The 72,089-nt window shown below is 36.2% G+C and overlaps 4 protein-coding genes across 9 annotated transcripts; all 4 read right to left on the minus strand.

The window, feature by feature from the left end:
- Window positions 1-3,129: 3,129 nt before the first annotated feature.
- Window positions 3,130-14,588, minus strand: LOC131147925 (E3 ubiquitin-protein ligase BIG BROTHER). Of its 6 annotated transcripts, XM_058097581.1 has the most exons (10): window positions 14,399-14,555; window positions 14,131-14,295; window positions 13,409-13,521; window positions 13,146-13,299; window positions 12,726-12,975; window positions 11,045-11,079; window positions 10,573-10,617; window positions 4,381-4,508; window positions 3,503-3,611; window positions 3,130-3,400 (listed from the first exon to the last, which is right to left on the minus strand). In XM_058097581.1, the coding sequence occupies exons 4-10, from the start codon at window positions 13,284-13,286 to the stop codon at window positions 3,350-3,352; spliced, it is 759 nt and encodes a 252-aa protein (XP_057953564.1). In that variant the 5' UTR covers window positions 13,287-13,299; window positions 13,409-13,521; window positions 14,131-14,295; window positions 14,399-14,555; the 3' UTR covers window positions 3,130-3,349. The 6 variants fall into 6 exon arrangements, with proteins under 6 accessions (XP_057953564.1, XP_057953566.1, XP_057953568.1 ...); XM_058097583.1 differs by lacking the exon at window positions 13,409-13,521 and having other exon boundaries at window positions 14,399-14,588; XM_058097585.1 differs by lacking the exon at window positions 10,573-10,617.
- Window positions 14,589-24,970: 10,382 nt separating this feature from the next.
- LOC131147927 (pentatricopeptide repeat-containing protein At2g22410, mitochondrial) lies at window positions 24,971-35,773 on the minus strand. The gene is made up of 3 exons (XM_058097587.1): window positions 33,484-35,773; window positions 25,828-26,291; window positions 24,971-25,726 (listed from the first exon to the last, which is right to left on the minus strand). The coding sequence occupies exon 1, from the start codon at window positions 35,547-35,549 to the stop codon at window positions 33,516-33,518; it is 2,034 nt and encodes a 677-aa protein (XP_057953570.1). The 5' UTR covers window positions 35,550-35,773; the 3' UTR covers window positions 24,971-25,726; window positions 25,828-26,291; window positions 33,484-33,515.
- A 2,635-nt stretch (window positions 35,774-38,408) lies between these two features.
- LOC131147928 (ADP,ATP carrier protein, mitochondrial) lies at window positions 38,409-42,592 on the minus strand. Its single transcript, XM_058097589.1, has 4 exons — window positions 42,376-42,592; window positions 39,728-40,259; window positions 39,272-39,643; window positions 38,409-38,977 (listed from the first exon to the last, which is right to left on the minus strand). Exons 2-4 carry the CDS (start codon window positions 40,235-40,237, stop codon window positions 38,681-38,683), a joined length of 1,179 nt encoding a protein of 392 aa, XP_057953572.1. The 5' UTR covers window positions 40,238-40,259; window positions 42,376-42,592; the 3' UTR covers window positions 38,409-38,680.
- Window positions 42,593-60,248: 17,656 nt separating this feature from the next.
- Window positions 60,249-62,534, minus strand: LOC131147929 (uncharacterized). Its single transcript, XM_058097590.1, has 2 exons — window positions 62,355-62,534; window positions 60,249-62,096 (listed from the first exon to the last, which is right to left on the minus strand). The coding sequence occupies exon 2, from the start codon at window positions 62,003-62,005 to the stop codon at window positions 60,644-60,646; it is 1,362 nt and encodes a 453-aa protein (XP_057953573.1). The 5' UTR covers window positions 62,006-62,096; window positions 62,355-62,534; the 3' UTR covers window positions 60,249-60,643.
- Between the last annotated feature and the right edge of the window lie 9,555 nt (window positions 62,535-72,089).

Raw genomic sequence — 72,089 nt, forward strand, 5'->3', positions numbered from 1 at the left:
TTTAATATATTAATCTATCTCTAAATACACACTCATGATTTTGATGATCACAAGGTCACGGGTTCAATTCCCTCTTGAGGCATTACGTCAATGAATTACTAGGAGTGCGTCAATAGGAGGGCAACTTTCACCCGTCGGGTTTGATGCCGCATCATAGTGTCCAAAGTAGCGTGATGGTAGTTGAAGTTCCCAGGATATAAAATAAATAAAAATAAAAACATTGACTATAGTGAGGTTCGACTTTAAATATTAAGAGGGTGACCATCTTTTTTATGTTTTGTTTTATAAATCCATAGCATTGAAAGTAAAGCATCGAAGTTCTATTTCATACGTACATTTTGTCGCATTTAACTTTGTGAAAACTACAAAATTATTTCCACAAATCACGCTCTGTTATACATTATTTTTTATTTGTCTTAAAATGTTCACTAACCTTATTATTAATTTACTGTGATAATTTGGTACCTGTCTCCACCGTTGGCACCTAACTTGGTCTCTCTTGTATTTTCCCCATCTTTGACTCAGGTAGTTCTTCCTATTTCTTCTCCCTAGTAATAGTAATAAGCCCACTTGCAATTTTTGACTTCTTGCATCTTCTTCAATTGTAATAGTATCATTGATTGATTTGTTTGGTAAGCTTGAAAAGAATATAATTTATCAATATAAATTTACTTGTTCTTAAATTTTGGATAAAAAATATTGACCCCTCCCGAAATTTAGTTAAAAGTAAGAAATTTTCAAGTTTTAAAAATTCTAACTTTTTTTTATATAATTTTTAAAATTGCACAGACCTTCTATGAGATTTTTGAAAAAGACATAGATCACCTTTTATATTTGACAAAACGATAAATTTTTTTTATAGATAAAAATGTCCCAAGATATGTAATAAATTATATACGTTTAAGTGAATTAATAACATGTTATAAATTAGTTTGAAAATGTGTGTAAATATTCAAATTATTTATAAAAATTAATAGTTTGTTTAAAACTACAAAAGACAAACATTGACATTAGATACTATCATGAACATAAAATCATAAAAAAAAATATTGAATTTTAATAATTGCATAACATAATAAATAAAAAATAAATAAGTAATTTTTTTTATTTTTTTTCATAAAATATAAAATATGAATTCTTTCCATGAAAATAATAATAACTTTATTATTTCTAGATGGTGATTTGCTGCCTAAATGTTAATTATTGTTATTTTTATTCACTTAATGATCAATTAATGTATTTTTATTAATTTTAAATAAATTAAAATTTATTATTTTAATGGTACTTCTAATTCTATAGTTTTATTTTTAAAAAAATTATAATATAATTTATTTTAAGCACTTCACAATAACTTTATAATACATAAGAGGAACTTACCTATTTTATTTTGGGATGCTACTTTATTTAAAATTTGTAATAACAATGTATTTGGTTTATTTTTGAATGATAATGATGTTTATAGGTCCAAATCTTGACCTATTTAAATTAATTTTTTAAATATATAATTATCTAATGTTATTTAACTTAATTTTTAGAAATATTTGACTTACTTCTAAAAGATAATAATATTTTTTTTATGAAATCATTTACACTATTTGTGTTTTTTACATATGATATTTACATATATTGTCATTTTTTTTCCTAAAAAGAGTGTTTTTTTTAAGATTCAAATTTTAAAATTTTCTATTTTATTTGATAATGAGTTCTCATAGTTAGTTTGTTTTTCTAGACCATCTAACGAGAGACTAGTCGAATTGATAATGAGCCCCTAACCAAAATTTATACTAATCATATTTTGTACATAGCATAAATTTAACAAACCAAAGCATAACACGTTAAAGTGGAAGAAGAAATAGATAACGGTACCCCCAGGGTGTGGTTCGGGTGGTAATGCGGACTGCGGGAGTGCCTCTCACGAGGTCAGGTGCTCAAATCCTTCCGACTTCGTTTCCGCCCCTGGATTCCTAAAATTTACCTCCCTTTGGAGTTGTGGGGTCGGCTTCAAGGGGAGCGGGATTAGTTACGTGGACCGTAAAACGGACACGTGGAAACCCGGTGCGTAATCCAAAAAAAAGAAATAGATAACGATGAAGAAAACAAAATTTTGGCAAGAAAAAATCCAAGAAGTAGAAATGAAATTGACATCAACGCCATGATGACCAAAGTAATCTACGCAAACACTGTAATAATCAGAGCAATTCACGCTCGCATCATAATTCGCCAATAAATAACATATCACCCTTGGGTCAAACTCCATCACTATATATATATATATATATATGTGTGTGTGTGTGTGTGTGTATGCGCGCACGGACGCGGGGCGCATACGAAAGAACTTTCACTTTGTTTTTTAGCCTCTATTTGGAACATCTTAAAAATAAGTATTTAAATTAAAAACTTAAAGTAATGTTTTTTTTACACTAAAATAAATGTTTATTTCAAAAAATACATTTTCAAATTATTTTTTTTTTAAATAATAAATATTTTTTAAAAAAATGATATTTTTGAAAAGAAAAACTTTATAATAGGTAATCTTAACACTACTTTTTAAAAGATATTCTTCTAAGTAACCCCTAAACTATACCCTAGTTATTAAACAAAGAAAGAAGAAAAAAAGTATAACAAATAAACAAAAATTGATTTCCAGACATTATTTATCTTTTTAAATTTTTAATTGTATTAGACAAATATTTATTTTTAAAAACATATATATATATATATATATATATATATATAAACAAAATACAATGAAAAATAAATTTCTTTCATTTTCTTTTTGTTCTTTTTCTGAAAAAAAAAAAAAAAAGGTTTTTAATAACGGCGCCTTAGTGAAAAGAGAGCCCTCAATAGGTTAGCCTTCATCTCAAGAAAGCCATCCCATAAGCAAATAAAATTTTTGGCCGTTCAACTGCAAGTCCGCCCCCTAAAAAAAAATACAAAGGTTATCAACCGATCATGGCCTGCAGAAATTGCTCCAAAGGAAATACATCTTGGACAACATCGAAAATCATCAGTTGCATTATAACAACACAATGACAACTATACGACACTTTAAATCCATGAGCTGAAGCTGTGGTAGTTGAATCGTGTAAGGAGAAAATCACTGAAACTCTTAATACAAACTCAAAGTTTTTCAGACAATCGTCCCAAACAAAACAAACTTCATTATTTCATTTATTTGTCATCGTGATTAAGCCTAATACAACAATTCTACTACTACTGCCACTAAAAGAAACATGGAAGAATGAACAAAAAACATATTTCTGTATGAAAGAAATGAAGCACAAAACCCGAAAGGGCAAACAATAATGATGCCGATCTCCTCATGCTCACCAGCAAGGATGATTTCTCAACGTTTCAATCCATCCCCAAACACCTCAGTGTAACAGATGGGGCAAGCCTGAGAAAACAAATAGGCTCATAAGGCTTATATGTTTCGGGTGTTCTACAAATTTTTTTAAATAAAAAATAAATTAAGAAAACAACCATCTCAACAACTTACCTTGTTGATGCTGAGCCATCTGGTGCCGCAGCCAGCATGGTAGGCATGTTTACATGGCAGAGTGATTTGACGGTCTCCTCGTTTATATTCCATCTGGCATACCACGCATCTGTTTCCAAAATTCAAACAAGAGGAAATGGGTAGCTACTGGTGGGAAGAAAGGATGGATGGACATGTCATAATAGAATGGTTTTTTTTAAAAAAAAATTTAAAAAAAATTAAAATTATGAAAGTGCGGATTGACAATAACCATAAAATGTTTGCCCTTTAAAAGCAACCTATTACACAAAATTGGCCCTAATATCTTGATGTCTTTGCACAAAGACTTGGTATTAGACAATTAACAATATATACAAGAAGGGAAAATTTTTTAAAATTTTCCGTGAGGCATAAATTCATTCAGGTTGAACCAAAAAGTGTAGCACAAAAGAACATTTAATGTGGCCATAATCCTAAGTTTCCCGCGAAACAACCTACTTCCCTTCAGAGTATCAGACATGAGCTTATTCAGGAAGAAGTATTATATCATATTAAAAATAGATCAAAGCATATCAACTATATTTCTTCACCACAGCCCAACTCAACAAAACCTTGATGGAATCCAGCACGAAACGAAAATGCATTGATTCTTATTTTCTCTAGCAGTTTCACTCTAAAAACTTGTTTTTTCTTTCTACTATTCCTTATGTGAAATGAGTTATCAGTGTGTCTAAGATCCCAGATTGTGCTACTACACCTTAGGTTGAGCTGTTGTAACAAGTAACAGACTACTCTGGTTTATTCCCACCTTGTGCAGTAAGGGAAACCATAAAATCGTGTGAATAAAGAAGGCAAGAAATCGCAATGTACGAGAGTAAGGTCAGTGAGCTCCAATTTACCTTTCATCTCGCGATTTTTTTCTTGAGAAGAAGCCACATTTGTACTTAGAGATAGGAAGCAAAGCAATCAGGTCTTGGGAAAGACCTCGACTTTGAGTTCCTACTGTCTCACCTAACTCGAGCAATTCCTGCATAATAAAGTGTCACCAAATTTTAATGCATATATATTTAGAATCAGTATGGGAATAAAATGACAAAAAAAAAAAGACAGGGACATGCATCCAAAGCAAGTAAGTTTCAATTTACACTCCCTTCTATAAGAACTGGATTTTGGCAAAAGGGAGATTCGAACTGCTTTGAAAAAAATAGGATCAGCAGATTAGTTTTAGTTTATTTTCACATATTCTATAAATGTTACCACTAATATTAGTTTTAGTTTATTTTCGCATATCCTATACATGCTTCACTTTGTTAACATTAGAAATTTAGAATCTAGAACACCAACAAGTGACAGCCGATGAGGAAAGGAGCCGGCTCAGAGGATTATCTGCATAAGTTTCATCTGGTATTCTTGACACTTTAAAATGACAGAACCTCTGAGAAATAGGGAAAACCTGGGATACGCAACCACATCCAACATCCAGACCCGGGTCTTAAGTGACATGTAGACTCATCCAGGTACAATACACCTGGACAATGCTTGGGTCACCCAATCATTGTTATATATATAAATATTCACATAAACTTAAAATTCATTACCATAGTATGAAGTAAATATATAAACGCGTTTTAATTTGCAACATTATAGCATTTTATTTCAAATTCTGGTGTTCACTAGAAATAAAATATGAAAGCAAATGTAAACCAATACAGAATGAAAAAGGTAAATCAACTAAGAAAAATAAAAAAACATTCACATCTAATTTGATTACTCAGGCTCATCAAACATCAAGTTCAGGGTAGAAGTAACTGGATTATTAAATGACAGAAGAGTAACAATCCTATTATTCAATATTTTCTGCAAACTCGAATTCAGCATTAAATTGAATATTAAATGACAGACAAGTTACAACTTCACAATATCACCCAAATCTCTGTGCATACTCACTAAACATCTAATGATATATATGCAGTAATAGATTTCAAACAGTACAATGATTATACTTGTTACATATTGTGAAACATATGTTGCAAAAATTTATGAACCAATAGGATTGAATTTGAATCTTTCAAGCAATCTGCTGGCAAAACCATAGAATAATGGACTTTTTAGTTGTGGAAATTTGTTTCTGTTTTCCATTTTCACATTTTTCAAATGATAACAAAAATGCCACCTTGTTCTGCAGCTATCCAAAATTTAGATACGAAATCAAGAAAATAATTAAAGATGTTTTCTAACTTTTCTACATAAATTGTGAAAACTGGTAACAAGGTGGCATTTTTGTAATTCCTTGAAGATCTGGAAATAAAAAAATGGAAATTGTTTAGTCACTTGTGGAAAACAAATTTATTTTTCCATTTTTAGTCTTCCAAAAAAATTACAAAATCTCACGATGTTTTTTAGTTATTCAAAATTTGTACATAAAAACAGGAAAGCAATTACCTAAATTGAATCTTTTTAAGTAATTTGCTGGAAAGAAACATAGAATAAATTAAGGGCATCTTGTGGAAAACAGCTTCAATTTTTATTTTTAGTTTTTATTATGGGACCTGTTCACTTGTTAGAGAATTAGAAAACAAGTTGGCATTTTTGTAATTTTTTGGAAAACTGAAAATGAAAAAGTTAAAAAATTCACAAGTGAACAAGGCCCTAAATGATGCAAACCATCACTCTGCTTAGTTTTTACAATCTTTCTAAATCTGATGCTCAGAAAAATTTATAAAACAAACGGTTTTGGATTCATTTAAACATGTGAACTCTGACCTAAACAATCTTCTACTTAGAGACTCTTGATAACAGGTCAACATTCAAACGATGCATCCATCTTTAGTCGTTAAGAAATCACCAGGCAAGTACCCAGAGCACTTTGTTCTTGAGGCTTCACTTAGTCATTTGCTGAGGTATCACCAGAATTGTGTTCATGCAATATGAAGCTAATCAGAAAGTAAAAGCAATTAAAGATGCAAAGACCAAAAGCAAAATCAAAATTCCATCCTAAACATAGTAGTCAGAGGCGCAAGGCGAACCGAGGCACAAAGGGCCTTTGAACGAGGCACGAGGCGAAGGCGCGCGCCTAAAATGGTGTAAAATGCCTATTTGGGGTAATTGATATATGAACATATGAATATCAAGTAATATTAGAATTTAAAATGCCAAAACATTCAATAATAATATTGAAAATTTAATGAAATTGCCAGGACGAAGGCCAAAAGCATCAACAATTCAACATAGTTCAACATCAACAATCCATTTAAGATTTAAGACCTGATATCCTAAATGCAAAAACAATGTATAATATATTTCAGAAAAATGTGTAGTTCCATTAGTATACTGCATTGCCAACAAATTGCAAAAACAGTAGCTAAATTCAGAAAAAAAAAAAATGTTATATAATGGTTATAAACTTGCATTAAATGAAACTACATAATTAATTACATGTAATATTAGAAGAAGAAGAAGCAGGTAGCAGAAAAGAACTCAAAAATAAGAAGCAGCAGCAGCAGAAGAAGAAGAAGAAGAAGAAGAAGAAGAAGAAGAAGAGCTGCAGAAGAAGAAGAAGATGAAGAAGAAGCAGAGCTGAAGAAGAGGAAGAAGAAGAAGCAGAGCTGAAGAAGAAGAAGAAGAAGAAGAAGAGGTGCAGAAGAAGAAGAAGCAGAGCTGCAAAAGAAAAGAGGAAGAAGAAGAAGCAGAGCTGCAGCAGAGGAAGAGGAAGAGGAGGAGGAGGAGGAGGAAGAAGAAGAAGCAGAGCTGCAGAAGAAGAAGAAGAAGACTTACTAGTTCAAAATTCGAAGCAGATGAAGCAGATGAACTCACAAAGGCTCAAAGATAAGCTCGCGAAGAGCTCCTGCTGGTTCAAAATGTCGACGACGAACTCACGAGAGGTGCAGAAGAAGAAGAAGAAGAAGAAGAAAAAGAGGAAGAAGAAGAAGCGGAGCTGCAGAAGAGGAAGAGGAAGAGGAAGAAGAGGAAGAAGAAGAAGCAGAGCTGCAGAAGAAGAAGAAGAAAAAGAAGAAGACTCACTAGTTCGAAATTCGAAGCAGATGAAGCAGATGAACTCACAAAGGCTCAAAGATAAGCTCGCGAAGAGCTCCTGCTGGTTCAAAATGTCGACGACGAACTCACGAAGCTCCTGATGAACTCACGAAGGGCTCCTGCTGGTTCGAAGTGCTGCAGAAGAGGAAGAGGAAGAAGAAGAAGCAGAGCTGCAGAAGAAGAAGAAAAAGAAGAAGACTTGCTAGTTCGAAATTCAAACCAAATGAAGCAGATGAATTCATGAAGGCTCGAAGACGAGCTCACGAAGAGCTCCTGCTGGTTCAAAATGTCGACGACGAACTCACGAAGGGCTCCTGCTGGTTCGAAGTGTGGAAGACCAACTCACGAAGCTCCTGCTGGTTCGAAGGGTCGACGACGAACTCACGAAGCTCCTGACGAACTCGCGAAGGGCTCCTGCTGGTTGAAAGTGTGGAAGACAAACTCACGAAGCTCCTGCTGGTTCGAAGGATCAAAGACGAACTCACGAAGGGTCGGAGGGCAGTGGGCTTCAAAGGGTCTAAGAAGAAGTGTTTTGTTCTGGCTCTCCTGTTGGCTCGAATCGAATAGGGCTAAGACTCATTCTGCTCTGGCTACTTCTCTATTTAACACGATCAAAAATGTCCAGGCGCAACTCACGTCGCCTGGCGCGTCAGTGCGCCTCCCTGCGACTCTTGCAGGTCCCTTCACCTCGCCTGGGATGAGGCGCTGCACTCCTCGCCTCTCTGCGCCTCGCGCCAAGGCGCGCTTTTAACTACTATATTCCTAAATCAATATTCATCAAAATTTCCATCCAACTAAAAAAATACAACAACAATAACAACCAGCTTTAAGTCCCACCATGTACGGTCAGCTACATGAACCCTTTTCCACCTACATCACTACATGATCAAGGCATTTTCTTCAACTAACTTATGGGCTGTTAAATCCTTTCTCACTACCTCATTCAAAGTTAATTTAGGTCTATCCTGGCACTTCTACTACCATTAACCACAACCAGCTCCCTCCTCACTGGTGTCCTATTTGACTATGTTTCAAATGCTCAAACCATCTAACTGGCCCCTCCCTTATCTTCTGTCAGTGCTATAACTAATTTATTGCAGATGTGTTCATTCCTTAATTTATCCTTTAGTGTTTTACCACTCATCCACCTTAACATTTGCTTTTCTGCAACTTTTTACTTTTTGAGTTGAACCATTAAAGAATGTTAATTTTTTTGTTCATTAACACTCAGAAAATGTTAATAATTTTTTAGAACTTTTTGCACATCTTAGGAATGATCTATAATTTTGTGCATACAATATCTACCCATTAATGAGAACATTTCGCACTCAGATTGCTTTATTTCACTCCTTTTTCCTTAGATAAAAAGTGTATGAGAGAGCAACAAGCCTCCATTCCTGCTCAGGAATCAAAACATTGCCTTCACCTACACACTTTTGAACCTGTCTAGGGTTTGCGCTGAAAGGCATGCTGACATTATAGCCTCATTTGTTCACCCAGCTTTCAATGATCCATATTTTTACTGGACTATCAACAGTAACAAATATAATGACTGCTCCTACACTGTCTAACTGTTTGATCTAGCAAAAAAGTGTAGCAAGGGTGACTGGTTTCTTGCAAGCCTCCTGGGGTAGGGAAGCACATAATCATGAGGAAGCATTCTTTTTTGATTTTTTACTTTATTAAATAATAATACTATTTGTTAAAGAAAATGAGAATACAAAAATGAGGGAAGATGACGATGAGGCATCATCTGAATGAAACAAAAACAAGGGGGGAAGGGGGGGGTGAAGAAACTTGAATAAAATTATCTCAGTAGAGCTCTCCAACCAAGGTGAATATCAGAGGAGACACCATCAGAAAAAAACAAAGCATGAGCCAACATGGAAGTGATAAAAACTAGGATAAAATACAGACCTCCCTTGAAGTTTGGCCAAATGAAACAGATCTTCCTGGGGTTTTAAAAATCCTAGGAACCTCCCTAAGGTTTGGAGAAAGATGCAGACCTCTCAAGAGGTTTAAAAAAATCCATAGATCTCAACTGAGATTTAGGAAAAAGGCGTAGACTTCCCCTATATTTGGAGTGGGAAAAAAAAAAAAAGGACAAGTCCTGTGAAGACTATAGTTGTCCAAAAAATTAAATGTTAGAGGAGTTCTCTGAGATTTTTGAGGTCCTTGCCTTTTTGCCAAATTTCAGGAAAGGTCAGTGTCTTTTGCCCTAAAAACTATCCTCTCTTAAGCAACTGCAAAGTCATGAATCACCCCTTAAAAATTGGTACGTTGCAGCAAAAACAGAACTACACCAAAATCTTTACAGCCTCCGTCCTACAATTCTACAAACTTTAATAAAAATCTTCCTCCTCTGCCATCAACAGACAATGAAAAAACTTTTAACTGCAATCCCCTTCCCTAACCTGCTTCAACCTGTTTTTTTGTCCTCAATTAGGATCCCCAACAAAAAGCCCCTCTTCAAAATTATTCAACATGAAGGTTCACCCACTGGCTTGAAACTCTCCACCCCTTCAATCCTAACCAAGCAATCAATCTTTCTCAAAACATTACTTTTCTCAAACTTTATTAACATTTGCTTCCCAACAGCAAAACACTACTTTTCTGTCTCCTACATTCTGTTTATTCAAGACTGACTTAATATTCCTCAATTTCTCTGCTGCTATTATTTTGCCTTTTTTTTTTTTTTTCACAAAAGGATTTTCAATCAAAAATTAGTTCCCATCTTACTTAAATAAAATATGATACATCTATCATATTCCACCCTTTTTTACAATGTTTCGTAAAGCTATTCCTAAATATTAAAAAATACTATGCCCAAATATTATTCCTAATTGCCACTTCGAAGAAAACTTCAAAATGCACAAGGGTTGAAAATTCCTCGAATCAAAAAGCAGAAGCATGTTGAGCCACATTAAAACTGACATTATAATTAATCATTTTTCATGGTTACCAGTGTTATTAATGCAGTACTCTCGGAAACGCATTTTTGATTGTGTGTGTGTGTGTGTATAAAGCTAGATCAAACAAAAGAATTTTATGTATTGAACCTCGTAAGTCATGTTGTCAGGATCAACATTATCTTGCCAAACAACCTGCACTCAGTCATTGAAAATGAAAGACACAGTATCAATAACCCTAGCAACCTGCCTTCATAAAATATAAGAATGCACAACTATCAATCTAGAAAGCGAGGGAGAAAAAAACAATTGCTATGTAGGATATTCAAAATGTGATTGCCCATGAAAAGAAAGAACATCTGCTGATTTAAGTGTCTATATATTAATATTGATATTATTATCAATACAGGCAGCAGCTGTTGAAGGTGGGGAAGACCAGATCCACATGAGAGTAACATGCTAATATAGAAATAAATTGGTCACAAGTATGACCGCATATCACTCATTTGGGATGGTCCATACATGCATAAGTTGAAGCAAGAAACAGTGGTTAAATTTATACATTCATTGCATGCATGGGTATAGTTTATTTAACAGAAGGACCGCTAAGAGAGCTTCACACCTGATAATCATGTGAGTTATGACGGCTCCGAGGACCTGAAAAAATCAGTTAGAAAATGAAAAAAAAAAATGATCCAAACAAATTGCCAAAGACCTTACAACAAATATTGTATGAGAACAGAAAAGATCAGTTGCCACAGCATAATAAAGAAGTGGAAAGAAGGGAGAGGGGCTTAATTTAAATATTGAATTTCAAGACTACTGAAAAAGGAAAAAAAAAAAAAAGCCATAAACAAACTATTTTGCAGGTGGTGGTTCAGATATGAAACACCTTCACGTTCGATAACAATCAATAATAGACACTTCTATCTTATTTAATGAATTTTCATAATTATAAATAAATAATAACCACAATGTGGCTTTTTCAAATAGGAAATTTTAATAAGCTAGACTACATTTAAATGAAAGAAATGATCCAGAGAATTTTTGAGATGAGAAGGAACATGAAGAATATACATTTAAGTCGGATAATTTTTGAATATGCAGTGTTCTATAAATAGTAAAAAAAAAAAAGCATGATATTTATTTTCTATGCGTGTACGCAAGTGGGTATGTGTATATTTTATTAACCATCATATATCAATCATTTTGTTTCCTGCCTGTGTCCTGTATCCGTGCCCATACTTGATGGATTGCATTAAAAATCATGAGCTGGTGTGCAAAGATTCAGAAAGCACATTGAAAATTATGTCTCACTGTGACCAGTATTTCCTTGATGCCTAACACCTAAGGCCATTGAACTAAAATTATGCAAATGAGTTTATGAAATTGTGCAAGACACTTCAAATGTGAGAGACACAATACAATGCACATAGGAAGCTTTAGCTAGAAGCTTCAAGTTCACACACATTAAACTTTCAAACTTTTATTCTTACAGTTCTAAATCCAAAAAAGGGGGATGTATATAACGGTGAATGACACTGTATATCCTTGAGACTGGCAGATTATGCGGATACTTCAATTTACAGTTTGCTCATTCAAGAAAATTGCAAGTAGTTTTAATTATGGGGATAATTTGGTTGACAGTTTGCTCTTTCAAGAAAATTCCAAGTAAAAACAAACAACAACAACAATATACAAACTATTTGCAAACTAAATTAATAACAGTATGCAAACTAAAATCTAAAACCTGTTTTACAAGAAAATTGGGGGAAATGGTATTACTGGAGAACTGGAAATGCATGACAATGTCATACCTATTTCAATCCAGTGACCCCTGCATAGAATCTCTCCCAACATGTACCCGGGATGCACAACTTAAGACACTAACTTAAGACTATACTGAGAACATAAAGCCAGAAAAGTAATCATGGAGAGCACAAGCATATAATTAGAAGTTCTATGAAAAACAAAAATGCTTATACAGTGCAATAAGTTAATAACTATAATTAGGATGTCGCCAAAATAGAAAGCTGGTGTTTGGTTGGGAAAATGGGATCTCCAAGAATGAAGGAGGGCTGTCAGTTCAATCCACCCCATGGCATCCATGAAAACAGTGCTCTCAATAGCAGCTTTTCAACAAAACCAGAAAAGATTATTTTTTTAAAACCCAAAACTCATCTAAAGATATCCCCTCTAATATATCAGTTACCAGGAACCTGATACTAGCACCAACAAACAGAAAACAACTTATCTATCCAGCAGGGAATTCATCACAATAATGAAACTCAGAACCTACTTACATTCTACTGTATTGGCATGTGCTGTAGTGTTAGCATTTCCTTCCCACTGGGTATTTACTGTTGCAGTCTGTTGACTCTGTTCATTAGTCACTGTTGAGGAATTCTCCAAAGGCCCTCCCCTCTGTTCATCAATACTTGCAGCGTGATCATTGACCAAATAAGCATCACTATGGTCATAATATGATGTAGTCCATGGCTCAGAAAACCCATATTTGTATAAACTCATATGCATTGAAGGGTAGAAACTATCCTGCACAAATTAGAGGAAAAAATCCACTATGATGTGAAAAAATGTAACCTTGACAGCAATCTTTATTTACTTGCAAAAGCACAAGTAAACTAATTATTTCACCAAGGCAAAATAAATAAATAAACTAATTATTTCATTTTTTTTTTTTTTTGGGAGGAGGAATAGTACACCTGAGCATGCGGCGTGCCAGAGAAAATGAAATTCACGTGTTCATATGTGAGACCTTCAAAAAAATCCATAAAGCTTCCGGTAGTACTATAAGGTACAGCATTGTTTACGTAATGCACTTCCATTTGGGGGTTCCAGTTCATTTTGAACTATTTTCTGTGAAACAAGTTAGCGTCAAGCCATCAGCATGGACACTGGGAACATCAAGATGAAAATCTGTAATAACTGCAGAAGCTGAAAAGCAGAAAAAATAAATCGTGCGAACCAAATTTTTTCACCAAATCACACCAGCAGATTCATTCAAAGGCAGTTTAAGATGGCAAAATTGCAATTTTAGAATTGAAATTCACCGGTTAGCTGGACATCATCCTATACTGCCTGCCACCAAAAAAAAAACAAAGGAATTATATTGGATCAAAATTTTTTAGGAGAATTCGATGTCTCTGTTTCCAAGCCAACAAACTGATAGTTAAGAGTATAACTATATTCAACCTAATCTAAACACAGAAGAATTACATGAATTTCTCAAATCCTCCATCTAAAAACCAACATTGTGTGGCTGCAAGAACAAATATTTTCTTAACCACAGTCGCATTTTCTTATCTTTGTGATATTAGTGCTCCATTTCGTGTACTAATATTTCACTGCAAAGCCGGGTGAAACAAGCTATTTGCACCTGAAATCTGTCCCCCGTTCTTCCCCTAAAATTTTGCATTCAACAAACGGAACCAGGAGAAAATTTTCCTCCACAAGTAATTCCAGCGAAGCACATGAAAAATGGAGAAGTATCAATCTTTAACGCCACATTTACAAATCTGTCACAGATTCGACCAAATTTCTCATAATTTCTACAAGATCTACACCAGCATTTTCACAGCACCAACTCTAGAACCCTTGACCTTCAGTTGGTAACATCTACATGATCACTCAACCAAAAAAATAAAAACAAACGAACAAATTACAAGCGGAAAACAAGCCATCAAATACCTTATCAGATCACGCTCATCTCATCAATTTCAGCCTCGAAGCCTCTCGATCGCGATGCGCGAAGCAGTTAAGGGCCAAAACGATGAAAGCATTGATCGCTTGATTCTCAAGCCGCAGAAGAGAGACGGAGACGAAGCATCCCGGCGGATGGAAGGATGGATCGAACTATAAACGGAATAAAGAAATCAGAAAGAGATAAAAAGATTGATTCTTCTCGAGAGAGAGAAACAGAGACAGTCATTAAAGCGAGAGGAACCAAAGAACCGACATTGAATCATCTCTTTTCAACCTCTCCCCCACCCTCTCTCTCTCTTTCTCTCTCCTCGCAGCTCGTAGGAATATGTTCTCTCTCTCACTCTGTGTACGCAGACACAGTCTCCTCTGTGGGGGCGGTGGTGGTGAGTGGGAGGCGCCTTTATGCAAGTGGTTTCAGGAACACGCGAACTCCGTTACATGAGTTATGATCCTCTGCATCGCGGTGCAGCGCGCGGAGACGACCTCGTTACCGCTGGTTCTCCGGGGGTCGTCACGGACCAATGAGGGGACCCGGATCGAGAGTTGTCCCCTCCTGTTCTGGCCACGTGGTCCATCCGCCCGTCCGAGTTGAAAGAAGGGGGTGGCGCGTGAGGTGCGCGCGCCTTCTTAAACCGGAACCGGTTCTTTCAGTTCTAAAATTTATTTTCAACTGTAATAATTTTCGGATCCGCCGTCGGGTATTATGGTATTATCCATTTAGCCCAAAATGATTTTACGATTTTACCCAATAAAATGTACTTTATGACTAGAAAATTTTGAGTTATATAGGAGTTGAAGTTACCAAAATTATACTAAAACTTGTCCAGATTCATTTAAATCTAAATTTAAGATCCAAAATTCATACTTCTAATTCTACCTAAAAAAGTAGTTGATTTTCCTTTTATATCTTTTTCTTTTATTGTGGGCAACATTATTTTGATGGATTGGGAAAAAAGTAATTGGTAAAAAAATTATAACTAATGATCATTTTAAAAAACTCATAATAGCAAACAAAGAATTTTACAAAAAATAAACCTTCGACATACTTAAAAAAAAAATTTTAACTTCACGCCAAGCGTGATTAATTTTTTCTTCAAACTCTTAAGAACCAAAAAGTTATAGCCAATCTAAAAAATGATGGAGTTAATTCTCCAAAATTAAGTATCTTTTTGTTTGGGTTTTTAGTTATCTAGTAGGAATTTGAAATCTTTATTATTGTATCGATAAATTTTCTTTTGTCTACAAGGGACCATAATATCTTTCTATGCAATTGCAAGTCTTTTTACTAACTTCTATTTAGGCGTGGTAAAATGGATCGGAACTCGAAGGGTGACCTATGACCCGCTCATTTAAATCGAGTTTACGTTTAATATAAACTAACTCGTTTATAACGGGTCAACCTAAACCCAACCCGTTTATTAAACGGATTAGGTGGATTTGGGTTGGGTCACCCGGTTCAAAAGAAATGAAGGAGTATTTTTAATATCTATATATATATATATGTCATTTTATACGAAAAAATTTAAAAAAATTTAAAATAAATAAATTATATTTTAAAACAGATGACCCGTTTATGACTCGTTTATTAAACAGGTAAGTTTGAGCTTACATAGTAGTCACCTGTTAATAAACGGGTCAACCTGAACATGAATCCGTTTAATACTGATCCATTTATGACCCGCTTGAACACGACCCATTAACCCGTTTTGCCACCCCTACTCCTATTTGTGATATACAATTTCATGAAATATAGGTGGTGGTTATGATCGATACAATTCGAAAAATAATAATAATAATAATAGTGTGTATTTTTTGTTAAGGTTTTTTTTTTGTAAAAATTGTTGCATTTTCATTCGATTCCTTACGAAAGATATTTAGTCCATTAGAGTACAGAGATATTTTTTCATTTTTCTATTGTCATTTTTAGAAGAAATTATAAAATATATTTTATTTTATAAATTTTCTAATAATCTACCCTAATAACTTCTCCACTTAAATATCAAGCCTGTCTCAATTAAAAATTTATAACCTCAAACTCAATTTTTAGCATCTAATAAACAAAGTCTTGAGCTACTCAAGAATGCATGGAGGAATGAGTTGTGTTTATTATTTTGATTAGACGTGCAATAAATTTGACATGAACTTAAAATACAAAATTTGGTGATATTTGATTTAATGATTGAGAGAGAGTATACATGTGCATACATTCAAGGGTATGGTTCAGGTGGTAGTACGGGCTACGGGAGTGCTTTTCACGAGATCAAGTGTTCAAACCCTTCCGGGCTTATTTTCGCCCCTGAACTCCTGAATTTACTCTCCCTTTAAAGTTGTGGGGTCAACTTCAAGGGGCGCAGGATTAATCACGTGGACGGTAAAACGGACGCGTGGATACCCGGTGCGTATTCCAAAAAAAGGAAGAGAGGAAAAAAATCCTCAAGGTGTAGTTCAAGTGGTAGTGCGGGCTGCGAGAGTGCCTTTCATGAGGTCAGGTGTTCAAACCCTCCCGGACTCGTTTCCGCCCCTGAACTCCTGAATTTACCCTTCCTTTGGAGTTGTGGGGTTAACTTTAAGGGGCGCAGGATTAATCACGTAGACCGTAAAACGGATGCGTGGATACCCGGTGCGTATTCCAAAAAAAAAAATGAAGAGAGGAAAAAAAAACTATCAATTTGCTTATTCAAAGTATGGATATGAGAGAGAGAGAGAGAGAGAGAGAGTAAAATAAAGAAATATATTTTATCTAATTAATATATCTAGTATGAAATATATATATATATATATATATAAAATTAATACAAAATTGTTTTTAATTGTCTTCAAAAAAATATCTCAATACACCCACTAGTTAGGTATGTGCAAAGGATAACCAACACATCAAAATAAGGATAAATATATCAGATTTTACTTTACTAAATTATATTTCCTTTCAAACAAACCACATTTTTTTCTGATTAAAGTATCTCCACTATTTTCTATCTCTTATAAAAATATAAACTTTAAATTTTTAAACGTGCCCAAAAATATATATATATGATCCAAAACTCTAATCTGAACTAGCCTTTAAGGTCTACCTAGATGATACTGAATTGAAAGATGAAAACATTATTATCTGTACATTAACATATTCTTTGTAATTTATTAGGAAAATTATAAGTGAGAAATCGAATGTGAAATCTTGAGATCACCAAAGTCTAACTTCGTCTTTACCATTTAACAAACTCAGCTTAACAAAACTATATATATACTCAAAACTTTAATCTAAGCAAACTCTTCAAACTCACTTGAATGATAGCAAATTAAGAGATGAAAGTATTATTGTCTATCCATTAACACATTTCTGGTAATTCACTAGAAGCGAGGAATCGAATCTGAACTCTTAGAATCGCCAAAGTCCAACTTCATCTTTATAATTTAACAAACTCATCTTAATAAAACATCATATATATATATATATATATATATATATATATATAATATGATGTGGAGAGAGAGAGAGAGAGAGGAAAATTTGGGTTAAGTAAATCTTAATTTATAAGTAGATGTTATGAATGAAACCAAACCATAGGGCATGTGGGGTTGGGTTGGTTGCTAGAGTTTGGAAATTTTGGGGGGAGGGGTAGGTTGGAAATTTAGATCACCAAAAACCACCTCTCTAAGAACTCAGAAGAAGAAGTTGGGGGTCGTTGATCAGAATCAGGACCACAAGCCCACGGCCCACCAAGCCCACAAAGCAAAATGTCATGCGAGGGGTCAGTTGTTTTATTTTCTTCATTGGTTGGTCATATATCCATCTCTAATTGAATTAAATTATATTGTATTAATTGATATTAATTAGTATGGGCCCATGCTAATAGAAAGAAAGGGGGAGCATTTTCACTGCCACAGGCATGGCACAGTGGAAAGGAGCCGAGCAATCCAGTAGGAACACCGAGATTCGAAACCTGGTAGATGCACTCAGTGAGTTAGCAGTTGATGCGGAGACAGACCACGTCTTGTGGGTGGTAACCTGAGATGGGTCTTGGGAGGCGAGTTAGCCAAAAGTCCAACCTAACTGTGAGTAGACTGTGACTGCATTCGGATTACACGAACGATGCATCAGGGGGGGAAGGTAACTGTCCCAAGGGTTTGGTATCGCACTGGCATGGGTCTTAAGGACACGTCGGTGACACAAGTTTCCCCGTTATTAAAAAAAAAAAAAAGAGCACTTTCTGATGAATTTTGTGAGAAAAAAAAAAAAAACAACAAACATTTATGCCAATATGTCATTTCAAAATAAATCATGTAAGAAAAGTTTATAATTAAAATGGAATGCGTATTATTACCGTTTGTCTAAAACTTCAAAAATGTAGAAGAATTCACTTTTTCATTTTGAGTTATCGAAAGCGAAAATGAAAAGAAATAAATATTAATAATGAAAAATTTTAAATTTGCATATGATTAATATTTGACTTTTGAAAATGTTTATCATATTAGAATAATTTTTTTAGTTTTAGTAATATTAATTAAAAAAAAAAACACAATGAAAAATATTCACCTTACATTTGGGAGCATGAATTTAGGTTTTAAGTTTGGATTTGAATAGATTTTTGAAAAAAATTCAATATAATTTATATTATATTTTATCTAAGTTAACAAAAATACAAATCTAAAGTCTCTCCTAATCGTAGAATCAAAGTTTTTATGTATCGAGTAGAAGCAAGCATAAATAAAATCTACTTTTTCATTAAAGTTGATTCCATCAATCCCAAAAAATATCATTGTGTTTTATCTAATAGTTTTATTTAGAGTGGTGCCCCATGGACCTATTTATTTATTTATTTATTTATTTATTATTATTATTATTATTTACAAAAAGGCCATGTGTTTACTAAGTTAATTCAATCGAATAAAAAATGGAAAAAAAAAAAGAAAAAGAAAAAATATCATTTGACAAAGTTGATTTAGTCGAACAAATTTCAAGTATGAATAAAAATAAATAAAAATTTATATTTTATTAAAGGTGATTCGATGGAACGGCTAAATATTGTCACGTGTTATTCAATAGTGTACTTTTTAAGTAAGGATAGAATCATCTATAATTAAATCAAGTGACTTGAATATGAATAACCATAAACATAAATTTGTGTTTGGCTAATGATGATTTGGTCCAACTACAATAATCATCTCATTTGATGACTCGGACTCGATTAAACCGTACATATGAGTAGGGGTGAACATTTCAGTCGATTCAGTTAATTCGATTAATTAATCAAATTAACCAAAAAATTTTGGTTAAAATATCTCATTAACCGAATCGAAATTTCATATTAACAGAACTCAAAATCGATCAAACCGAATTTCGGTTAAATCAATTAACTGATTTAATATTTTAATATATATAAAATAAAGATTTTAAATATATATATAATATAAATGATACACATAATTTTTAATATATATAATATATAAAAAATATATAAAGTTTTAGTATATATATAACATATAAAATATTTTTATATATAATTATTTATTATTAATTTATACTATTCGGTTAATTCAGTTAATCAAATTAACCAAACTCAAAACCCGAACCGAAAACCGAAAATTAAAATTCAATGAAAATAAAAACCAAAACGAACTGATTGAATTCACTTGGTTAATTTAGTTTTAACCGAATTATGCTCACCTCTATGTATGAATGCTTATACAAAACTTACTATTTTACTACTTCACCAATCGAATAAAATATCTTTTTGGAATGAAGGCTAACAAAATAATAGTGTCACTTAAAGGCCTACAGGAATGAAGATTAATTTCTTGCACTATTAATTCTTAATAGATAAAATCTCAAACTTTTGGTATTCAAGTTTCAACCTTTCAAAACATCACATTTCAAGTATGAACAATTTTTGCTCTACAAATTCAAAACTACTTTAATTTTTTCCAATTAAAATAGATGAGATCTTTCATTTGATCAAATTATTTGAACTCTTATCATGAATTAACTGAAATTTAAAAATAAAAAAAAAAGTCGATAAAAAGAACTATTTCAAAATTTTATTTTTACTCTCATAATATAGAATTTTGAAATAAGAGTACTTTCAAGTACAAAATGAAAATTTGAGATGATATTATGTTGAACTTGTATGATTTGTTATTATGTCTCGAAATCGACATTAAGAAATGCATTGTTATTGATGAATTAATTATTTTTATTTTACATATTGATCCAGTAAGTTTTAAGTTTTTGTTCTAACAAGTTTAGAACACTTTCACTCACACCTATGCTTTAAAAGAAATCACATGTGAAGAAACCAAAATGACATTTCTTAGAATTTTGTTTGTATCACTTGACAACTTATACTTGTTAGTTAAAAAGTTAAAATTTATTGGCAAATTATTATTACTATTATTATTATATTGCTAAGGGTCCTGGGCTTGCACACCAGACTAATCCCACACCTACGTCAGTCGTGTCCTCGACCAATACGTAGGAGGTAAATCATGGATGTGCGCTGTAGGCAGTAGGGTTTGAATCTTAGACTTCACTTTCATTAACAAATTATTGCCTATGTGGAAAGTGGCAATTTATTTCTTATTGTAGATTAAAAGGATTTTCTCTCTTTATTCAAAGACAATTAAGAGGGTGTTTGTTTGATCAAAATGATATCTAGATAGAGGTTATTTCTCAACTAGTCCACTATATTATCAGAGCATTTGTAACAACAACAACAAAATCAAGTCTTAAGTCTCACTAAGTGGGGTCAATTATATAAATATTTGTCAATTTATGCGATCATGAATTATTTCTTTTGATAGATTTAGGACTATTAAATTCTTACCTACCATCTCATTCCAAGTTATTTTAAGTCTACTCCTCCTTCTGATGCCCCCGATAGTAACTGACTCACTCTTCCTCACTGGCGCACTATATAGTCTACATTACAAGTGTTCATACCATCTAAGTCGTCTCTCCCTTATCTTATCTTTTATAGGAGTCACACTTAACTACTGCTAATATGTCCATTCCTTAATTTATCTTTCAGCGTTATACCATTCATTTGTCTAAGCATTATCATCTCAACAAGTTTTACTATTTGGATATTTTGTTTCTTCGTCGCCCAACATTCTGATCCATATAACATAACTTATCTTTTAATCATCCATATCAGAGCATTTGTGATAGTTTTAAATTTTCTTAAAATTCCTCTGATAGAGTAAGACATGAAAACATATCTGATTCAGATTTATAGATCTCTTTTCTAATTTTATTCATATTAAAAAAATAAAATGACAAAAAACTTAATGCCCAAGTAATTATAATTAAAATAAAAAATTTTATTTTAATAGAATAATAAATTATTTTTTTATTTATAACTATTAATCCAACATTATTAATGCTAAATTTAAAATTTGAACTTGCATATTATTTACGCTAAGTGTTAATATCATAAGATAATAGCAATTTGAGTAGAAACAAGTCTCCAATTTACTTAAAACCCCTCATACTTTTTTAAAATTTCATTGTAGGCACTTGCCCCTCAATTGTCATTCGCTGATGCCCACACCCAGACCCCTAATTGCAAAAACAGAGGATCCGACAGGGCTTAGCTTGAAAGGGTAATTTATAATCATTCTTGCAGGCGGCATCTAACTTCATAATCATTATTATTATTATTTAATTGCAGAATAGGCTTCTAAGTTGTAACAATCCTACTTTTAGCTAATCATACCCAACAAAAATTGAAGCAAATTGAGAGAACATGGACGCCTATAACCAATATAAAAACTATAAAATAAAAAATTTAAAATTTAAAATTTAAAATTTAAAAAGTGAAATTGTTTGCCATAGAATTGTTAGGAGATGTGTGGCTCGTATGTATGTCGGCAGCCGCACCTAGCTAAAAATGTTGAAGCTGAGATGGACGGCCACCAACCTCTGCAGATTTTGTTGAAATCTGCACCCACTTTCTTTGATTTGCAGCAGCCTTACTTGATTTCTTCCCCGCTCTCATGTGTATATATATGTAATGTATGTGTGTGTGGATATGTGTCGTGAACTGCAGTAGTGTAGCTGTGAGTGCAAAGAGGTGGTGCGTATGTGAGAGTTGTATGGTGCTGTGTTGTGAGGTGCAGAGAGCAGAGAGTTGTGCGTGCAGAGGGCTGTGTGTGAGGAAGAGTGAATCCTTGTGCGAGTGAGAAAGGAGTTGAGGGCAGTAGCCTCTTCCTTCTCCTTGTATAAATCTCCCGAAAATTATAGTGGATTTGAGCTCTCCCGTGGACGTAGGTCACAGTGGACCGAACCACGTAAATCTGGTCTCACATTTGTGTTGCATAATTTTGCTTGTGCGATTGTTGTTCGTCAATCATTTTCCCAACAAGAATATATCTATACACACACACACGCATACACAAAAAAATATCAACTCTATGTTTGGAGAGGTATTGAATTTGAATTAGACGTAATATATAACTGTATTAAAATTTATTCACATCTATCTAAATCTAAATCCAAGATCCGAAATTCATACTCCCAAACATAACTTAAATGTTTTTGACGTTTAGTGAAAAGACACGAATCTCCATTACAAATCTTTAAAATTTCACAAATTAGGAAGTTTGATTAAAAGATACAAACTTCACCTAGAGTCTGAAAAATTCACCTCCTAAAAAACAAACCATATAATGTTTCAAAAATTAAATGTAAAAGATGATGAGTGAGATTCTTGAAACCTCAACAGGTCAATGTCTTTTTTCTCAACCTCAAGGGAGGTAAAAAGAACAATTTGGTGCCCACTTATGCGGGGTTTGGGAAAGGGGCAGACCACAATGGGTCTATAGTAGGCAAGCTTACCTTACATTTTTGTAAGAAACCTGTGACTTTTAGGTCACACAACGGCCATCTTACCGTTGCACCCATTTTACAAAATAGGATGTCAAAAAGAGGTGTGTAGGATTTTTTTGAAGTTAAGAAGAGGATCATATCTTTTTACAAAATAGGATGTCAATGTCCTTTAATCTTTCAATATTGCAGCCATGCAACTTCTCATAAATGGGGGGAAAATACCTTAGATGTTATTCACTCGCAGGAAACAACTTCATTTTGCACTTAGTTTTTCGAATATTTACAAAATTACCACCTTATTTCCTAATTTTTTAAGGTTGTACATAAGTTGGAACATATCTTTTTATATGAATTTCGGAAAACTAAAAAATAAAGTCACATTTTAAATTATTTGAAAAATAAAAATTATTTTTTAGATGCCACTTAAATGCATACGGGATCGCACTACTTATGCAACACCATTTTTTATTGAAGAAAGAGCCTACCGTGGCCCTCGTATCAGTTCTCCCTAACTAACGAACTCATGCCTAGTACTCAAGTAGGGTCTACATGTAGTCCCCACATTACTTGGCATGATTTCATTGGTCAAAGAGAAGTGATAAGAGAACATGGTCTTCCATGAACACCTAATTTTTTTTCTTAAGTTAATAAATGATGGGCGAAGGAGGATTTTGTCTGCTATCCTACTGGGGCATGTGGGCTATCAAGCCAAAATGGGAAAGATGGAGGAGAAGCATGTGGGAGGAGACATACATGGAATTGGAATCACTGAGAATGAGAATGAATGAAGGGATGAGAACAAAACCTGGCGTGCAAGGGAAGGCCGAATCATTATATTCTTCCCCACTGCTTCCTTTTTTGTCTTTGGGTTTGATGGATTCATGCGTCACACATGGAGAATCATTGGGCATGTCTCCCTCCCTCTCTTTTAAAAACTTGCCTTATTCAGATTTCACATATTAGAATGCCCCCTCACCTACCCTCCTTATGTGGAAAGTAAGAAAAGAACAGTTGGGACTTGCATCTTTATTTCATTATCAATTTTATTTGTTACACTTTTAGGGTTTATTTTCTGATTTGATTTGCTAAGGGGTTTGATATCATGTTGCACCTCTTTATGTGTTTCCTTGTTTACATTTATTAGGATTGCAGCCTATATATAAAGGCTTTATTGCGTGCTATATGAGAGCTTGTATTATCGAAATTAAGAACCCTAATCGAGTTGTTGCCTTTCCCTTTGTTTCCCTGTTTAATTTCTTGTGTTTTCTCTTTGTAATCTTTTACAGTAGGGCTGTTCAAAAATATCTTAAAACCGATTGGATCTAAAAATATTATCCGATCCTAACCGAACTGAAGATTTAGTTTACCAATTTGTTCAGTTTGGTTTCGGTTCATATATTTTACGGTTTTTGATTATCTGTTCAGTTTCAATTTTTATGTTCATGAGCTGATGGTTACCCGAACCGAACATATATATATATATTATTTATATTATACAGTACTATATAATAATTTATATAATATATCTTAAAGTTGCAAAATAGTATGCACTAAATATTTTTTGGGTGATTAATTTATATAAATAAAATGTAAATGCACACACTAAATAAAAATCCAAGCAAATTATCTAATTTTTCTTTTCAAAAAATGATAATGATTTGAAAATTGCTTCGCATCGAGAACCGAACCGAGCCATTGGTTAACCCAACCATCGGTTAACCGTAAGGTTTGGAACAGTTTCGGTTCACAATAACAAGAAACCGAAACTTTTGATTCGGTTTGGGTAACCAAACCATGAACACCCCTAGTGTATAGACTTGGGCCCAATGGGCCTTCCTTTGAATGCCAAAACAACTCACGCATGGTGGTTGGAGTTTGGTACATCAAATGTGGAGTCAATGGTTTGCAAAGTTAGATCATAAATTAACAATATATAAATTAGTGGAGAACAAAAATACAGGGACCATGAGCTGTAAAGACTTCCACAGGATAAAATTAATCTGAAAAGTAAGAAAATAAGTAAATCCATTACACATTAGCATAGCGGCAACATACAAGATAACAATTTGAGTGAATTAAATCGACAACAATGAACAGGAAAGCTTTTTTCTTGCATGTTTGCTGAAAAGGTTATCCTGGGGAAAAAAATTTAAAGAATCACAGGTTGGGGAATGAATAGATGGATTTGACCTTATGATACAGTAGAGCATAGACCTCTTTCACCTATTCCTAGTCACTCTAGTTACTCAATAAGTATGCTTTCTTAGGACCATTCTCTACGATATCTTGAAGGCATTAATAACATAACACAGACACTTAGAACTAATAAAAATCTCAAGTTCATTACGATACAACATGCATAAACACTGTGCACCAAATAACATGCTAACCTGCAACTTTGAAGTTACAATCACCAACTTCGAACAGATTTAAATTCCCAAATCCCAACGTAAAAGCCGAGGTAAAGAATGAAGCTGATGCGTGCTTGGATGCTCAAATGTAGAGGTCAGCAATGCCAAATGAAGAGAGCAGTCATGTATAATCAATTAAGACACTGAAAAACTGAATTGCCTCCTCCCACTTTACAGCCTTCACCCAATTGTGCTCCTGCAGTCCGGGAGTAGCCAAGTACAAGAAAAAGAAGAACAAGCAGAACCACCAGATGACAGGCTGTTAGGCAAACATTTCCAGTGGAAATGATGATATTTCTCAAAAAGGAGCAGCCTCTTCAAGTAGCTCTTGAAAGTGCTAAAAGTCCTGGGGAAGAATTGAACTGTTGATAAGAACACTAAACACAATATATGAAACAAAAGAAGGGAACAAAAACACATTTTGATCATAAAGAGGTAATTATGAACCTGCACAAGGAATGGCTGATATTGACTCTGTTCCCTCTCTGAAACAATAAAATCATTAGAGCCAACCAGCCTCTATCATCTCATCCTAGTTTCACATGAGAAGCTTCACACACTGATCAGAGCAGCAGCTTCTTCGGATGCAGCAGGAAAAAATCTTTCTAATAAAACCAGTGGCGATGCCAGCACAGCCTTTGCTAATGCAGCTTCAACCAACAGAGGTGAAATGGTTAGGCAAACAATTCCAAATCAAGTGTTGTTCAGCATGATTGAGTCATCAGATGATTCATCTGAATAACTTCACATGAAAAAGTTCCTCTTATACAGAACATGCCTCTGAAAGCCCCCATGCAAGTTCGAACGCCCAGGGGAGGGCTGGAAATGTGTTGCAGCCGGCAAACAACCTTCTCAAAGACAGTTCCCAGCTGGCGAACTGATTAAACATTCAGAGAGCTTCAAACAGTTCTCTGACACACATTGTAAATTGTAAGGTCAATAACTAAATTAAGTGTACTCCAGAATGAAAAAGAAAATGTCATAAAATCTAAAATCATGTGAAAAGAAATAACAGAACAGCTTCGTAGTCGGTCTGCATTGCAAGAAAGGCAGTCAGGAGTAAGAATAAAAGAAAATAATGTGTTGCAAAATTAATGAAAAGGATGCCAGCTAAAAGTCAAACGAAAGAAATGAAAAAATCAAATGAAGGTCAGAAATTGAATGGGGAAGGATTGTGACAAAAGAAGCCAAAGCAAGAAATATCAAAATCCACTTGTCTTTTATCAGCTTTTTTTCCTTTACAAATGCATAGCAGGAAATCCTAAAAGAGGCTAATCCAACATTGTTTAAGTGTGCCTCAAATTTGGATTGTTTTGTGGCTGCATTGCAGGTGCTAGCATGACCAAATGACCTACAGTTGGACATTGGTAGTACAATAAGAACAGAGAACAGATATTGAGTGTATGGTGCAGACTAGTTGATCGTTTTGGCAGGATTCACTTTCCTTTTTTCATTCCAAAGTTTCATGTTTTGACCTATAATTCTCTTCGGCTTGGTTTCATCTCTTGAGTAGGCTTGTGCTAGGAGAATAAGCATGCCCTGGTCCATCAGCGAAAGTTAGAAAGCCAGTACATGTCTAAATCCCTCAATAACAAACTTTTTCTTAAGCAGCCTTTATATTGGCTTAAGATGGTTGAAGGGTCAAGTTTGGATCAACACATTAATGCCTTTAATCAAATTATAAGTGATTTGATAAGGGTTGATGTGACGTTTGATGAGGATGATTAGGCTTTGATGCTGTTAAATTCTTTACCCTCGACTCATACCTACGAAAATCTTGTGACTACTCTTACATGAGGAAAAAAAACTCTTGATCTGGAAGAAGTAACAAGTGTCTTATTAAATTTTCATCAAAGGTTAAAGATATGTGATGAAGGAGAAGGACTTGTAGTAAAGAGTAGCAATGAGCGAGGCAAGGGAAAGTGTTAGTCTTATGTATAGAAAGTGTTTCAAATTGAAACGCCTTTCACTCATCCCACATTGAAGAATAGAGAAAATTTGTAGTCACAAAATACACTTGGCATCCTCTAGTGGTGGGCTAGAGTTAGTCCCACTTGTTCTGTTTTTTATCATTGTAATTTATGACATCCTATAAATACCCTACCATAGCAGTTCTTCATTTCCTATTAACTAGTTCTTCTATTCTGTTTTCTTGCTGTATTTTCAGGTGTCCTATAAATACCCTACACCTAGCAGCTGAGTTTACCACAAAGCAGTTCTTCGTCCCCCTTCTATCATCTTCCTTCACTGAGGGTAACTAGAATTCAAAGCACCAAATCTCAGTTCTTGTGAATGCATAGATCCCAAGCTCACTGACTATTCCTCGAGGTTATGTGTGTAGTGATTACTTGCATCGGTTTCTCTGTTGGTGCATATTTGACTTAAGGGACAATGGACCTTCCACGCCTTTATATCAATTGATAAATATTTCTGTACTATTTTGGTTGTTGTACTTACAAATTTTTCAACCGATTTTATTGTTGAGTCCTTTGATGGGACTAACTGCAAGCTCTGGAAAATGAAAAAAATTTTTACTGTGAAAATGGTTGTAGTAGTATGTTCTAAACATTCCTCGGCCTCAACCAGAAGCGGACAATAAGAATGTACTATTGAAACTGACAATGACAATGAAAAGTTTAAGAATTATATTCTTAGCACTACATTAAATGAATTTTATGATGTCTACCACAAGTATGGCAGTGTGATGGAGGACTGCCTTCAAAATTTGGGCCGCCTATTCAGCAAATTTATTTTTGGCATAAATTTAGGACAATATGCATGCATTAAATCCTTGTTTGTGTTGTGTCCATTTCTGTTATGTTGGGGTTAATTTGTAGAGTTGAGACAATTATCAGATTTCAGACATGTTCTCCTCTCTCTCTCTCTCTCTCTCTCTCTCTCGTGCAGCCCTCTCTGTCTTCTCCTTCTTCCTTCTTCCTTCTTCCTTCTTCTTTCTCCTCCCTTCTTCTCTTCTCCAATTTCTCTTTCTCTCACATAATCCTCTCCCCATGTTTCTGTTGCTGTTCTGTCATACGTCAATTTGCCATCAGTACCACTTCAATACAAATCCACAATCTTCCACTGCACACTCCTCACAAACCAAAACAAAGTTACTGTCACTTCCATTCAGCTCTGTTGCTGCCAAAATTGTTGCAAGCCAGAGAATTTCAACAAGTTACACATAGCACTCAAGGAAAATTGCAAAATCGGGGTATTGATCCTCATCTTTCACGAGAAAATTACAATTTCGCTTTCAAACTCCACATTGCTCAAACATTCTTCAAACACCTCCACCACCAGAAAGACCTTTCCCTGAAATTTCCTTGCCATCTGACCATGAATGTGGTCCCATGTGCCAACTGAAATTTTCCCAGCTGCCACCTCAATAATTTTTTTTCATGTAGCCGGAGTTACTTTGATGCACTGCCACCAGGCTCCTCATCCCTTAATCCACCAGCAGGCGAAAAACCATAACCGGAGGCTCTCGTGCCAAACACCCCAGCGATGCGCATGTGAAGAACTGCCAACACCTTCTGCAACTTCCTGAACTGCAAGAAATTGAATCTACCCACAATAAATTGGATTCATGCACAATGTTTTGCAGCTAACCTGAAGAAATTCAACTGCTATAGCTTTTTACATATTTTGGGAGAGATTCAGTTCTGCCAGCACCATATTCTGACATTATTTCTGGATTTCGTGAGTTTGTTTGCGAGAGCTTGAGGACTTGGAAAAATTTGAGAAAATTGCATGACTAAGCCGAGATTAATTGCAAGTTGTGATTAGAGTTTTTGGTGAAACAAAATTCTCCCATTCATATTGATTAATGTTTAAATGATTAGGGAAATTAGCAATTTGTACAATTTCAAGTTTCTTGCATCCATCTTAATAACAGACAATAAAAATAAAAAATAAAAAACAGCTGCCTTTTTTCATATGAATTCCTTTGGTTCATTAGTTGCTTGAACACTTGTTCACACCCATAGTCCCTTGTTGTCATACTATATTGGGCCTTGTCAACTCATTTGCATTGTCTTCAATAGCCTAATGTGTGTGCATTGTAGTAATTTTAGGATCCACATCACTTGGTGTTTTAGTCTCCCCAGCATCATTGTACCACATTGCGTTATCCATGGCCACTAAAAACACCAATGAAACCATCCCCGCCAATCCTGCACCAATTGATTCCCAGTTTTTGTTTATCCAATTAGACACTCTCTAGGACTATGGGGACCAGAAATTTGAGTATCTCAACGAACAATTCACACAAATTATAAAGTTGTTGGGTAAACGCCCAGTAATAGAAGGCCTAGACAGCCAATTAGGCAAGTGGGTCCCCGTATTCAATAATGTCAGACCAGGGCATTCTTCCCACCCCAGGAGTTCCTATAGCTCCCAAAAGGATGAGTTAGGCCCCTAGACCACCTAGCAGACCAGTTCAGCCTCTCCAACCTCAAGTTAACCTAAAACTAAAGTTTGAGGAGGCAGATTTGATGGGAGTGACACTGCGGAGTAAATCTCTTACACTCACCTAGGCATGATGAATTAGGAGAATCACTAAGGATCAAGGTAGATGTGGATACTTATGTTAGCAAACCATATTTAAATACCTTCTTAGATTGAGGAGAAATGGGGGACTACTTTGAGTGGTACTATTACAATATGAAAAGTGAGGACAAAGTTCAGTTTGACAAAAAGAAATTTGTAGGACCAACCAAGAAGTATTGGCAAACTGTTTAGCTAAACCCCCATCAGTTAGATGAACCTCTTAGTAACCAATGGAAAGGAATGAGACAAAGGTTGAAAAACAAGTACCTCCCTCCTTCCTATGAGAAAGAACTGTTTAGCTCTTCAACCATCTACAAACCACCACTGTAGCTATATGGAAAAATTAGACAAGCCTTTGCTTAAGAGTGGTATTGTCGAGGTCAAATACCACACAGCCCAGGTTCATTAATGGTCTCAAGAAGTTATGAGAGAGGTCAAATTGTATTCACCTGAATCTCTAGAGGTGGGTTATCAAAAAGCTATTTCCATCAAGAAGCACCTCAAGATTCCTAGAAGGTCTCTAGCTCATGTGAGTGAGTCTCATCAATTCAGATAATTTCCTCATTCTAGGTCTATCATTCCCTAATCTACCCCAGAGAGTACTGACAGCTAGAGTCCCATCTTGTCACTCATTTTAGTGGGTCTAGCATTCCTCAAGCTGGTAGCTCATCTATGCAAAGTCATCGCCAGCACGCTAGAGGTCACATAGTTGCTCATAAACCACAACAAGCCTTTGCTTTGAAGTGAGATTAGTAACATGCCTGTTTTTGAGGATCAAATGTTCCTGAATTCTTGGGAGATAAGGTTGAGTTAGTAGATGATTGTTGTTGTAAAGGTAGAGATGGAAGAGAGAAGAAGAAAAGAAGAAGAAAGTAACAGAAAGGAGGAGGCAGCAGTATCCTAGAGAGTGACATAAAGCTCCAGGTCTGCCCTCTTATATATTAATAAAAATAAAATTCTTAAGGACAAAACACCCACACAACCTAACAGCAGAAATAACCTAGTCTCTTCTAACAACCAACCCCAGCTTGTTACAACCATTAGACAAGGCAGGCTTAAATAAAGGCTTTTTGTAAACATCGCCTAACTGATCCACAGATTTGACAAAAGGAGTCCTCATGACCTTCTTCAATACAGCATCCCTCACAAAATGACAATCAACTTCAATGTGCTTTGTCCTTTCATAGAATACTGGATTGCTAGCGATATAAATGGCAGCTTGATTATCACAAAACATATCCATTGGTTTTTTACCAAAAACCCCATCTCTGACATAAGAAATTTTAGCCACATAAGCAAGCTCACAGTATGATCCATAGCTCGGTATTCAACTACATTACATCTTGTGGTTAGTAGGAGATCCTTCACAATGTGAGTAACTAGAGTTTGAAGCTCCAACAGCTCGGTTCTTGTGAGTGCATGCATCCCAAGCTTACTGAAACTCATGAGCACAGTGACTACTTGTCTTGAGATTATTTTCTTCATAGGCATGAATTTGACTCTTAAGGACATCCCAAGCTTACTGAGACTCATGAGCACAGTGACTACTTGTATTGAGATTATTTTCTTCATAGGCATGAATTTGACTCTTAAGGACAATAGTGTCCTTCCACACCTCAATATCAATTGGTAAGTATTTCTTTATTATTTTTATTGTTGTAGTCATAATTTTTTTTTCCAGCAGGAAGAAGATTGAAAATTTAAAGAAAACCATAAAAGAGAAAGATAAAGAAGAAAAAAAAGGCAGCTGCTAGTATATATAGGTTTTTTATAAAGCGATGATCATGAAGTGCAAGAGAAAGGGCAGAACTTGAAAGATGCATGGTTGCAGATTTGGATTGCTTCTGCATGCATGTTCAAAGATGTGATGGTTTGATGGCTATGAAGAGGGTGAAATGCCAATGAAGATGGCAAATGATGAAGAAAAAGTCGTGGGGATTGGTAGTGTGAAGACTAGGCTGCATGATGGTAGTTTGAAGACTTCGAGTAAGGTAAGGCACATGCCAAGATTTGGAAAGGATTCATTTTTTAGGGAAGCATTGATGAGTTGGTTATGGGTAAGAAGAAGAAGAAGCAAAGCAGGAATCTGTGGGAGGGAGAGAGAGAGAGAGAGGGAAACTGTACAGCAATTTTGGTTTCAAAATGATAACTGTACAATAACTTACATTTCCAGCACTTGTACCACTACTACTAACACATGTTTACGAAAAAATCCCAATAAAACAAGGAATTAGAAAATAACACAAAAGTACTTAAATTACACAAAATTAACCTAAATTAACTAAACTTCTAAAATAACCAGAAATATCGCAACCTAAAATAGAAGTACTAGCTACCAAATAAACATCCAAAGTTCTCCATTGGTGGTTCTCCATCACAGGGTAGTAAGGGGATCAACACCAAGGCAAGAGTGAAGGATTTATTAAGCTTCACACTGGCAAAAGTAATCAAGCCATGGTAGATATTTGTTGAAATGCGGCTCAAATTTGGATTGTTTTATGGATTGTAATGTATGCTTTTGAGTGTATGGGGGTCTGGAATTGATTGTACATTTTATCTATAATTAATGATTGTCATTAAGTTTTTTTTATTGATTAGTACATTGTTCAGCAGAGTGGGCCAAGGCTGACCCACATAATTGTTTGTGTTTTGCTTTTTTTCCATAACAAAGCAGAACCAAGATAGACTAAGGAAATGACAAGGCAGGTGTCATTTTCCTCATTGCAAGAAGATAACAAACAAACAAAATAGAAGCAAATTATTCAAACAATATCACAAACAAACTGAAAGAAAGCAAATAATTCAAACGAAAAATCAGCCAATCTAGCAATTCAATGTTTTTGACCAGTAATCATTGATTATCACTAAATGAGTGTGGGAAAAGCAGATAAATCAATCTGAAGTAAGCCAGTATATCAGAATTCAGTTCACCAGCATGGTGAGCTGAGACTTGAATAGAAAAACATTGCAAGTCCTAAACATGCCATCTAGGAATGGAATAAGAATCTACGCCTTGGAACATTTTACATAGAACCCTTGCTACCGTCTTATTGTTCAACACCTTAAACTAGCTAAAGAAACTATGGACATGGAATATTAAGTAGACAGTACCATAACAAAACATTTATTTGAAATCTGAACATCAAACAGGCAGTCTAATCCTTCAAATAATGAAAATTAGCAACCAGGCATCATCCAATTAATGTAAACTTCTTAAGAAAATCAGAAAATGTCAATTACTGATTCCTAGGTCAGAAATCAATTACAATTAGATCTACATAAGACAGAATAGATTATTGAAGACTGAACATGTAACACAGTAAAAATATAACATTAGAAAAAAAAAATGGTCATACTGGGTAAAAACAGAAAGCAGAGAGGATATTAAACTCCATAATAGTAAGTGATACTGGAAGGTTATTTGCAATTTGCATGTGTAACTAGAATAATGGTTTTAAGATCTGAAACAAGACAAATAAGAACATGTGATATTGTGGTGCACATAGAAGGAGAGAGAGAAGTGGGGAGGGAGGGAGCACAGAGGAAGGGATCAACCTGGCCATTTAATTCAAATCTATCTACCGCATTCAGAGCCCAAGAGAGTCCTCCCCAAGGACACCAACAAGATCCAACTGCCTTGCTAAGCAAGCTAAACATTCATAAATCAGTTCTGACCGAGGATGTGATTTGTCCCTAACAATAAACTCATAAACAATGCCATCCACTTCAATTAAGCTACAACCAGGAGTCTTCTCTACTCCCCTCTCCCTCATCATTTTCCTTACCTTTCCAGCCTCCTTCCACATTTCTGCCTCACCATACATACTTGCGAGCAAAACATAAATTCCACTATCATGAGGATCTAACTCAAGAAGTTTTGAAGCTGCTCTTTCTCCCATTACAACGTTTCCATGAATTCGGCAAGCAAAAAATAATGCACCCCAGACCACAGCATCTGCCTCCATTGGCATATGCTTAATAAGCTCTTCTGCCTCTTCCAATAAACCAGCCCGACCTAAGAGGTCCACCATGCAAGAGTAGTGTTTAAGCTTTGGAGAAAGGTTGAATTTGAAGTTCATTTGGGCAAAATACTTGCGGCCTTCATCAACCAAGCCTCCATGACAACAAGCTGATAAGACCCCAAGATAGGTGACTTCATCTGGCATCAAACCAATATTGATCATATCTATAAAGTGGGATATAGCATCGTGGGCATTACCATGCAGTGCTAAACCGCAAATTAATGCAGTCCAAGTTAAAGAATTCTTTCCAGGGATATCTCGAAAAATCTTGATAGCCTTTGTGATGTTCCCGCACTTGGCATACATGTCAACAAGAGCAGTGCCAAGGGCAACATTAAGAGAAAGTTTGTGCCTTTCAATGTAATGATGAATCCATATTCCTATATCAAGTGCACCAAGCTGTGAGCAAGCTGATAGGCAGCTAACCATTGTCACCTCATCAGGCTTCACATTCTTGGCTTGCATATCGTGAAACAAAGCCAAGGCTTCCTTCCCACGCTTAGCTTGGACAAAACCGCCGATCATAGCATTCCAAGGTACAACATCTCTCTCTGGCATCTCATCAAAGAGCATTTGAGCAATATCCAAAAACCCAGATTTTGCATACCCGACAATCATTGTAGTCCATGAGACAACAGTTCTATTAGTCATATTATCAAATAATACTTGTGCTGCCTCCAAATTACCACACTTCACATACATGTCCATAAGTGCATTAACAAGCGGAATTGTCAATTTCAACCCATTTTCTTCAATGTGACGATGGAATTCCTTCCCATGGCTTAAATCCTCCAATTGCGCACAAGCGGAAACCACCCCTATCATAGTAACCTCATCCGGCTGGATTCCTTGCAACTCCATTTCTTGATAAAGCTTTAGTGCCTCGCATGCCCATCCACTTCGAACATACCCATTAATCATAGAATTCCAAGAAACCAAATCTCTCACACAACTTCCATCAAACACCTCACGTGCTGCTGCTAGTTCTCTGCACGAAACCAGCATATGGATCACCGCATTATGCACAAATACATCCGAATCAAGACCCAACTGCAACACATGCCCAAGAATCTCACGACCCATGTGATTCAACAACAAACGAGCGCAAGCCTTAAACAACAAAGGGTAAGTGTAATTATCAGGCCGCGACCCACCACTCTGCAACATTTTCTTATACAACAAAACGGATTTTTCCGGGTTCTCGCTTTCCGAATACCCTCTGATTGCTACGTTCCAAGAGAAAACATTTGGGCTTTGAGTGTTAACCAAAATGTGGCGGCAATACTCGAGATCAGCCGATTCCGAAATCGCACAAAAGGCAATGAGGCGGCTGGAGGCGAACCCAACGGAGACTAAACCGGTTAGGACCATCTGGGCTTGGATTTGCTTCAGTTGGGCGATGGATTTGCATTTTTCCAAGAGAGAGAGCAGAGGGTTTGTGAGAACGAAGGTGTGACTTGTGTTCCAATTGGTGGGTTTTGCTCTGTGGGGCAAGAGGCTGCGAGTGTGAAGGGAAGAAAATGAGGTGTTTGAGGAAGGAGGAGGCCCTGGTGGAAGCAAACGCAGAGATCTCCGGTTCGCAACCAGCAGAAATACCATCAGATTTTTCCTTCTGTGCGTCTTCTTCCCCCCTGGTGGCGGGAAAGGATTTTTTTTAAATCAACCAGACAACGATGATTACTCTTTAACATGAGATGAGATTTAGTGAAAACTCTTAGAGAACCTCCTCTCAGTTTATTATGGATCGATTATGAGTCAAACTAAAAACCAAACAGAACCTTGTGGTTTTCAGTATTCTCAAATCGAATCAAAACCGAACCAAATTTATTATCTTCTAGAGAACTGAAAATTCAACGGTTCCATTACAATTTTTTAATTTTTAACCTATTTTTTTAAATATTCAACAATTGTTTTTCATTTATAGGGCATTTTAATTTCTAAATATTAAATGGATCATGTATTAACATACTAATTAATTAATTATTTTAATTTATATATAATTTAAATTTAAATTGATTTTTTCAATTTTTTCGGTTCGGTTATATTTTGGAAACCAAAATCGAATACCAAACCGCTTGTGATTTCGGTAATTTTTGTACACCCTCAACCTCAAGTTTAATTTTATTAAAAAAATAAATCTTACAATCGTTAGTCAACCATATGTATATGTAAAAAAAAATTAATTTTAGCCATAATAAAATGATATTTTTAAAATGACATATTTAATAAATTAAATTTGAAAAATTAGTCAAAAAATGTCTTGAAAATGAGCTAAGTAACTCAAATACCTAATTGACCCTTAAATTAACTTATCTATCTAGTCTAAATGCTTTAAATTAACTAATTAACATTTAAAAAAAATCTACAATTATTTTCAATTTTTAAAAAATATATGAAAAATAAAAATTACTAATAAGTCATAAAAATATCTAGCAATTAAAATACCATAAAATGTTTATTAGATGTAATTTTCATAAAAATTAATGACTAAACACATCATAAAACAAATAAAACATTGTTTAACATTTTTAAATTCAAGTAACTATCAAATATAGTGTAAAAAAAAGATAAAATAAAATTTCAAAAATTCATTCTTTATAAATTAAAATTATAAACTGGAATGTTAATTATTCTCTATGCAAAATATGAATGTTAAATGTATAAATAAAACTCAAATTTATATTAGTTGGTTGACAATCGTTCGAGACAATTCACCTAACTATTCCTAATTTTATTCAAATTGTTTTGTTATTAAATTTGGTATTCAATTAAACTCAAAAAGCAAACCTCAATTCGACCAATTGTCCAATCCAAATCAATTTTTTAAAACTATATTTTATTTTTTAAATCTCTAATTAGTCATTTAATTTTCATGAAATGCATATTGCAAATATCTTGTAATAATATAATTATTTAAGTATTTTTTTTCTGGATTTATTGTATTATTTATTTATTTTCATAATTTTTATACTTTAATTTTGTTGTCATGCTTATGTAAACTAATTTTCCTCACCTAGTCGTTAGATGTTCAATTCACTTATAATTATAATTTTTAAGATATTTTGTAATTAACTTACCAACTTTACCAACTTAATTTATTAAATTAATGTCATTTTCTTAATTTATCTTATCAAAATTGTGTGGAAGGGTAAAGTTGTAACGCCCCAATTTGGGTCTATAGCATTGCGTCTCTCCTCGAATTCACATGTCAAATACATATTCATGCTTTCGAATACTAACTCGCTTTCAATCATCATTTTTTATTTAGGTTTTATTTTGTTGCCTTCTCATTTTTTTTACTTTTTAGTTTTTATATTTTTTTTCAAAATGTGCCCATATATATAATTAAGGAGAATGGTGGCAAGGAAACATTATGAAAACTATTTGTGGACATTCCATAGAGGGAAAACTATCAATTTACATCAAGAAGGGGGGAGGGGGGGGGGGAATCCAATCTAATTAAGTTGAGAATTTCAAAAATAAATCTCAAAGAATATAATAATTTTGCAATTTTATTGCAAAGACATTGAATCTCAACCCATTTTTTTTTTAATTTAGAAGTGTCAAATTGTTGCAGTGAGCTAGTTCAAATGTTCAATACAGAAAGATTTAAATGATTTTAAACATAACTTTAGTTATGTGTTTAGGTAAAAAAATTATATTAGGGATGGAAATAACAGATTAACCATCCACAAATCTACCACTTCATTGAGCTAAATAAGGATTGTAATTTCCTCCCCCCAATAATCCACCTAATCTGTTTTGCCAGATCTATATTGGAGTGAAGGATTTTGAGCCTTCAATTTAGACTACTGTTTACTTCCAAATCCACACTAACACAGACCCAAATCTCAAAATTCATCCTCCCATACAATACCCAAGATAATATCTAAAATTTCCCCACATTATTTACAATGCAAAAATGATCCCACCTTCATTAATTTTTACAAATTGTAAAGGGGAAAAAAATTTGTTAGCCCCTCATCTTTCCTAAAATCCTTCCTCTCACACTCATAATTTTTAGGCCATCCTTGCTTCACCCTTAGAGAGAAGTATAACTGAAAATAGCAGCAGTAGAAAGAAGCCCTTCAAAGTAATAAATCTCTCTCACCCTATGTTTGGAAGAAGTCTTGGATTTAACTTTGTGCCAATTTGGATAAAATGTAATAAAATATTACATTAAAATTTATCTAAAGTCATTCAAATTCAAATCCAAGACCAGAAATCCATCCTCCCAAAAACACATCAATACAAAATATGACACCCAATGTGACAAAACAGAAGTCATTCACAGCCAACAGAAACCAACCAAACCCCAACCCTGCAGCCACTGAAGGATCAGAAATTCTAGTCCTCGTGGCCTCCTACAGCATCAAGTGATAAAAACGAAGTACATCCGCATACAAAGAAAATTTGTAGGGCTAACATTGAGAAGACCAAAAAGGACGAACATACTTGTGGATTAATAGGGCACAACTGCAACCTCTTTTAATAATCATATTGATGGGAACAAAAATGCTTCAATTGGGAATAAATGATTTGGAGATAAACCCCCACAATAACAACAATCGATAACAATTATGTTCGGGAGAAAAAAAACTCCCCTCTAGACTAAGTTATTCAATGGAAGTAAAATTTGCTCTGAATAAATTCTTAATTAAAAATGGAAAAGCAAAAAGATTTTCATCACCATCCACGGTAAAGGGGTTGAAGGCTCAATATAGTGTCAATTAAGCCCCACCAGAACCGTACTTCTTTCCAAAAACAATCACCTGAAGCTTGTCGTAACCGGCGAGCACACCAGCACCGGCAACTGCACGGAGGATGTTTGCACCAGCACCCTTAAAGAGAGATTTGGCACCTTCTTTCTTAAGGATCTGAGAGAACGCATCGAGTGAGCTCTTGTACTTGACAGCTTCTCCGGACGTCATCATCATCCTTCTGCGAACGGTATCAATGGGGTAGGAGGCGAGTCCAGCACCATTTGTAATAACCCAACCAAGAGCAAAGCTAGCGAAGAAACTATCCTGAAATCACCAAAAAAACACACGGGCATTAGATAACCATTTGACCATGTGTGGTATGCCACAAAATCTAACACCATTTTTGTAAAGTAAAAAATGGCGAGGAGGCTAAAAGCCACCTTCTAATAAGTATAATGCATAAAAGCTGCCACTGCTTGATGTCACAAATAATGTCAGAATATCAGATGCGCTACAATTGAGACTTAAGACATAATGCAAGGATAACTAAAAACAAAATCTTATATCAACATTAACCGAGTAAAAAATGAAGTGCACCCACAAAACAAATCAACTAACCTGCAACTTTCCAGTCAGGATCACGGGTTTCAAAGAATCATACATGCCAAAATATAAACCACGGTACACAATGATACCAACACATGAAATGTTGAATCCACGGTAAAGCCCAGCAATACCATCTGTCTGGAGAGTCTTCCTATAGACATCAACCAAACCATTGAATTGCCTCTCACCTCCCTTCTTCGCAGCCTTTGCATCATTAGCAAGACGGGTTCTTGCATAATCCAAGGAATAGACAAAAAGCAGGGAAGAAGCACCAGCAGCCCCACCAGATGCCAAATTACCAGCGAACCATTTCCAGTAGCCATCCCGGTCTTTCTTGAAGTTAAATAGCCTCTTAAAGTAATCCTTGAATGCAAAGTTCAATGCCTGGAGAAAAATCAGATCATAATAAGAACACTTCATGGAATATGAAGGGGGGCAAAATTTCATAATTCATATCAAATAACAAACCTGAGTGGGGAAGTAACGAATGACATTAGCTGTGTTCCCTCTCCACAATGCTACAATTCCTTCATCTTTCATTGTTCTGCTGAAACAATCTCCAATACCCTTGTAGGGTTCAGACAAACGACCAGTTTTAATCATTTCATCCTGGTTTTGGATCAAAAGTTTGACACGCTCAATGGGAGCAGCAGCTGTTTTGGACACAGCAGCAGAAACACCACCCATAAGAAAATCAATGGCAAATCCAGCAAATCCTTTCTCTGAAGGAGCTTGGACAAACACAGGCGAAACAGCTGGGGCAACTGATGACAAATCACAGGAAGCTTGACATGCCGAGGGCATGGGATACTGCAATCCTGCATTAGCATAATTCCCATATGCAAAACGTCTCTGGTAAGTAGAAGACCTTTGGAAGCCCCCATAACGTATTTGAGTGTCCTGCGACAGGCTAGAATTGAGGTGGAGCTGGCCAGCTACCTTCTGCATGACATTTGGGTGCTGTTGCCGATCAGCCATCGTGTCTTCTAAACCAAAACTCCTGCAAACAGAATCCAAGCCCTAGTCAGCGAATGCCTGTTAAATTGAACCCAATCGTATCACAAGAAATTAAAAATAACCAAACAAATATGCTCAAATAATGCCAAACACCTCGATCATAAAAGTAAAACCAACTACAGAACTGTTTGGGGGCTGACAAACAGAAAGCACACTCAAACACAACCAACAAAAAATATTCTTAGTTCATCATCACTATTGGTAAAACCCAAGTAGAAACAACATATTTTCCTTTCAACTGTCCAGTCCAAATGAACTTAGGAGATTCATGTAGATGCTGTGTTAAATTCAACATTGCAAGGCCTTCCTTCTTCCCATCCATTCCGGGTCAATCAGATAGTTGTATAGGTTATAGTTTCTAAAGATGAAACTGCTCCTTTAGTTAACAACTAGGAAAGAGCCCACGCTCAAGGAAAATTGAAGCCAAAACATATATGCAAGTTGATCAAATAAGAAAATAAAAATCTAACCCAAACCCGCCCGATCAAGTGAATGAACATAGGGTGGCATGCGGCAGCCCCGGAAGGAAGCAAAAACAGGCTTTAATATATGCTATATATTATCTGCATTTCTACATATACTAATAACAGTAAGAAAAAAATAACATTGGTAACACAAACGTATCAAGATCAAAACTTTGAAAAAGTAAAAATATAAAAAACAGCTTCTCCACAACTAAAAAGGCCCAATTTGAGATTGGAACAGGTTAGACCCATGACATTATCCCAGTTCCTAGGACTAGGAGTTGTGTTGTCCTAAACTTGGTCACCAATAACCATTAATCGTCCAATACCACCAGCAAGTTGGGCTGTTGGCTTGCCCTATTTGATATCCATGCAAGGCATGAAATAATACCAGATCTTTGGAGTTCAAAGTTAGTTCTAAACTTGGTCACTGGCCACCATAAAAGCCAGCAAATTAGGCTTTTGGCTTGCCGTCCAAAATACCAGGACTCAAAACTACTTACCAATCCTAACCAACATCGGAACTGGGAATAATAGCCAACTATGTAATATCAACAGTATTAATAAAAAAAATATCAGTTGTGAAAAAATAAAAAATAAAATTAAAAAAAGCCATTGCAGATGTGCAACCTTTCCAAAATGAGAAATTAACCAAATAGCGAGTGCATCATTTCCAATTATAATAAAGACTGCAACAATAGTCTGCAGAAAAAGAAGGTGACTTCCAAATCCTATGGTGAGGAACTGTTCCCTTTTAAGTATTTTTTCTAAAAGTAGGGAACACAAAAAACAGTGAGAACCATTATGCACCCAGCTCTTTACAAGTCAAACAAAATAAAAACTAAAAGGCAAAAATAGCATTGAAAATTGAAAACTAAAAAAAACAAATAATAAGTGAAAAACAGGCATATTACAACAGTAACATTAACATGTTACTCGGTCCAGGATCCAAACAGACCTTCCATGAGAAACACAGAAGAATCCATCTTAGTATCATTGAGCCAAACACTATTTTCCACTGAATCCCAACCAATAAGGATTCATAGTTACAACAGATGTATTATATACAGATTATTATGACTGATTTTGAGAACAGTAAACTGTTACAAAAGACAACATCAAACAAAAAAGAACTCAATTAAATTCACCAATAAATGCTATGACTGGTTTGTCATAGACTCACAAATCATGACCAATACCAACAGGCGAAGAAAACAAACGAAACGAGAGAAAAAAAAGGGTCTACATCGTACAATGTGCTCTTCACTCTAATCTAAGATTCTACAGCCAGACCCATCATTACACAAACCACATAGAAACAGATCCATCTAAAACTAACCTCAAAAGCAAATCCAGAGGCTCTATCAGAAAAAGCAAGAACAGATCTAAGGAACAATGGAGTCAGATCAAACAGAAAAGACAGAGATCTAAAGGCAGTATTAAACCACACTTAATAAAAGATGTAAGAACATCTCGCGTTTCTCGCCACAACAGATGCGAAATTTCTGCAACAAACAATTTAAAAGAACCAAAAAAAAAAAAGAACTTTGGCGGAAACAGATCGTCCACACACGCAAAACAGATCAAATCAGAGAGAGAGAGAGAGAGAGAGAGAGAGAGAGAGAGAGAGAGGACCTGCAAGTGGACCGCCTCGGCTTGCGGTGGTGCAGAGGGCGGAGAGAGGAAGGAGGGAGCGATGGGTTTGTAGGGCGGAGAATGGAGGAAGAATGGTTGAGATAATTTATAGGAGGAGAGCCAGTGTGTTACTGTGCTTCGCGGGCTACTGTTCAACGGTACACCTGATTTGGCCACCGTTAATTGGTTAGACGTGACTTGATTCATAAATGTCGACGGGGACTTTTCCATCACCAACTGGCGTCTTGAACATAGAAGTTTCTGCCTTTTTCTTTTTTTAATATTATTTTATGAGGTCGGAGTTTGACAATTCGCCAATTAGGAGAGGCCGGCTGTCATTTTTTTTAGAGGCAAATAAATAAAAAGAAGAAGAAGAAAAACGTAATATTTAATCTATTTTTTAAAAAAAATTTAAGTAAAAAGTGCGTTTTGTTTTAAATATTTAGCAATATAAATAACATTTTAATATTGTAATTAATTGAATTTAGATGTTCGACATGGGAGCGTAATTAATTTAAACATGAATCGAATATTTGTACTAAATATTTGTGAGTGTAAATTAATGATTGTTTATGTGTTATTGCAACACAATTTATTATTTTATTTTGATAATGAAGTAAACATTATTACAAATATAATTAATAATATTTATGATGAATCATATATATAATCTTAAAATTTTATTTGATTATAATTTAGTATCTATACAAAATCATATATAGTCTTTACTCTGAGCATTTTCAATTTCTCCGCTACTCAAGTTTGAATATAGTTAATTCAAAAATCAAATTTTTAGAATTGAAACAACTGTCGATTTTGAAATGAGGATATAAATATTTACGCAAGTTCAGAGTCTTAACTTGAACTATTATTGAAAGTCACGTGTCCTAACATGATTGGGGGCGAGGGGTTTATTTTATCCCTCAACAAATTTTAATAGTATTTATTAGGGTTTTTTTTGGCTTTTCGCTTGTAGAATTAACGAACATATTTTATTATTCTTTTAGTGAATATTAGTTAATGTTATGAATTTAATAATGAAATTTTTTTTTGACGTGGCTTTACAAAGTCAATGAATTATTATATGATTGTGATTATTTTAATTTTTCTTTTCTATAAATTTAGACTTATCATACCTAGAATTTTTTTTTTTTATAAGTGTCATTTTGAATTAAGAATTTTGTTTAAGGAAAGGAAAAGAAAGGAAAATAAGGAGAAGTTCATTTTCCCTTGTGTATTTCTTCCCTATTAAATCATATTTGAAATAAAAATTTAATTTAATATGACTAAAAACAAAAAAAAAATTATTTAAAAATGTATAAAATTAAAATTTGTTTATAAATTTAGTATATTTTTTTATTTTATTTCTTACTTTTCTTGATAACCAAACATGAAAACCTGAATTCCTTGATATTTTCTTTTCTTTTCCCTGTATTTTTCAAATTCCAAACGAAGACTAAATATATCAAAAAATGAATTTTTTTTTCAATATGATTAAAAATTAATAAAATAAATAAATATTAATTATGTGTAAAATTGAAATTTTGATTATAGATTTGATATAATTTTATTTATTTTTTCCCTTTTCTTGATAACCAAACATGAAAATGTAGATTCTTTGATATTTTCCTTTTTCCTATATTTTTCAAATTTCAAACAGAGGCTAAATATTATCAAAAAATGAAAGTTTATTTTAATACGATTAAAAATTAAGAAAAACTAAATATTAATGGTGTGTAAAATTAAAATTTTGATTATGAATTTGGTTTATTCGTTATTTTTTTCTCTATTTTCTTGATAATCAAACATGAAAATGTGGATTCTTTGATATTTTCCTTTCCTTTTGCTTATATTTTTCTCAGTTCCAAATGGAGATTAAAGCCTCAAGTTTTCTCTCCTCGTAGTTGCATGAGCGTATTCCCATCACAATTGTGGAAAAATTAACTTTGGTAGTTGATTTTTATTTTAATTTTTATGAAATCTATTACGAGAGATAAACCGAATCTACTAGTGATTGAGCACACTAAGTGTGTGCAAATATATATATATATATATATATATATCTGCATATAAAATGTAATTTTAATGTTTTATTATTACTAAGTGAATCTAAACGGATAATCATATGATTTTTTAAAATGTATTCTTCATATGATTTTAATTGTGTACTGTGTTATATGTAAATTTTAAAGACTTATTTCGAAATATTATACCAAAGTGTAAATGTTGAAAATTGTCTAAAGTTCTTTTAATTATTGGTAAACAAGTATATGTAATATGTTTTCAATTGAAAATTTATGATTCATGTATTGCGTTACATCACTAAATGTATTATTAGTTATTTTATTAACCGGTCACTGGTACATGAATGTATTGGCTATTTCACATGCAATATGCTTGTACTTAAGTAGGGTAAAAGTGAGTTAAGGTAGCTCTCAAGTTTCGTACTCTTAAAATCGATCTACTCGAGCAGTTTGACGAGTCCGGCCAGTTTGAGTTTTATAATACTCCTTACATACCTAATTGACCTTAAATGAGTTTCTATAATTTTATTAGTTACTATACTATATATTTTATGCACATATTTAATGTATTATACATATTTTTATTATTATATAGTTAAATCGAGGTTAATCAAGTTGAGTTCGAGTTTTAAGAACTTCTACCGAGATAACATGCTCAATGATATTTTCCACTTGATCGAATTTCAATTTAAAGTATAATATATATAAACTAGAAACAAAAATAAGTGTTATGATAATAGCGATTGACCATGAATGGAAAAATAGATCCTATTAGGTGGCTCAGCAATGGAATAGGGTGAGCCTCATTCCCCACTAGCCACCAGAAACACTCAAATTTTGTCATCTTCAAAGATAATGCCTAAAACTAAAAGTCATGAGGCCAAAAATGTTGTTTTCAAATTTTTCATGTGTAGAGACCCGAAAAATATAATAATAATAATAAAATAAAAGAAATAAGGAAAAGAGAAAGATGGTTTGGGTACAGCCCAAACCGTCAATGGTTTCGTGAGGAAGCATGTCACGACCTGCTTATTTTCCACATTTTTTTTTAATAATATCATCATAAAATTCATACCACACATATCACATTTCAGTTCAGTAGGTCACAATCCACCTAGACCCGTGGGGACCAGGGATACATTAGAACATACAGCAGAAGCCCTAAACAGCAAGAAACATACAATCACATGCATCTCATCATTTCATATATCACAATATACCAAAGTTACTACAATCGTTGTACTTCCATACATACATCCCAAAAATGAAATCTAGGGACATTTCCCCAAAAATCTAATCGTCCCTACAAAACTTACCCTTTAAAAGGGCAGATACACAGCACTAGTTCAACGGGGCTTTTCCCGCTCGCCTATTAGGGGCTCTTGAAAAGTTAATAAGATTTAGGGGTGAGACACCTCTTAGTAAGGGAAATAAACTAATACTAAGTGTGGCAACATGAGTATTTAGTGTTCAACATATATCATACATAACATGTTCAGTACTGTTTATCAAATCTGGGAAAACTTATATATAAATCAAAACATGGCAAAACATACTGCATTTTCATAACATATTTCATCTCATAATAATAATAACATAAAACAATCCCAGTAGGTTAGCTGGATGTTGTCATGTATTACCCCCACATGACTGGGTTGTGTGGCCCGAAGGTAGGACCTGACAATGGTTGGCCGACCACTGCCAAGTCAAACAGGAGTTTGTATGTCCGATGGGTCTACCCAGACTGGTTCGTACACCAGGGGCGATAACAACACACTTCTTGAAAATAACCACATCAACCATCCAATCTCACACCACTCCGTACAGCAGCGTTAACACAGATATCATGATCACGAGGACCATGGGCACATAACAACGGTACCATGCAAGTGCTAGCCTAGACCAAGCCAACCAGGTTCTAATATCATATACATATACTAAAATCGTGATACATGGATAACTCATATAATTAATTATCAAATCATTCATATCATTTTTCATATATACATATATCATGAAAATCATCAGCCCGTACGCCGACAAATCACATAGCACAGCTCGTACGCTGGCAAATCTCATCCACATAGCACGGCCCGTACGCCGACAAACATATCCACATAGCACGGCCCGTACGCCGGTAAATCATATATATATATATATATATATAAATATTTCGGCTCGTACGTCGATTTTTCATCATAGAAATCCATATCATCCTCATTCCCAGAAAACAGTATTTCACAACATTTTTATACTCATGCCACACGGAACAAATTTTCCACGTATTCAACATATCACCATTTAAATAGTATTTTCCAAATATAAATCATATATATAAATATATTTATTTTTCCTAAAACCAGATGCTACATATATATATATATATATATATATATATATATATATACATGCATTTTCTCAAAATAAAACTAACTTAGTTTATCCCCTTACCTGACTCCTGCAAAGCCCCTAAGAAAATCTTCCCTGCACCCGCAGGGTTCCCAACTCAACAACCCTGGAAACGAAAACTTGCAGAATTAAAGTTCAGTATTTTTGTATGCACAATATTTTCTATAACTACCACTAAGTCAAATTCGGCTTAAAAAGTTTTACCTCAACTTATGGATGATTCCCAACGTTCCCAATCAACACCCATAGAAATGAAAACTCTGAGTATTAAACTTTAATATTTCAACGCGTATATCACTTTTTTCAACTGTCAAAAATTCAAATACTGAGTATAAAGTTTTACCTTGGATTTAGTATGAAATCCAACTTCGTTTCCCTGACGATTCGCTCCAGCAGATTTGTAGAGAACTTCACCACGAGCGTCGTCGTGGTTTCGGTTTGTCGATCCGGCGTAAAACTGGCCCGGAATCTGAGAGAGAGAGAGAGAGAGAAAGAGAGAAAGAGTCGTAGGAGAGAGAGAGGAAAGAGAGAGCGAGAGCACTTCCAAAATTAAAGCAAGCTTTTTAGAGAAGCTTGCACTATTATGTATATATATATATTAATATCATACTAACTATTAATTAAAGTAAAGCTTCTTGGAGAAATTTTTACACTTTATATATATATATACCTTTAACTTATTTATTAAATGTATATCATAATAACTTACTTTTATATATATATATATATATATATATATATATATTCCTTATCATACTATTCATTTTACTTGTTAATTTAATTATTTTATTATTATTTTTAAATTTTATTTTTCCTGGTTACTACATTCCTCCCCTCTTAAAAGAATTTCGTCCTCGAAATTGACTGTTCCCATAACTCGCAATCCTTTAACCAGGAAAAATGGTTTACTCATTTTATTACCTACCCTCACTTATGGCAGAGGAATACCGTGGTTACATTTCAAGTCTTAGGAGATTACATATATACAAAAGAAAATTTCTCGTAAAACTAAAGTACTACACTATTCAACCATTACATGTACCTGCAACAGAAAACTACTTAATTATTTACATTTATCCACTCAGACCCCTTGAAATAAATGCGGATACCTCTGCTTCATCTACTCCTCGGACTCCCAAGAAGCCTCTTCTACTGCATGATTCCTCCACAAGACTTTTACCTGAGGAATCGTCCTGTTACGTAGCTCTTGCACTTTCCTATCCAGAATTTGTACTGGTACCTCCTCACATCGCAGTGAATTACTAAACTCTAACTCATCATAACTGATGACATAAGAAAGGTCTAAGACATATTTCCTCAACATAGCAACATGGAATGCGTCCTGGATCCTGGACAACACCGGAGGTAAAGCTAGCCTATAAGCTACCGGTCCCACTTTATCTAGAATCTCAAATGGACCGATAAACCTAGGACTAAGTTTACCCTTCTTCCCAAAGCGCATAACCCCTTTCATTGGAGCTATCTTCAAAAATACGTGATCACCCACATCAAACTCTAAATTCCTGCGGCGATAGTCGGCATAACTCTTCTGTCGGCTCTGAGCTGCACTGATCCTGTCCCTGATAAGACGAACTTTATCACACGCCTGCTGAACCAGCTCTGGCCCCACTACTCACCACTCACCCACTTCATCCCAAAACAAAGGAGAATGGTATCTCCTACCGTACAGAGCCTCAAATGGTGCCATGCCAATGCTAAACTAATAACTTTTATTATACGCGAACTCTACTAATGGCATGAACTGAGTCCAACTACCCCCAAAGTCTAGTACGCATGAACGAAGCATATCCTTTAATGTATGTATCTTCCTCTTAGTCTACCCATCTGACTGAGGATGGAATGTCGTACTAAACCATAACTGAGACTCCAGAACCTCTTGCAAACTCCTTCAAAATCGTGATGTGAATTGTGGGTCTCGATTTGACACAATAGATACAGGCACCCCATGAGAACGTACTATCTTCTGAATGTAAATCTCCGCCAAACGGCTAAAGCAGTAGCTGATCTTGATAGGAATAAAACGGGCGGTCTTCGTCAACTGATCAACAATCACCCAGATGGCATTCTGGCCATGCAACGCTGTCGGCAGTCCTAACACGAAGTCCATCGATATGTGATCCCACTTCCACTCCGGGATAAATAACGGTTGCAACTGCCCTACCGGCCTCTAGTGCTCAGCTTTCACCTGCTGGCACGTTAAACACTGCACTACATACTTGGCGATCTCCCTCTTCATACCACTCCACCAGTACGACTCTCGCAGATCTCTATACATCTTCGTACTACCGGAATGAACTGTATACAAAGATCTGTGAACTTCCTCTAGAATGGTCTTCCTGATCTCAGTATCGGTAGGAACACATAATCTGGAACGGAACCGCAAAGCTCCATCATCTGCAATACTGAACTCCTCCGCCTGCCCACTTTGTACTCTGTCTATCACCTCTACTAATTCTGGATGCTCCTTCTGAGCGGCTTTAATTCTTTCCCGTAGAGTAGGTTGTACCACTAACCTGGCAATACATACTGGGAGATCACTCTCTACTAACTCTATGCCGAGTCTTTCTAGATCCATCAAGATTGGATGCTGGATCCCCATAGCCGCCAACACTGGCTCCCTAGATTTCCTACACAACGCATCAGCTACCATGTTCGCTTTCCCTGGGTGATAACTGATGGTACAATCAAAATCCTTAATCAGCTTCAACCACCTTCTCTGCCTCATATTCAGTTCCTTCTACGTGAAGAAATACTTTAAACTCTTGTGGTCGGAGAAAATCTCACATTGCTCCCCGTACAGGTAATGCCTCCAAATTTTCAACGCGTGCACCATAGAAGCTAATTCAAGATTGTGGGTAGGGTAGTTCTTTTCATATTCTTTTAACTGCCGGGATGCATACGCAACTACCCTGCCATGCCGCATCAATACACAGTCAAGTCCTTTCAAGGACGTATCACTGTAAATGGTATACCCCTCACCCCCAGACGGGATGATCAATACAGGCGCTGTGACTAACCTCTGCTTCAGCTCCTGAAAACCCTGCTCACAGCTATCATCCCACTCAAACCTGACATTCTTCCTCATCAGTCATGTCAAAGGTTTTGACAGCGCTGAGAATCCCTCAACGAAACGACGATAATAGCCTGCTAGCCCCAAGAAACTTCGAATCTCCTGAACATTTCTTGGTCTAGCCCAATTCACTACAGCCTCAATATTGCTAGGATCCACAGAAATATCGTCTCCAGATACAACATGCCCCAGGAACACGACCTTCTCAAGCCAAAATTCACATTTACTGAACTTGGCATACAACTTCTTTTCCCAAAGTGTCTACAAAACCTGCCTCAAGTTCGTCTCATGCTCCTCATAGTTCATAGAATAGACCAGTACATCATCAATAAAAACAACAACAAACTGGTCTAGGTATTGGTGGAAGACTCTATTCATCAAGTCCATAAATACTGCAAGAGCATTTGTCAAACCAAACGGCATCACCAGAAACTCGTAATGCCTGTACCTGGTCCTGAAGGCCGTCTTCGAGACGTCTTCTGCTTTCACCTTCACTTGGTGGTAGCCAGATCTGAGGTCAATCTTCGAATACACCCGTGTACCCTGGAGCTGGTCAAGCAAATCATCGATACGGGGTAGAGGATACTTGTTCTTGATTGTCACTTTATTTATCTCCCTATAGTCTATACACATCCTCATAGTCTCGTCTTTCTTTTTCACAAATAAAACTGGAGCTCCCCACAGAGATACACTAGGTCGTATGAAGCCCTTATTAAGCAAATCCTGCAATTGACTCTTCAATTCTGCTAACTCCACTGGTGCCATCCAATAAGGTACTTTAGAAATCGGCGCTATACCGAAAGGTAGATCAATGGAGAAATCTACCTCACGATCAGGTGGCAAGCCTGGTAACTCATCTGGGAAAACATCTATAAACTCCTTTACTACAGGCGTGCTAGCAAGTTTCAATTCATTCTCTGACATCTCTTTTACAACAGCCACAAACCCCTGACAACCATTCAACAGTAGTCTCCTGACCTGAATAGCTGAAATGAGCTGAGGCGGGGATTGCACACGCGACCCTACAAACTTGAATTATGCTTTCCCCGGAGGTCTGAATATCACTTCTCGTGCTCGACAATCTCTGCTGGCAAAATTGGCTGCTAACCAATCCATGCCAAATATAACATCAAACTCGTGCATGTCTAACGCTATCAGATCAACAGACAAAGTCTTCCCTTGAATGTCAACTGGGCAACCTCGAAGCACTCTACTACACCTCACTACCGACCTAGTCGGTGTAGATACCAACAATTCAACATCTAATGATCGTGTTTCAAGTTCACATAATTTAATACACCCCGAGGATACAAACGAGTGTGTAGCTCCTGAATCAAATAATGCAATAACTTTAAAAGAAAGCATAATGACCATACCTGTCACCACGTCACCTGACGCCTCAGCCTCACCCGGCGTCAGAATAAACACCTTGGCTGGAGTTATATTCCTCTGCTAGCCCCCACGTGGCGCCTGATAACCCCGATATGGTCTAGGAGCTGGAACTGCATCTGGTGGGGTAGGGCAGTCTCGTACCATATGCCCCGATCTACCGCAGCGATAGCACACCGGAGCTACATCTGGTGGGGTAGGATAATCTCGTACTATATGCCCCGATCTACCACAACGGTAGCACACCATACCACTAGCTCGACACTCCCCCTAGTGCCTCCTACCACACGTCTGACATACTAGAGGACCCTGCCCTGTCTGCACCTCGCGTCCTCCCGTCTCCTGTCTCCGCCCTCTACCATGGTTACCCCTCCTCCACTGGCCCGGTCTATGACCCTGCTGATAGCCGGTAGATGCAGATCTCTTCCTCTATCCCTGCTCCTCTGCATCAAGACGCTCACCAACCTTTGCCAAGGCCTCTCTGTCGACCAACTCAGCAAAGTTTTGGATCCGCAGCACCACCACCTGCCTAAATATACTTCGCCTCAAGCCTTTCTCAAACTGTCTCACCTTCTTCATCTCATTAGACACAATGTATGGAACAAAGCGAGAGAGCTCGATGAAACGTGCTGTATACTACTGGACGGATAGCTGTCCCTGCTTCAGACTCAAGAATTCCTCTACTTTAGCCTCCCTGACAGTAGTTGAAAAATATTTATCAAAGAACGAATCTTTAAATCGGTCCCATGTCATAGCTATCGGAGTCACCCTCTGCTGTTCCAATAGTCTCACTGTAGTCCACCACCTCTCAGCCTCTCCTGTCAATCTATAGGTGACAAAGAGGACCCTCTGTTCCTCAATACACTGCAGTACAGTCAAGATTTTCTCAGTCTCCTGCATCCAGTTCTCAACGGCTACAGGATCAACTCCGTCTGAGAACGCTGGAGGATTCATCTTCGTGAACTTCTCTATGGTGCACCCCTGGCCTGTACATGGACCACTCTGCTCCCTCAAACTTCTAGCGATCTCAGCCATAACCTGTTGAGCCACGCTACGTAATACCGCATCAGAGTCGGTCGCAACTACACCTGATGGTCCTGCTCCATCACTGTCACTCGCATGGGCACTATTTCCTTATGGATCCATCCTGGAAAATAGCAGTTGCAATTCAGTAATCCTATCCTCATAATTTACCCACCTATCATCACCACTTATCTCAACATTTCTAACTCATTTTTAATCCCCAGTCCTACATTCTAGGAACACAACCCGACAATAGCTTACTATGGTTTTCCTAAAATCGTCACCCCAGGAAAAACATAGAAACTACCACAGAAGTCCTACCTCTAGACTGTAGAACAAAACCTCAAATCATTTCCTAAACTCTGGTATTGTTTCTGCTGCATTCTAGAGTCTACAGAACCTAGCAACCTAGGCTCTGATACCAAGCTGTCACGACCTGCTCATTTTCCACATTTTTTTTAATAATATCATCATAAAATTAATACCACACATCTCACATTTCAGCTCAACAGGTGACAATCCACCTGAACCCGTGGGTACTAGGGAAACATCAAAACATACAGCAGAAGCCCTAAACAGCAGGAAACATACAATCACATGCATCTCATCATTTCATATATCGCAATATACCAGAGTTACTACAATCGCTGTACTTCTATACATACATCCCAAAAATGAAATCTATGGACATTTCTCCAAAATCTAATCGTCTCTACAAAATTTACCTTTCAAAAGGGTAGATACACAGCACTAGTTCAGCAGGGCTTTTCCCGCTCGCCTATCAGGGGCTCCTGAAAAGTTAATAAGATTTAGGGGGAAGACACCTCTCATTAAGGGAAATAAACTAATACTAATGTGTGGCAACATGAGTATTCTGTGTTCAACATATATCATACATAACATGTTCAGTACTGTTTATCAAATTTGGGAGAACTTATATATAAATCAAAACATGGCAGAACATATTGCATTTTCATAACATATCTCATCTCATAATAATAATAACATAAAACAATCCTGGTAGGTTAGTTGGATGTTGTCATGTATTACCCCCACATGACTGGGTTGTGTGGCCCGAAGGCGGGACCTAACAATGGTTGGCTGACCACTGCCAAGTCAAACAGTAGTCTGTAGGTTCGATAGGTCTACCCAGGCTGGTCCGTACACCAGGGGCGATAACGGCACACTTCTTGAAAATAACCACATTGACCATCCAATCTCACACCACTTCGTACAGCGGTGTTAACACAGATATCATGATCACGAGGACCATGGATACATAGCAACGGTACCGTGCAAGTGCTAGCGTAGACCAAGTTAACCAGGTTCTGATATCATATACATATACTAAAATCGTGATACATGGATAACTCATATCATTAATTATCAAATAATTCATATCATTTTTCACATATACATATATCATGAAAATCATCGGCCCGTACACCGGCAAATCACATAGCACAACCGGTACGCTGGCAAATCTCATAGCTCGACCCGTACGACGGCAAATCACATAGCACAACTCGTACGCTGGCAAATTTCATCCACATAGCACGGCCCGTACGCCGGCAGACATATCCACATAGCACGGCTCGTACGCCGGCAAATCACATACATATATATATATATATATAAATATCTCGGCCTGTACGCCGGTTTTCCATCATAGAAATCCATATCATCCCCATTATCAGAAAACAGTATTTCACAATATTTGTATACTCATGCCACACGGAATAAATTTTCCACGTATTCAACATATCATCATTTAAACAGTATTTTTCAAATATAAATTATATATATAAATATATTTAATTTTCTTGAAACCAGATGCTACATATATATAGATGCATTTTGTCAAAACAAAACTAGCTTAGTTTATTCTCTTACCTGACTTCTGCAAAGCCCCTAAGAAAATCTTCCCTGCACCCGTAGGGTTCCCAACTCAACAACCCTGGAAACGAAAACTTGCAAAATTAAAGTTAAGTATTTTCGTACACACAACATTTTCTACAACTACCACTAAGTCAAATTCGGGTTAAAAAGCCTTACCTCAACTTAGGGATGATTCCCAAGGTTCCCTATCAACACTCCTGGAAACGAAAACTCTTAGTATTAAACTTTAATATTTCAATGCGTATATCACTTTTTTCAACTGTCAAAAATCCAAATATTGAGTATAAAGTCTTACCTTGGATTTGAGATGAAATCCAACTTCATTTCCCTGACGATCCGCTCCGGCAGATTTGCAAAGAACTTCGCCAGGAGCGTCATGGTGGTTTCGGTTTGTCGATCCGGCGTAAAACTGGCCCGGAATCGAAGAGAGAGAGAGTCGTAGGAGAGAGAGATAGTACTTCCAAAATTAAAGCAAACTTCTTGGAGAAGCTTGCACTATTATGTATATATAGATATATATTAATATCATACTAACTATTAATTAAAGTAAAGCTTCTTGGAGAAACTTTTACACTTTATATATATATACCTTTAACTTATATATTAAATGTATATCATAATGACTTACTTTTATATACACACACACACACACACACACACATATATATATATATATATTTTTTCCTTATCATACTATTCATTTTACTTGTTAATTTAATTAATTTATTTTATTTTTTTATTTTATTATTATTATTATTATTATTATTATTTTTTTAAAAAAATTTATTTTTCTTGGTTACTACAAAGCAAGGAAACCGTCGATGGTTTTCTTTTTACCGTGGGTCGATAACAGGTAAAACAATAAAAAGAGAATGAGTAAAACCCAAACCGACGACGGTTTTGTGAGAGGAACACAAAACCATCAATGGTTTTCTTGGTAGAAATTTTTTTAAATAAGGAACCCGAAAGCATTTGGTAAGTTTTTTTAAAAAAAAAATCTCTCTCACTTCCTCTCTCAAACCCTACGACCCTACCCCTTTCTACCTTCGATTTCCACTCCGTTAAACCTCGTTTTGACGATCACAAACCATCACGAGATTTGTGAGAAGGTTCTCTGCAACTTCACCGGAGCAGATTTTCAATTTAAGGTTCTGGAGCATCACTCCAAAACTGAGGTAAGAGTGTTAAATATTAATTTTAATTGTAAAATTTGAGTATTTGGGGCCTAGGGAATATTAAATGATAATATTTTGGAGATTGAGTTGATTAATTTGAGAAAATATAATTTCAGGATTTTGAACTTCGAATGTCGTGGGGCGTCGATTTAGAGTTTCAGCAGGCTTAACAAGAAACATGTAAGGGAATAGATTAAGTCAAGTATTTTCAGAAAATTTAACGTGTATTATATAATATTTGTTTTAGAAATTATATGTATGAAATTACTAGTTTTGGAAATACTGATGTTGAAATGAGGAAACCTTGATTTTAGATTTAATATTATTTTGTCAATAAAATATGTTTTTCAGATTAGATAATATGATATAGTAGTACTCGTGTGGCGTGAGTATAAATGATTTTACTGCATATTTACGACATGATTAGAATATTTTATGTTTTCACATAAAAAAGCATGATTGGTCAATAGTTATAAAAAATGATGATCGAAACATAAATTAAGATATTTTTCAGTATATTATGATAATACAGCAGGCGCAGATGCTATGTAAATGATAACCGGCGCAGATGCCGTGATAAGTTTTAATATGACAATTTATTCAGAAATTATGAAATGATAGCTTTAATTCAGAAATATGTAAAATTCAAAGTTTAAATAAAAAATATGGAAATGTTATTTATGAATAGAAATATATTATGTGAAATGTATTATATAGTAACAGAACCCGGATGGTTACGTATGTTAAGAGCACGGTACCGTTGCTAGCTAGCCAGATCAGAGAGAGGATACCCACTGTGTGCCGACCCGTTAGAGGTTTGACAGAGAGTAGGATGGACGGACCAGATTGGTATATAGTTGATAGTGCAACCATACTATTCAGGAAGTGTGGGTCGGAGGCCGATTAGCTCCAAAGTGTAGGTGGCGTGCAGGATACCCTCTGTGTACTGACCTGTTAGAGGTTTGACGGAGAGTAGGATAGACAGGGCAGGATGGGTGGGCAATCGTGCATAGATATGTCATGTTTGATTTAACCTGGTAGGCCAGCCAGCATTAGGTCCTGCTTACAAGCCACACAACTCGAATCATGAGGGGTGAACTCATGATATTTAGTTATATATCCATAGTATAATATTTCAGTAATATACAAATTTGACAAATGATTTAAATGATATGAGAATTCATTATAATTTAGTAAGATTATGTTTAAAATACAGATTTTCATGTGTCATCAGTTATAGTTTAAGATATATTACAGTTATATAATTTGCATTATATGTTTGTAATATAATAAAACTCACGTTGCTACACACTAATATTAGTCTATTTCCCTTACTGAGAGGTCTCTCACCCCAGCATTATAAATATTTCAAGAAATCCCAAAAAATGAGTAGAGCGAGCTTCGTGATAGAGGAGTTCGTTGGTATTACCCTAGTTATAGGGAAAGTAGTCGAGTAGGACAGATTTTTGGGGTATATATATGTAAATGTAGAAACAGTAAAACTCTAGTATTGTATATATGTTAAGCGTATTATGATTCTGTTGTTTAGATGACATGTATGTATAAACAGGTAAATCCTCGGTACTTATGGGTCCGAATTGACTTTGATTATATTTTATGGTATCAGAGTATTAATAGTATGTGAAATATATATATATAATAGAAATTGGGGTCGTTACATCATGCCCAAATCTTAAAATAATAAACCCTAAAAAGTAAACTGCAAACTCCAACACTGGTTTGGTTTGCAGAATCAGTTTAGAAATGGAATCAAACTTTAGGAATGGAATCTCATTTCTCTGTTTGGTTTGTAAAATGAAGGGAGGAATGAGATTCCATTTGGAATGGTCATCCTATCATTTGAGGGGATGGGATTCATCCTTAAACTCATGGAATCACCGAATCACTATTCCATTCCTACTTCAATTTTCATATGACTATTATGACCTTTAACAAATTATCATAATCACTATTATGAAAATAATAAAAAATAACAATCAAACAAAAACAACAATAAAAAGTAATACTAATTGTTGTTGTAGTTGTTATTATTATTATTATTATTATAAAATCGATGGCAACTAATAATAGTTTTAATAAGAGTAAGAAAAAAATAATAATAATATTTATTACTCTAAAATAGTAATAACAAAGAGAGAGAAAAAATAAGAAAAAGTGAAAAAATAATAATTATGGAAAATAGCAATAAAAAATTCAAAAAAAATAATTATTACTATTTTAAGGACAATAACTGTTACAAATAATGGCAATAATAATTATTACTATAAGATAATAATAACATTATAATAGTAATTATGAGTGCTCACAATTTGTTTGGTAGATGAAAATTGAATGAAATTAGCCTTTATAATTTTAAAAATTCATTTCATTCATTCCCAACTCATTATATTCTAATGTACCAAACATAAGGTAAGGGAATAAAGCATGACCCATCCATCTCTCTCTCTCTCTCTCTCTCTCTCTCTCTCTCTCTCTATATATATATATATATATATATATATATATATATATATATATATACAAACATACATACAAGAAGGGAAAGAAGGCTCACCAGACGGCTTTGAACAAAGGTGAAGTCTAGAGTTCAAATCCTGCTGTCTGTAGCGCATATTTGCGATTTACCTCTTACGTGTTGGCTGAGGGCACGACTGACATAGGCGTGAGATTAGTTTGACACATAAGTTTAGGAAACCTAACATATCCAACAAAAAAGAAGGGAAAGAAGATAGCCCCTGGGCATAAGCTCAGGTGGCAAGGATTTGCGTTAGATGACTTTGGGCAAAGGTGAAGTCTGGGGTTCGAACCCTATCGCCTGCAGCGCACATCCGCGATTTACCTCCTACGTGTTGGTCGAGGGCACGACTGGCGTAGGCGTGTGATTAGTCTGGTGTGTAAGCCCAAGACACTCGACGACATAAAAAAAAAATGAAGATAGCTTAAGCATCACATGATTTGTTTGAAGCCCTACTTCAATCATGTCTTGTTTTATGCTATGCATATACCAAGATATTCAAACAGCATTAGCGTCAGTGTTTGGAGATCGTTACCTTACATATTGTTTGTTGGTGTGTTAAAACCATTTTTCTCGCTCCAACAATTGTCATTAATAAGTGAAAACCCATATCAACAAGTCTTCCATTTTGCAAATAAGGCATATGATGCGAATCTATGGAGGATCATCAGATTATGTAAACACTTACTCAAAAGCTCACTTATCGGATTTCATTGTGGAAGACACAATTTAAATCAGAATAAGAAGATAAGTATATAGAGCCAATTGTTAAGATTATTAACTAATAACGTAACGAGTAAGTATTGATTGAATCAATTAGATTCCTATATCAAGTATTGGCTCTCCTGACTCAATTATTCAAAGAAGAGAAATGAGTCTGGCTATAATGTTGATTTAGAAGAATTTAATTCTGCAATTACGGGATATAAAAAAGACACCAATCCTAAAGGATTCACAGGATTTCTAGGTTAGCATCCGTAAACTTTTTCCTTCTTCTTGGAATACTTTTTGTTTATATATATATATAAGGACAATCTTTTTAGTTACTTGATTTTGCTCTATTATTTTATTAATTATTTGTTCTTCATTGGACTCATGGTTGTTAATTACAAGGTAGAAGTGTGAAAGTAGCATGATTCAAGGGGAGGTGATTGCCTTGAGCTAACTCACTTTTCAAGTATGAACACAATATATAATTTTGATCCAAAAAACAAACAGTACATTCATTTAATCATCCAAAATCCTTATTCAAAAAGCATCATCTAAGACCATCTACAGTATTTTCTATTTTTAATACAAATTTTGAAATGAAATTTTTATATTACTTGAAATACATATACTCCATCGAATATAATTTTTAAAATGTTTTTTTTGAGTATAGATAAAGTAAAGGAGACTAAATAAATAAAATCTCTTGCAAGACTATGTCATAAATTACGAAGACGCGAAAAATATAAGGCCCAATGAAAATCAAAGAGCCATGTTGCCCCGAGTCAAATTTTGCTAAAAAATAAGTAAAAAATTTAGGTTGATTAAGGATGAAGCAAATTCCCAACCACTTAGGAGTCCAACTTGAGGATGATACTACAAAAACATATGCTTCAAGTGATTTCAAGTAAATGTCGTTGAAAGTTATTAAATATTTTCACTATCATTATAATTTTAAATGAATATCGTTATAATCGAATCATTAGACACCATGCAAATAATATTATAATTTAGTCCGAATGATGTAAACTCCCAGCTCTATATATAAACAAACACAATTACCTAATCTTATTTAAAATAAGTTTAGTGACATTGATTCCAAAGTTACAGTAAATTTTAAAAAAAAAAAAAAATCAAGATTTCATTTGAAATGTTTGAAACTACTTACGTTTCAGTCAAAGCTTCCAATATTTTAGTATAACTCTGATAAATTCAAAATTGTCAGCCTAAAGTTCAAACATTTAAGAAAATTCAGTTGAAATTGCTTTCCAAAAGCCAAAATTTTGACCGAAACTTCAGAGCTTCCAGAAAAATATAGGTCCATGATTACAGGACAAGCATATCATTAAACAATGAATAATCAATTAATGATTCATTTGTATTTTTCCTTTTCCGGTTTTCCCTTGTACAGCTCAAACAAGTGCAGTAATTCCAAACAAATTAAATAAACCCAACGGCTATTGATTGTATCTCATATGAGAAGTGGCATTTTAAGTGGTAGAAATAATTGGCATAGAGGGCAAGAGTTGTGGCCTTTGAGATTCAGGATTTTGACAGAGACAACATTTTGTGGTAAAGGAAATTAAGCAAAAACTAAATCATTCAGAGGTCTTCCTCTACCATGAACTCAAAGGACATTGTATCATTCACATTCAATGAAGGAATCAAGAATTCCTTCAGTTTGTATCTCAACAAGTTTAGCAAATATACAGTTCAAAAGCTAAGCAGATAATAACGAGAACTTAAAACACCTCGTACATGGCCTCGCACCTAAGACGAGAGAAAAATATGGGGGAAAAGCAAATGGGGAAAGAAAAACACCTGCTGTGCTTCTTAATTTTTACATAAGAAAGCTCGACAGATAAGAAGTCAGCCATTTCAAAGTACATCTAAAGGGCTACAAAGTTCATGACAATGTTAGTACATTCTTTATATTTTAACGTTTTGAAGTAGGATGGATTAGCAGGATACCGTTTGAGATCCGATACTAAATTATAAAACCTTCCAACAGGAGTTACTGAAGCCTACCCAAATCTATCTGATCTCTTCCTTGCAGCCTTTCGATGCCAAGAGAACCGGGGTCCAAAGGTGCTTCTGACCTCTTTAGATCAAACTCCATTTCCTTATCTTTATGCTTCAGCTGTAAAGCCATCCGCTCATTCTCTAGTTGCATTCTCTCATTCACCAACCTCAGCCTCTCCATCTCCCTGTCTTTCTTGCTTCGGAATCTCAGCCACTTAAAGTGCCGTTTCTCCAACTCAAAAGCTTCCTCCTCAATGCTTATTCTTTGCTCTTGAAGTTGCAACAACCGATTCTTTATCCACGCTTTCTGCTCCCACAGTGACTTTGTGGGGTCTTGAAAAATCCCAGCCATTTCAGCTTCAAAACCACCCTGTCCACCACCATACTGTGACCAGATAGTGCTTCCCTCCTCATTCACTTTCTTCCTATCACTGGCCTCCCCCAACCTCTCTCCATTCCCAAAAGCATTATTATCGTATTCATTGTCCAATTCATCATCGTCACAGTCACCATGCTCTTCAGCTTCTTCCCCTTCAGAGCCATTAGTGTCCTTGGAGCACCTTGCAACAGGTAAAGAATGCCCTTGCAGATCAAGATCATGACAGTTAGGTATCCTCTGTCCATTATGGTATGCACACATTTCCTTATAAAACAAATGTTTTGAGCTCAATATTTTTCTCACATCATCCTTCACCTTAGCTGATAACTGGGGCATGGAGTCCAGTAGGCTTGGGTTCTCCACCACCCTGCAGGTAGTTCCCCTCCCGAGAATTTTGTTCAGCTGCTTGTACCTCTTGTTCAAGTCATTAAACTTATCCTCACACTGCTGGGGGGAAACACAACAACCCCTACTTATCATAATCTTCGAGACTGTTTTCCACTTACCCTTCTTTTGTAAAATCCCAGACTTCCTCTTCAGCCCCTCCACAGCCTCCGGCGTACCATCATCCCCAACATACGCAACTACTGCTATTAGAAGCCTAACAACACTGTCGGTCCATTTCATCCGCTGCCACGGAGACCCTTTCTTCCCCTTAAGACCGTTCAAGGTTTCACCAGATCCATCTTCAGCAAAACTTGGCTCATCCTCATCGCTCGTAGTGTTGTTAGTTGCAGCATTAACCGGGCTAATGGCCTTCCCTCGACCACAATTCATTGCAATACATTTTGGGACCGAACAACCGATGGAGTTATCATTTTCAGCACCACCAGTCATCACATTCATGTGATGCTGCTGGGTTTGCTGTGGCTGCCCCAAATGGGTCTGTTGGTGCCTATGAATTGATGCCTCCAGGTCCAATATCCCACCACTCGAACCCGACAAAAACCCACCGCCCAAACCCAAACTATCCATTTCAAAACCCTAACTTCAGTACGTCAACCAAATCTCTAAGTCATATGATCAATAAAATCAATTCAAAAAGGCTTTATACCCCGAAAGAACCCTGAACCAGAAAATAAATGAACCAGAAAAATAAGAAAAACCAAATCAAAAGCAGGAACAAGATCCAAACTTTCCCTTTTCCAACAGATCAAGCACAGGGCTTCGAAAGCATTACACCAGTTCGAACCCACAAATCTTTTTATGCTTTTCCGATGAAACTCAAAATCAAAGTAGCAAGCAAGTCATGAAACAAGCACAGGGGAATATTCAGATGGTAGATTTCAGATATCAATGACAGCTGATTAGCTTCAAGGCTTACCTTTCCGATGATCCACGACCATGGATTGAACGGAGAGATAGAGACAGAAAGATTGGAAGGGGAAGCGGGAGCGAGGGTCTTTGTCGGAAGGGATTGAAGAAAAACAGAGACAGGGACACAAGAATTTTCAGTCTCGGAAAAGAAGGGTAAATTGGGCTTACCGAAAAGCCTTTGCACAATGAATCTTCTCGGTTGTTAAACCCTTTTTGCATTTTTTAAATTTAAAATTTAATATATTAATTTTTAAATTACCCTTTTATTGTAAAACGTGTATATTATACGGCTATTTTAAGAATGAGTTATAACTTTTGGTATATCCACATAATGGTTCATTATAAAATTGACTTTTGGAATGCCAATATAATCTTTACCTATATAAGGACATATTTTACAACTAAAATGATGATAAAAAAAAATGATTAACAACACATAATTCATGAAAAAACTAAACTGCTGAATTTCTATACTTACCAAATTTCTTTACTTTAATTTTTCTATAATTCTCTCTTTATTTCATTTACAACACGCTATCAGTATGATCAAATCTCTAATGGTATAACAAAATCTTTTAAGTTTCGTTGGTATTATTCCAAGGTAAGAACTTTTTTTTTTTTAACATTTGTTATCTATATATAACTCTAGTTTTTTTTTTTATGTCAAACTATATTTATGTGCTAACTACATCTCTTATATTGAATACATGTCCTTAAATATTTTTATATTAAAATATATGTGAGAATAACATTTTTATTTTAATATTTACCTAACTTTGAATTTTATTTGTTTTTCAAAGTGACTTTATGATGTCAAACCTCACAAAACTTGAATTCGTTGCCCTTGATATTTTTGGAAGAAATTATCTACCATGGGTACTTGATGCTAAGATTCATTTTAATGTTATGAATCTTAGTAGTACAATTAAAGAAGGAAATCAAGCATCTTGCAGGATTGCGTAAGGTTAATGATTTTCCTTCGACACCATTTACACGAAAAATTGAAAATTGAGTACCTTATCATTAAAGACCCATTAGTCATTTGGAACAACTTGAAGGAGAAATATGAACACCAAGAAAACGGTAATTCTTCCAAAAGCTCGATATGATTGGATACACTTGCGATTGTAAGATTTTAAAACTGTAAGTGAATATAATTCAGTCTTATTTAAAATTAGCTCTCAATTGAAGTTATGTGGAGAAAAAATTACTGATGATGATATGTTAGAAAAAACATATTTGACTTTTAATGCCTCGAATGTGCTCCTGCAGTAGAAATATCGAGAGCGTAGATTTTTTTGAACTAATTTCTTGTTTACTGGTGGTTGAACAAAATAATGAGTTTTTGTTGAAAAATCATCAATCTCGTCTAACTAGCTCAACACCATTCCTTGAAGTGAATGTGACTTTTTCTCAAGGTCATAAACAAGGTCGTGGTGATAAAAGGGGTCGTGGTAGAAAAAATTGTTGGACCCATGATGATCATCCTTCAAAGTTTGAAAGTAAAGGTGCTAAAAAGACTTAAAGGAAATGAACAAAAAATAAAAAAAAGTTCTGAACAAAATAACGAAGTGCAAAATAATGAAAATATTTATTGTAGGTGTAACAACCCGAATAAAATGGAATTTAAATGATATAAAGGATGAGAAATGGAAACCAGAAACAGAAGGAAGCAGTTGGCTTCGTCGACGAATCCCCTCTATTTGTCGACGAAGGCTTAAGAAAATTCGTCAACGAATACAGGGACTCGTCAACGAAGAAATACCGAGAGGGGGGTTTTGAGCCGACTGAATTTCATCGATGAGGACCGAATTTCGTCGACGAAATTAATGAAGAATTCGTCGACGAATGACGTGGCTCATCGACGAAATCCCCTGTTTTATAAATAGGGAAATTTGGATTTTTAAGCTTCTCTAAGAAGCTAACTCTCTCTCTCTCTTCGATTTTGGGCTCGTTTCTCGCCGGATCAAAGATTTGAAGCTACCACGACGCTCCTGGAAAAGTTCTCTACGAGTTTACCGGAGCGGATCGTTGGGAAAACGAAGTTGGAAATCATCCCTGAGTTGAGGTAAGGCTTTTTAAGCCGAATTTGACTTAGTGGTAGTTATGGAAAATGTTGTACGTATGAAAATACTGAACTTTAATGCTGAGATTTTTCATTTTCAGGGTGTTGAGTTAGGAACCCTGCGGGTGCGGGGCAGTTTTATTAGGGGCTTTCCATGAATCAGGTAAGGGGATAAACTAAGCTAGTTCATTTTGAGAATGTGTATATATATATATGAATTATGTTTGAGAAAATACTGTTAAATGATGATACGTTGAATATGTGGAAAATCTGTTAGTGTGGCATGAGTATAAAATGTTATGAGATACTGCTTTCTGGGAATGTGAATGATATGGATTTTTATGATGGAAAAATCAGCGTATGGGCCGAGATTTTTGTGCTATGTTTGCTGGCATACGGGCCGTGTTATGTGACTGTGATTTGCTAACGTACAGGCTGTGCTATGTTTGTCGGTGTATGGGCCGTGCTATGTGACTGTGATTTGCCAGCGTACGGGTTGTGCTATGATTTGCCGGAGTACCGGCGTGCTATGTGATGTGATTTGCCAGCATACGGGCTGTGCTATGATTTGCCGGCGTACGGGCCGAGCTATGATAAAATGTGTATTACCGGCATACGGGCCGATGATTTTCATGATATACGTATATATGCAAATGATATGATTGATTTGATAATTAATGATATAAGATATTCATGTATCACGATTTTAGTATATGTATATGATATCAGAACCTGGTTGGCTTGGTTTAGGCTAGCACTTGCACGGTACCGTTGCTATGTGTCCATGGTCTTCGTGATCATGATATTTGTGTTAACGCTGATGTACGGAGTGGTGTGAGATTGGATGGTCGATGTGGTCATTAAAGAAGTGTGCTGTGATCGCCCCTTGTGTACGGACCAGGTCTGGCAGACCCATCGGACCTACAGACTACTGTTTGCCTTGACAGTGGTCAACCAACCATTGTCAGGTCCCTCCTTCAGGCCACACAACCCAGTCATGTGGGGGTAATACATGACAATAGCCAGCTAACCTATCAGGATTGTTTTTATGTTATTATTACTATATGAGATGAGATAGATTCATGAAAATGTAATATGTTCTGCCATGATTTGATATATACCCGTTTTCCCAGATTTGACAAACAGTTATTGAATATGTTATGTATGATATATGTAGAACACATAATTCTCATGTTGCCACACACTGGTATTAGTTTATTTCCCTTATTGAGAGGTGTCTCACCCCTAAATCTTATAAACTTTTCAGGAGCCCCAAATAGGAAAGCGGGAAAAGCCCCGCTGTGCTAGTGTTGTTTATCTGCCCTCTGCGAAGGGTAAGTTTTTGTAGGGACAGTTAGATTTTGTGGGAAATGTCCCTAGATATGATTTTTGGGATGTGTATATAAAGAAATACAGTGGGATAGTGACTCGAGTATATTGTAATGCATGTTATGGTGAGATGTATATGATTATATGCTTTCTGCTGCTTAGGCTTTTGCTATATATTCCGTTAAATCCCTGGTACCCACGGGTCTAGGTGGATGGTGACCTGCTGAGTTGGGATGTATGACGTTGATATTATTATTAAAAAAAATATGAAAAAATGAGCAGGTCGTGACAGTTTGGTATCAGAGCCTAGGTTGCTAGGTTCTGTAGACTTTAGAATGCAGCAGAAACGATACCAGAGTTTAGGAAAAGATTTAAGGTTGTTCTACAGTCTAGAGGCAGGACATCTGTGGTAGTTTCTGTGTTTTTCCTGGGGTGACGATTTCAGGAAAACCATAGTAAGCTATTGTCGGGTTGTGTTCCTAGAATGTAGGACTGAGGATTAGAAATGAGTTGGGAAGTGTTGAGATAAGTGGTGATAGGTGGGTAAAATATAAGGATAGGATTTTTGAGTTGCGTTTATTGTTTTCAGGATGGATCTGAAAGGAAATAATGCCCATGCCAGTGGCAGTGATGGAGCAGGACCATCAGGTGCAGCTGAGACCGACCTTGACGCGGTATTACATAGCGCGGCTCAGCAGGTTATGGCTGAGATTGGTAGGAGTTTGAGAGAGCAGAGTGGTCCATTTGTAGGCCATGGGTGCACCATAGAGAAGTTAACAAAGATGAATCCTCCAGCATTCTCAGGCGGAGTTGATCCTGTAGCCACTGAGAACTGGATGCAGGAGATTGAGAAGATCTTTGCTGTACTACAGTGTACTGAGGAACAGAGGGTCCTCTTTGCCACCTATAGACTGACAGGAGAGGCGAGAGGTGGTGAACTACAGTGAGACTGCTGGAACAATAGAGGGTAACTCTGATAGCCATGACATGGGATCGGTTTAAAGATTTGTTCCTTGATGGGTATTTTTCCAACTATTGTCAGGGAGACTAAAGTAGAAGAGTTTCTGAGTTTGAAGCAGGGACAGCTATCCGTCCAGCAGTATGCAATACGTTTTATTGAGCTCTCTCGTTTCGCCCCATACATTGTTCCTGATAAAGCAAGGAAAGCCAGACAGTTTGAGAGAGGCTTGAGACGGATCATATTCAAGCAGTTGGTGGTGCTTCGGATCCAGGACTTTACTTAGTTAGTCGACAGGAAAGCCTTGGCAGAGATTGGTGAGTGTCTTGATGCAGAGGAGTAGGGACAGAGGAAGAGATTTGCATCTACCGACTACCAGTAGGGTCATAGACCGGGTCAGTGGAGGAGAGGTAATCATGGCAGAGGATGGAGACAGGAGACGGGAGGACGTGAGGTGCAGACAGGGCAGGGTCCTCCAGTCTATCAGACTTGTGGTAGGAGGCATTGGGGAGAGTGTCGAGCTGGTGGTGTAGTGTGCTATCGTTGTGGTAGATCGGGGCATATAGTGTGAGATTGTCCTATCCCACCGGATGCAGCTTCGGTGTGCTATCGCTGTGATAGATTGGGGCACATAGTACGAGACTGCCCTACTCCACCAGATGCAGTTCCAACTCCTAGACCACATCAGGGAGGCTATCAGGCGCCACGTGGGGGCCAGCAGAAGAATACGACACCAGCTAGGGTGTTTACTCTAACGTCGAGTGAGGCTGAGATGTCAGGTGACGTGGTGACAGGTATGGTTGTTATGTTTTCTTTTAAAGTCATTACATTATTTGATTCAGGAGCTACGCACTCGTTCGTGTCTTCGGGGTGTGTTAAATTATGTGGGGCTGAAACACAACTATTAGAAGTTGAACTGCTGGTATCTACACCGACTGGGTTAGTAAGGTGTAATAAGGTGCTCTGAGGTTGTCCAGTTGATATTCAAGGAAAGATTTTGTCTGCTGATCTGATAGTGTTAGACATGCACGGGTTCGATGTTATATTTGACATGGATTGGCTAGCAACTAATTTTGCTAGCATAGAATGCCGAGCACGAGAAGTGATATTCAGACCTCTGGAGAAAGCAGAGTTCAAGTTTGTAGGGTCGCGAGTGCAATCCCCGCCTCAGTTAGTTTCAGCTATTTAGGCCAGAAGATTATTACTGAGTGGTTGTCAGGGATTTGTGGCGGTTGTAAAGGAGATGTCAGAGGGTGAATTGAAACTTGCTAGCATGCTTGTAGTAAAGGAGTTTACAGATGTTTTCCCAGACGAGTTACCAGGCTTGCCACCCGACCATGAGGTAGATTTCTCCATTGATTTACCTTCCGGTACAGCGCCGATTGCTAAAGTACCGTACCGGATGGCGCCAGTAGAATTGGTAGAATTGAAGAATCAGTTGCAGGATCTGCTTGATAAGGACTTCATACGACCTAGTGTATCTCCGTGGGGAGCTCTAATTTTATTTGTGAAGAAGAAATACAGGACTATGAGGATGTGTATAGACTACAGGGAAATTAATAAAGTAACAATCAAGAACAAGTATCCTCTACCCCGTATTGACGATTTGTTTGATTAGCTCCAGGTTACACGGGTGTATTCGAAGATCGACCTCAGATCTGACTACCATTAGGTAAAGGTAAAAGCAGAAGACGTCTCGAAGACAGCTTTTAGGACCAAGTACGGGCATTACGAGTTTCTTGTTATGCCGTTTGGTTTGATGAATGCTCTTGCAGTATTTATGGACTTGATGAACAGAGTCTTCCACCAATATTTAGACTAGTCTGTTGTTGTGTTTATTGATGATGTACTGGTCTATTCGAGAAGTTATGAGGAGCATGAGACGCACTTGAGGCAGGTGTTGCAGACACTTCGTGAAAAGAAGTTGTACGCCAAGTTCAGTAAATGTGAATTTTGGCTTGAGAAGGTCGTGTTCTTGGGGCATGTTATATCTGGAGACGGTATTTCTATGGATCCTAGCAAGATTGAGGCAGTAGTGAATTGGGATAGACTGAGAAATGTCCAGGAGATCATGAGTTTCTTGGGGCTAGCTGGATATTACCGTTCGTTGAGGGATTCTCAGCTTTGTCTGGACCTTTGAAACGACTGACGAAGAAGAATTCCAGATTTGAGTGGGACGACAGCTGTGAGCAGAGTTTTCAGGAGCTGAAGCAGAGATTAGTCACAGCGCCTGTATTGATCATCCCATCTGGGGGTGAAGGTTATACTATCTATAGTGATGGGTCCTTGAAAGGACTTGGCTGTATATTGATGCAGCATGGCAGGGTAGTGGCATATGCATCCAGGCAGTTGAAAGAATATGAGAAGAACTACCCTACACATGATCTTGAATTGGCTGCAGTGGTACACGCACTGAAAATTTGGAGGCATTACCTGTATGGCAAATAATGTGAGATTTTCTCTGACCATAAGAGCTTAAAGTATTTCTTCACGCAAAAGGAACTAAATAAGAGGCAGAGAAGGTGGTTGGAGCTGATAAAGGATTTTGATTGTACCATCAGTTATGACCCGGGGAAAGCAAACGTGGTAGCTGATGCGTTGAGCAGGAAATCCAGGGAGCTAGTGTTGGCGGCTATGGAAATCCAGCATTCGATCATAATGGATCTGGAGAGACTCGATATAGAGTTAGTAGAGAGTGATTTCCCAGTATGTATTGCTAGCCTAGTGGTACAGCCTACTCTGTAGGAGAGAATTAAAGCCGCCCAGAGGGAAGATCAAGAGTTAGCAGAGGTGATAAACAGAGTACAGATGGATCAGGGGGAGGATTTCAGTATTGCAGATGACGGAGCTTTGCGGTTCTGTTCTAGATTATGCGTTCCTGCTCATACTAAGATCAGGAAGACCATTCTAGAGGAGGCCCACAGATCTTTATATACGGTTCATCCTGGTAGTATAAAGATGTATAGGGATCTGCGAGAGTCGTACTGGTGGAGTGGCATGAAGAGAGAGATAGCCGGGTATGTGGCCCAATGTTTGACGTGCCAGTAGGTAAAGGCTGAGTACCAGAGGCCGGCAGGGCAGTTACAGCCGTTATTTATCCCGGAGTGGAAGTGGGATCATATATCTATGGACTTCGTGTCTGGACTGCCGACAGTATTACATGGCCAGAATGCCATCTGGGTGATTGTTGACCATTTGACTAAGACCGCCCACTTTATACCTATCAAGATTAGCTACTTCCTCAGCCGTTTAGCGGAGATCTACATTCAAGAGATAGTTCGTTCTCATTGGGTGCCAGTATCGATTGTGTCAGATCGAGACCCACGTTTTACGTCACGTTTTTGGAAGAGTTTGCAGGAGACTCTGGGGTCTCAGTTATCTTTTAGTACGACATTCCATCCTCAGTCAGACGGGCAGACTGAGAGAACGATACAGATACTAGAGGATATGCTCCGAGCGTGTGTATTAGACTTTGGGGGTAGTTGGACTTAGTTCATGCCGCTGGTAGAGTTTGCGTATAATAATAGTTACCAGTCCAGCATTGGCATGGCACCATTTGAGGCTCTATACGGTAGGAGATGTCGTTCTCCTTTGTTTTGGGATGAAGTGGTTGAGCGGTGAGTAGTGGGGCTAGAGCTTGTGCAGCAAGCGAGTAATAAAGTTCGGCTTATCAGGGACAAGATTAGTGCAGCTCAGAGTCGACAGAAGAGTCATGCTGACCATCGCCGCAGGAATTTAGAGTTTGATGTGGGTAATCATGTATTTTTGAAGATAGCTCCGATGAAAGGGGTTATGCGATTTTGGAAGAAGGGTAAACTTAGTCCTAGGTTTATCGGTACATTTGAGATTCTAGATAAAGTGGGACTGGTAGCCTACAGGCTAGCTTTACCACCTGTGTTGTCCAGGATCCACGACGTATTCATGTGGCTATGTTGAGGAAATATGTCCCAGATCCTTCTCATATCATCAGTTATGATGAGTTGGAGCTTAGTGATTCACTGGGGTATGAGGAGATACTAGTATAGATTCTGGATAGGAAAGTACAGGAGCTACGTAACAAGAAGATTCCTCAGGTAAAAGTTTTATGGAGGAATCATGCAGTAGGAGAGGCTTCTTGGGAGTCTGAGGAGCAGATGAAGCAGAGGTATCCGCAATTATTTCAAGAGGTCTGAGTGGATAAAATGTAAGTGGTTAAGTAGTTTTCTGTTTGCAGGTACATCTAATGGTTAAATTAGTGTAGCATTTTTGTTTGGGAGAAATTTCTCTTTTGTATATGTAATCTCCCAGGACTCAGAATGTAACCACAGTATTCCTCCTCCATAAGTGAGGGTAGGTAATAAAATGAGTAGACCATTTTTCCTGGTTAAGGGAAGACGAGTTGTGGGAATAGTAAATTTCGAGGACGAAATTTTTATAAGGGGGAGGATGTAACGACCCAAATAAAATGGAATTTAAATGATATAGAGGATGGGAAATGGAAACCGAAAACAGAAGGAAGCAATCGGCTTCATTGACGAATCCCCTGTATTCGTCAATGAAGGCTTAAGAAAATTTGTCGACGAATATAGGGACTCGTCGACGAATAAATACCGAGAGGGGGGTTTTGAGCCGATTGAATTTCGTCGACGAGGACTGAATTTCGTCGACAAAATTAATGAAGGATTCATCAACGAATGATGTGACTCGTCGACGAAATCCCCTGTTTTATAAATAGGGAAATCTGGATTTTTAAGCTTCTCTAAGAAGCTAACTCTCTCTCTCTTCTTTCTTCGGTTTTCTCTCTCTATCTCTCTCTCTCTCTCTCTCTCTCTCTCTCTCTCTCTCTCTCTCTCTCTCTCTTCGATTTTGGGGTCGTTTCTCGCCGGATCGAAGATTTGAAGCTACCACGATGCTCCTGGCGAAGTTCTCTACGAGTTTGCCAGACCAGATCGTTGGGAAAACGAAGTTGGAAATCATCCCTAAGTTGAGGTAAGGCTTTTTAAGCCGAATTTGACTTAGTGGTAGTTATGAAAAATGTTGTATGTACGAAAATACTAAACTTTAATACTGGGAGTTTTTATTTTGAGGGTGTTGAGTTAGGAACCCTGCGGGTGTGGGGTAGTTTTATTAGAGGCTTTCCAGGAATCAGGTAAGGGGATAAACTAAGCTAGTTCATTTTGAGAAAATGTATATATATATATATATATATATATATATATATATATATATATATATATATATATATGAATTATGTTTGAGAAAATACTGTTAAATGATGATACATTGAATATGTGGAAAATTTGTTAGTGTGACATGAGTATAAAATGTTATGAGATACTGCTTTCTGGGAATGTGAATGATATGAATTTTTATGATGGAAAAACCGGCGTATGGGCCAAGATTTTTGTGCT

The sequence above is a fragment of the Malania oleifera genome, chromosome 2 (genome assembly GCF_029873635.1).
Source record: "Malania oleifera isolate guangnan ecotype guangnan chromosome 2, ASM2987363v1, whole genome shotgun sequence".
NCBI classification, from domain to species: Eukaryota; Viridiplantae; Streptophyta; class Magnoliopsida; order Santalales; family Ximeniaceae; genus Malania; species Malania oleifera.

Coding starts and splice junctions, on each gene's coding strand:
- LOC131147929 (XM_058097590.1), bottom strand. CDS start 62,005: ATGGATAGTTTGGGTTTGGGCGGTGGGTTTTTGTCGGGTTCGAGTGGT.
- LOC131147928 (XM_058097589.1), bottom strand. CDS start 40,237: ATGGCTGATCGGCAACAGCACCCAAATGTCATGCAGAAGGTAGCTGGC. Junction 39,644..39,727: donor TTCGTTACTTCCCCACTCAG/GTTTGTTATTTG, acceptor ATTTTTCTCCAG/GCATTGAACTTTGCATTCAA. Junction 38,978..39,271: donor TCCTGACTGGAAAGTTGCAG/GTTAGTTGATTT, acceptor TGGTGATTTCAG/GATAGTTTCTTCGCTAGCTT.
- LOC131147927 (XM_058097587.1), bottom strand. CDS start 35,549: ATGGTATTTCTGCTGGTTGCGAACCGGAGATCTCTGCGTTTGCTTCCA.
- LOC131147925 (XM_058097583.1), bottom strand. CDS start 13,286: ATGAACTGGAACCCCCAAATGGAAGTGCATTACGTAAACAATGCTGTA. Junction 4,509..10,572: donor CTGACAACATGACTTACGAG/GTTCAATACATA, acceptor TTTATTATGCAG/GAATTGCTCGAGTTAGGTGA. Junction 3,401..3,502: donor GATGGCTCAGCATCAACAAG/GTAAGTTGTTGA, acceptor TTGTTTTCTCAG/GCTTGCCCCATCTGTTACAC.